The sequence below is a fragment of the Amborella trichopoda genome, chromosome 3 (genome assembly GCF_054954075.1).
Source record: "Amborella trichopoda isolate Santa Cruz 75 chromosome 3, AtrichopodaSantaCruz75HAP2 v2.0, whole genome shotgun sequence".
Classification (NCBI taxonomy): Eukaryota; Viridiplantae; Streptophyta; class Magnoliopsida; order Amborellales; family Amborellaceae; genus Amborella; species Amborella trichopoda.
The window spans coordinates 61,322,270-61,381,315 of NC_142338.1; the positions used below are offsets into that span (position 1 = coordinate 61,322,270).

Here is a 59,046-nt window from a genome sequence, read left to right on the forward strand (position 1 = left end):
GATCGATCTATACTATTTTTAAAGCTTTAATTTTTATAATTTAAGATAAAAATATATTTTAAGGCTGTCACAAAGATTTTCAACATTAAAACCACATTTCTTGATACTATTTGAAGATAGGCTTTACCCTGATTGTTTAGAGTCTCGGCTCTATACCAACCGCACCCTTTAAAATTTCATTAAAAAAAAAAAAAACTCCGTATTTTGACTGAGGGAGTAGTTGCACAGTTATGCCCCCGCGACGCATAGTCAACGCACTCCGATTGAATTTCGTACGGATTTATATGTGCCGAGGGACTAAGCATATAGTTTGCTCCTGCGGGAATTGTCGTATGCACTTCAAATGGTTTACGCTGCAAACTGTGCCTGCAGTCCACAATTTAAGTTCCATCCCTCTCTCTCTCTTCAATGGCGTTTCTTCCCCGTTTCTCTCGCTCTAACTTTTGCCGACCCCACTTCTTGAGGTTCCTGCAAAGCTCCACCCTCAATTTCCACACCAGAGCTCCATCTCACCATGAATACGTCAATCATCAAAAGGGGAGATCTCTTCTTCCATGGCTTTCGTCTTTGCCCATTGCAGTTGCAGTTGCAGTCTCAGCTGGAGCTTATGCTCTAAACCTTGAGAAAACTCATTCTCTCTGTGAACCTGATCGCGGTCATAGGTTAGGATTTATTTTCAGAATCAGAAATGGAAATGGCGTTCAATGGTTCTTCCCCATGAAATATTGAGACTGGTTTATCCCGTTGTTTTGTTTTGGCCTACTGATGTATCGACTGAAAAATTTCTGTAAAATGATGCAAATTCAACTGAATATTGATGATTTTTGTATTTTGGGTAATTTATGGAGTGTATTTTTAGGTGAAAATGATCTGAATTCAAATGATTGGTAGATGAAAATGGCTGAAACTTTTGAGAAGTTCGAGAAGGAATTTGAGCCAAATGGTAGCACTGATTTTGGTTAAAAGACTGGATGAATTTGGCTCAGTTACATTATAACAAAAACTTATGTCTAACTTTTCCCCCTATATTTTTGTTTAAGTTAGATGTACAAGGGGGCTTTCAAACAAATTTCTATTAGATTAGTATTGTTCTACAGAAGTGTCTTATACCTCAGTTTTGCAAAAATATGGAAATACGAATTGATTTTCATAACGACAAAAGGATGGCAAAGTGATTTTGTTCTTCATTATTTGATTTAGCATATGATAACTGGTATATGTATTTCCTATAATTTAGTCGAGTCGGGGTGAATTCCTTTGATGTTTTGAATTACAAAAGTCTGACAATTAGCTGATGAACGATGTTTTGATTCTTGGATTGGTATATTTTCTGGTTTTGGTTGATTATGAACATGATCGGTAAACTCTGAAAGGCTTTACTCGATTAACACTCACTGATATGTTCAACTTTCAGCTTCTCTTAGAATAAATGATACATGGGATAATTTTGATGAATTATGGCATATTCTATTATGTATTTACTTTGACAATAGTGAATGGAAAGTCAGGAAAATTGGTTAACTGCAGTGTTAGTTATGACTTTTGCAGTCTTGGAGGCAAAGGAAGCACTGAGCTCGTGGTCCAAGGCTATCATAAAGATGTTCCACTTGAGCTCATTAACGAATTGAGGACTATATGTAATGTAGTTTCCGTTACCCTTTTGCCCTTTTCACATTTTTTTTCCATGTAATTTGCTTATGATTGGCTTATGCATTTCTGGCATGTTTTAGAAATATCATTCCACATTGTTTATAACTACATATAATGTTAGGCATGTGGCCTCAACAGGAGTATGTCTAAATTCCGTTATCTTTTTCGTGTCTTTAGCTTTTTTTGTTGTAATCAATGTAACTCTTGTTATGGATATATACCAAAACTCTTGTGGACAAGTAGCTGATTTTAGCAATATTTTGGTCTGTTGTAGTTTGTAGCCTCTTTAATATCTTATTTTTTTCTGGGGCATGTGTGGTGGTAGATTATCTTTATATTTACTTATAGCTAACTTAGTTTCATAATAATCATTTGGCAGGGTAATATTAGTTTGGATTATGATGAGCGGTTCCTACATGGGACGCCGCAAAATAGCTTTCACAAAGCAGTTAATTTTCCAGATGTGATCGTGTATCCCAGGTGCTGTACTTTGAAGTTTTATTTATTTCTTGCACCATTGATATATTAGATCCCTTATTGGAAACATTGAGGCATAGATTGCTAACACTCGGATGTAATTCTTTTATGTTATCATACTAGGACTGATGACTTGGTAAAATTTCTTGCATGTATGGTTTTTGATTGACTGTATAATGTCCAGTTCTTGATTTGTCCATTTATAGTTTTATTCTCTCTCATGTATGATTGCTACATTTATGGTTCTAACCAGTTTCAAGTGTCCGTGTCCTATGCTTTAGAGGTAGAAGTATCTATCTCACGAGCAACATATGGCCCAATTTCTTGCTCTACTTGAATGTATTATTTTTTCTTTCTTGAATACAGTATTGATGAGTTGTCATAGCGTCCAATTCTTTATTTGCATCTACAGTTCAGAGGTGGAAGTATCTAAGATTGTCAGAGCTTGCAACAAGCATAAGGTTTGAGTTTCTTTTTGCAGACATTACTTGAGTATTAAATAATATTGTTGTGTTCAATTCTTCTGAGGTAGGCCAGTATGGCTTCTTTGTACCGCTGCTTGGGTCATATATGAGGTTTTCGAAGCCTGAAGTTGCAAAGAAATAACATGGGGGTGCATGCTGTTATGATGTAAAACTGTTTATAGGTTTATATCTCAGATACCTTTACGATGGACATAGCCAAATAGCAGATAAGTCGTTATCATAGTTAACTTTATTAAAAAAAATGAATTATCAGTGATAATGAGCACATCCAAACGGGCCCTAAGGAAGTGTGCACATCAAAGTACAATAATCTCACAGACAACGACATTAAAAAAACAGAGAATATCCCTAAAACCTACACAAAACTCAGTTGCCAGATACTCTACTTGGAATATCTATTGGTCTTTCTTTTGTGCAGGTTCCCATTGTTCCGTATGGTGGTGCTACTTCGATCGAGGGTCATACTTTGTCTCCTCATGGAGGTGTTTGCATTGATATGTCGACAATGAAGGTACGTGGTATCGATTTATATTGCAAAACATTTCTTTTTTCTTTTGGGTGTGGCTTGTAAGCTAACGTTCTTTTTTTTTTCTTGCTTTAATTAAGTTGATTGAATTTATTTATTTTGTTTTTCTCATTTCTTTATGCTTTGAGCTTTATGTGCTTTTTGAATTTTCTTGATGTGATGCCAAATCTAGAGGTGCATGTTAGATCTTTATTTGCTTAAATTACCACTTAAAAAATAGAGGACTGACAATTTACTTTGTGAAAAAGACATCAGGTAGCCTGTTTGCTGTCAATAAAACTTTGCATGCTGAGAAGATGAAAACAACCTCCACTTTACATGATAGGCAACTACTTAAACAAATGTGAAACAGTGACTAGATGCTCTGGCCCCATCCTCCCTTTCAAACTGATGAGTTTTATGTCTTCACTCACCATTTACTTACAAGAACCAAATGACAAACTTCATAATCCCCTCTGTTGAACACCTACCCCATTCACTGCTTCAGTTCGTGGTTCTCCAAAAGCTGCTTGAATCCTCGTGCTCATCTAAAATAAATCTGTAGCACTAGTGTGTCCCTTTACCTCCTTGACGCCATACCAAGGTAGGACTCCCATGATCCACCCTGTGTAATCTTGGAAAGAAATCCGACTTGTTTTCTTTTTATTTTTCTGATAAATTCGTCCCCATTTACATGTTCATAAGTGAAAACCCTTTGTTATTATTTTTCAGTTGGCAATTGGCTGGGCCTTTCGGTCCCTTTACCTGTATTGTAAAGTACTATAGTTTGAGTGTACTAATTGGTTTAGGAAAGTGTGCTAACTGGCCTTATCATTTGTTTTCTGATTGCATGGATGAAATTATATATTGTGGTCTCATTAGAGTTTTTGTTTTTGGGAATAAATTGCTATAAGAATTTAAGAATGTAGATCTAGGATTCTAAGTTCATATTTGTTATCATTTGCATATATTGAGGGACCTGATGCTGTTTTTGTATCGAATGTAATGTTTTGGGAAACCGAGCTTCTGTTGCAGAGAGTTAAATCATTGCATGTTGAAGACATGGATGTGGTTGTTGAGCCTGGGATTGGATGGATGGAGCTTAATGAATATCTGAAACCATACGGTTTATTCTTTCCGCTTGATCCAGGTCAGATGGTTAGCTTTTTTACTTTTGTTTCAAGGAAATAGGTTTAGTTTTACGAATTCACAATAAGTATAGTCAACAACCACTAAAATAACTTTCCTTTTTGCCACCACTAAAATATGTTTCTCTCACCTTTAACCACAGCTCTTTTGTTTGGAATCCTCTAATTTCAGGATAATCTTCATTCATTTAATTGATTTTTCGTTGCAATGGTAAAACAGGACCTGGTGCGACTATTGGAGGCATGTGTGCAACTAGATGCTCTGGTTCTCTGGCAGTAAGGTATTCATAATCCTCATAACATTTTAATGTTTTGTTATTTCCTCAAATAGATAGTGTTGGTACTATTTTGTTTGTTGTTGTATTGGGGACTTATCTTGTGGACTAGTGAATAGTTTCCAGCTTTAATTTTCTTGGTACATAAATCTTTCTGATTTTTAGCACACACATTGCCGTTATCTGTTTAATGACACCAGTGTTAAAAACTAGCAATGCATGTCTAGGAGAAAAGGATGGATCCTTCACAAGTCTGAGAAATGTTTTTCTCCAAATGACGTTCTTCCCTTTTCTATTACTTATCTGAAAACTCTTAACTCACTGTAAAAGTATAGGACAATGGCAACCTTTGATTTCTTTTCCTCGCTTAATCCAACCCTTGAGTTTTTCTTGAGAAAAGGACTCGTTTCAGCATTTTCACACACTTCGGAGTGCCTGTAATCAAACAGTCTCTTCATGAGTTATAATATCTAATATTTGGTTGCTGCCTTGATGTGCAATTACTAGTTTCTGAATGCTTATTTTTTATTTATGAGATGTTAAAAGATATCATTAACCATGAAACAGAGAATATCTTTGGTTATTTAAAGCTACGTGCATCTGGCATTTATAAATTATGAAGATATCTTTCTTGTTAGTGATTTAGATTTCCAAAGTTGCTTTCTACATGGTTGGTTTAGGAAACCATTTAAGATCACTTTTTTCTTTTTTTTATTTTATTTGGATGAATATGTTGTGTAGGATTTTCTCACTTTAAACAAGCATATTATTTACAACCTATGAAATCGACCTAAATGTGCTATCTGCTGTTGGTACTCTCCTTTGCGGCAGCCTAATCTTTTTCATTTTTCTGAATATAAAACCATCTAAAATTGAAGGCAAAAATGTATTTCCAATCTCTTGACGAGTTATAATATTTATTATTTGGTTGCTGTCTTGATGTGCAATTACTAGTTTCTGAATGCTCATTTTTTATTTATGAGATGTTAAAAGATATCATTAACCATGAAACAGAGAATATCTTTGGTTATGTTAAGCTACATGCATCTGGCATGTATAAATTATGAAGATATCTTTCTTGTTAGTGATTTAGATTTCCAAAGTTGCTTTCTGCGTGGTTGGTTTAGGAAACTATTGAAGATCACTTTTTTCTTTTTTTTCTTTGGATGAATATGTTGTGTAGGATTTTCTCAATTTAAACAATCATATTATTTCCAACCTATGAAATCCACCTAATTGTGCTATCTGGTGTTGGTACTCTCGTTTGCTGCAGACAAATCTGTTTCATTTTTCTGAATATAAAATCATCTAAAATTGAAGACAAAAATGTATTACTTCATATTAATAATCCCATATTTTTATAGAACGTGAAACCTTCATGTTTCTTAGATTTCTCTCAATTTTTCCTAAGCTCTTCTAAATTTTCTTACATTTTACATCTTAAAATTTTAAGTTGTTACATATTTCTGTCAATACCAGATTACTTTCAGGCAATTTATTATGCTTTGAAAATATATAAAATAGTTTCCGATTTGTAGGTATGGGACGATGCGAGACAATGTTATCAACCTACAGGTCTGTTATTTCTTGCATCAGTCATTTTCCATTCTTTGCCTAGCTCCTCACTGTCAATTTTTCCAGGTTGTTCTAGCAGATGGGGACATTGTGAGGACTGCTTCCCGTGCTCGAAAGAGTGCTGCTGGGTATGCCTATTCTGTGTTACCCTCTTTGATCTCAAGGGACAACCTATGTGCTCCTGTTCCTGTTTCTACCCTGAATTGGGATAAGTTTTAGATTAGTTTGTAGTTAGTTTAGTTGGATTGTATAAAAGAAACAAAGAAAAAAAAAGATGGGTGATAATATCATAAATAAAGTGTCTAAATCCCTTTTTATGGAATTCTGAGAATATCCTTTCACCCAAATTGATCAATAAAATTTTGTATTCAACTTTCACGACATCAGTTTTTCCTTATTTGAGAAAAATGGTGCCTTTTCCACTGTTGAACAGTTGCCTTGCTTGATCTTGAGGATAGGCAGGTGATACAGTGGTATTAGTTTGGTTTTCTTGCATTTTCTCATCCTTGTTGCAACTGGAGTAGTTTTATTTCATTTGGAAGTAGCAGGTGGGCTGATTCAACAGTGGCCCATAAGCTTTCTTCCCAATAAAAGAGTCACTTCATTCTGTTTTCCTGCATCCTTTATTTGCTTTCTTACATTTATGAATGGTTTCTTTGGGTTGTGTTTTATTTGGCCTGTATTTCATTCTGTGTTTTTGCCCTCTTTCATGTGAAACTCTAGTAGAGGAATATTATTTCCATTCATCTGGATTTATCTTGTTGATGCTTCTGGGAGTTGTTCGACCTCTCATATATGCATTCTATAGTGCAAACTGATCAGAATCCAATATGATTGAATGAAACATCTATATGACTGTGTTGTCATTTCATATAGAGAAAAACATTATAGTATCCTTAGAAGAAAATTGTTTGTTTCAAAATGTACCAGTATCAAACTAAACTTGTCTACAATATTAGGTATGACTTGACTCGGTTGATGATTGGTAGTGAAGGCACCTTGGGCGTGATAACAGAAGTGACTCTCAGGCTTCAGAAACTTCCTGAACATTCTGTGGTATGTATCCTTCTTTCTTGCAGAAATGCATAAACCGATGGAATTTTATTTTAGCCTATTGTGGCTATTATACTTCGAAATTCAATCCATATTGAAATATGATTAATTTATGAAATGTTCTTTATATTTCTGACTTCCTTTAAAAGCCTAGGAACAGACAGTCTTGAAATTGCCAAATCCTATACACACAATCTAGATCTTGTTTGTAGGAAGTTGATCGATATCTTTTTTTTTGAGAATGAAGAAGTTGATTGATTTCACCAAGCTGAAAAATGTCAGCTGCATATTGAATTAAATCTTAAGCTCGTCTTACGTCGAGAAAACTTAGATGAGTTTGTTATAAAAGCTCAAGTGAAACTCTAATTTATTTGATAGACCATAAAGTCTACTGCCTTGGAATGTCATAAATTATATTTATGAGTGAGGCATTTGAAACTGAGCCTTTCTTATTCCTATAGTTGCCTCTTGTGTCAATTTTATTTTACTTTATTCTATTAAAAACTTATATTGCTACTTTGATTTTTAACATTAGCATGCACGTGGGAAGGAAAGGAATTTCTATTCATGTCATATTTTATTGCTTATATAGAAGGGTATCTGGCACAATGAAAGGTAAGCAATTTACTTGTCAAGAGAAAAGGTAAAGCAATGTGATTCTGTTTACATCTATGAAGCAAGTATCTGCTGAAGCAAACATATGGTTCACAAAAAAAAAAAAAAGCTCATTGAAACAATTAAAAGACAAAACTTTTTATGATCCTTATGGAAACAGTTGTCCATCTCTTGTATGGTTTTGACTGCTTAACAAGCATTTGATCATCATCCTTTGATTTGCCTTGATTTTTCCTATTGTGTTTGGTTGCATTTCTTGCCTTCTGGCTTGTGATTAGTTTTGCCAACTTAAGTGAAACTCTTAAAATAATCGTTCTCTTTCTCTGAGCCACTTACTGTCTCTCTAACTCCTTTCTCCCCCAACCAAAGCCTTCTCTCTATACATGCATGTTGCATTTTCTTTGTACGGACCTACACAAAATGATGGATTAATAAGAAGCTACTAGTTTATTGGTTTACTGATTGGTTGCTAAAATGGTTAGTGTCCTTGATTAATTGCTAGCTTTTATCCTCAGTCACATTCGGACTCATATTTGTTTTGCTTTCAAAATCAGGTTGCTATGTGCAATTTTAAGACAATTAAGGATGCTGCTGATGTTTCAATTGCTACAATGCATTCGGGGATACAGGTAAAATAGAGCTAGTAAAAAATGTTTATTGGTCTATTGCCTGCACCATGGTCACACATTTTGTTGTATGGTCAGGTTTTCCATTGTTTGTTTCAAACTGATGCAGGAAAATTTGAAGAAAAATAAAAACAGCAAGAACAAAAGCCAAATACAAGCACAATTTGAAGAAACCTAGGGTTTCTTCTCCACACCCAAGCTAGGGTTGCAAAAGGCTAAGCTTTTCTCTCTTTCAATTTCTAAAAATCATTTGGAATGACCCCCTCAAGGCCTCACATACTTCTTATATATAAATAATCTTGTTCCAAGTACAAAAAGTATTCAAACAAATAATACATTGACCCATATATCCTGACTTAACTTCTAATATATAATGATAGTTTTACCCCTATGATCAGTACCCATGAACAATACTCGCAAATAATAATTATGAATAGTACTCATGAAGAAAAAAAATCCTAGAATTCGTAAAAAACTAAAGAACCCTAGAAATAAACTCTTGCCTTCTATCGTTCTCCTTTGGTTGGAGAAAACTCGTCATTGAGTTTTGAAGCGTGGTAAAATGAATTCAACATCAAAACTACCTTCTTCAATTTTATTTTTTTCTTTGTCGGCTTGAATATTATTGAAGATAAAAAGAATTCTTCTAGAAATGGATCTTGATATGCATATTGATGAATCAATGCAAATTTATCAAATATGGATATCCTCAAACTCCCATTGAAAATTGTGTAGGAAATTTCAAACCCAATTTCCTGGTCTTTAGAGGCTTTTTGGACATTTACTTCATTACTTTATGAAGCTAGGGCTACAATTTGCGGCTTATGTGCTGACCACATTTCATCTACACTACTACGTTTCCAATACCCTAAATTTCTTAAATGCTCTATCTCTTTGATAGTAATACATTCTTCAAAGGGCATGATTGGATCAGTACTTCTGCTGCCTTTTCTCCATCTTCTTCACCCTCTTCGAAATTATCTTATCATCATCTTAATCCTTATCTTAGATCGGATCCCCTCAACGATCTTGTTGTTCATTGGAGTATGTGTCGAAGATTGGTAGTGAATCCCAATCTACAAGTTACTAGTTTTCGATGCAATCAGTGGCAAAATAAAAAATCTCATCTTTCAAATCGAAAATCTTACATAGATGTTCCTCACATCTAGGCCTTTTGTCACTATCCTCATCACTCAATTCCGCATGCGGAGTGTGAAAGTGAAAAGGCTTGTACTCGAGATCCTCTTGGGCTAAAAGATCGCCGTCTTGGCCGTTATTAAAGTTCGTGGACTTTTGCATCAGCTGCTGAACTTGCCTTCAAGTTCCTCAATTCTATTATCTATGGGATCATGAAGCGGATCTATAAAAATCCTCCTCCCACGGTCCCCTCTTGTTGCCATAGGATCACTGAAATCACAAACCCTAAGAAGATGATCAACAAAAACATACTGAAATAAGCAAGATCTAGGCTTTGTTGTTGATCTAGGGCATACAAATTTATGCTACAATACCATACTATAGTAACTTCCTTACACTGCTACAGTACCTTTCGTGTAGATCGCGGGCTCTTACATCAATTTGATGCAGGAAATTTGAAGAACAATAAAAAAAACAATAGCAAAAACGAAACACAAGCACAATTCATGTGGAATAACCCCTCACAGCCCCACATACCTCATATTAAAATTTGTAACGACAATTTTACCCCTCTTAACAGTATCCATGAACAGTACTGGTGAACAATAATTGTGAATAGTACTCATGAAGTAAATAAAAGTAAATAAAAACCCTAGAATTCCTAGAAAATTAAAAAACCCTAGAAATAAACGTTAAAACTAAAGCTATAATATACATCCTTTAAAATTGAATAAAAATAAAAAATAAGAATAATTTAACCCTCCATCACAAACAAAAATGTAAGCCAGAAAATTAATAATATTAAAAGTGAAGCAGATTTGTTTCACAGTTGGACAATAGTACTACAAGTAGAATGCAGCTATTCAAAATCTTCTATGGTCTGTTGCCTGCACCATGTCACACATTTTGTTGTAAGATCAGGTTTTTCATTTTTGTTTCGCAGAAATTTAAGCCAGAAAATTAATAATACTAGTGAAGCAAATCTGTTTCACAGTTGGAAAATAATAATGTGATGAAAAATTAATCTGGTGCTAGATACTGTGCATTGGCATTTGTTTAGATAAACTGTGTAGGAAGAGCCATGTTAGCTGGAAATCTGATTGAAACTCCTATGGTTGAGGAATTCCCTTCTAGTGTATGTGACCTTCATGTCATTTTAACAATGAACACAGATGTTTTGATCTAGTTATCCTTGTGGAACTTTGAAGAGTTCCTTACATTATTTGTGTGTTAATAAATAATCATTTGACTTGAGCTCCTTAGTAGCATTCCGAAAGGAATTCATGGAAAAATATCTGGTGATTTTGTCTTACTGATGTATTGGAGGTAGGATAGAAATTGTAAGATAGTCTTTTGAGGCAACGTCAAAGTGGTTTCATTCTTGAATGAACTTGTAATGCCTTGCATATTGTTTTGGTTCATGCTGGTGGTAGTGCTGATGATTTTCAGATGATGTACTGTTAAAGTCAATACATTTGTTGGTTATCTATGTGTTTGGTTTGTATATCTGTTGTGCAACATTGATGTTAGATTCAGATACTCTAAAGTTGGATTCAGTTACTTAGATGTGTCACCTTTTTTTGGCAGGTCTCCAGAGTGGAGCTCTTGGATGAGGTTCAGATCAGAGCTATCAATATAGCAAATGAAAAAAATTTGCCTGAAGTTCCAACATTGCTCTTTGAATTCATTGGAACTGGTAGAGAACCCCCTTCCTCTTTCTCTGTGTTTAGTGTGTATGGGGAAACCCAATTGAGCAGACATTAGTCAATCTGGAAGTTCTCTTCGTTAAATTGATACATTTGTAGAACCACATACACTAGAATTCATGGAAATTGAATTTGATAGAAATGGAACAATGAGCACTTTAAGGTTATTCTATTGGTCCTGTTAATTTTTAACTTCTGGTCATCTGGTACTAGAAATAAGGTAAGGTTTCCCGTGTAACTGTATGTTACCTGGTTCTGGTGTTAAGTAAATGGCTTGGTGAATAGTGGTGGTTAGTCCAGCTCGAGAATACATGCTTTGCTTGGTTATGTATGATAGATATATAATACATGTGTTGTATCATGATTATGTTCATGTATCTCCTTGAATAGTTGAATTACCCCTTATCGTGATCCCAAATAATCTTTAACTTGAGGAGTACATTGTGACACTGAATGTATAACATCTTAACATATACTTGCCGTCGGCAAAGTGAGAGTGACCAATTTGCTTTCTCTGGCAATTGATTCCATGTAAAGCCTTATCGTTGATGGGAAGCACAAAATGTTATTAAGACTCTTTTCATATCTGATGTTAAACCTATATTCCGGAGCATATAAACTAACCTGAATCTGTTTCAATATTCCTCAAAATTTTTTCTCTGACCTTTCATGGAGCATCTGTAAGTACACTTTGTCCCACAAACTGATTTTTTAGTTTGAAGACAAACCCTTTCTTGGTGATTCTGGATGTTTTTGGTTTATGTAAACCTTATTAGTTTGATTCTTTATTAAACTAATGGTCGATGTAGTGGCTATTGAGTTCTTGGAATCTATTGACTCTTTTAGATTTAATGTTCTTAGTTGTAACTGGTATGACTGGTTCAACTTTCCAAATTTCAACTGCCAATGCAACAATATGTTCTTCTAGTCTTTCCCATGGATGAAATCTTTCTAGAGGATGGCCTGTGAAGACTAATTCATTCCCTTAAATTTAATACATGCTGCTTCACGCATTGACAAAGTCAACATGAAAGTTGGAAAGAAAGCTTTGAAGAGCCAGAGAAATGCAAGCTATTTGCATTTAAATAGAAGACGGAGGAAGATCTGATAATGCCAAATCATTTCAGTAGAGCCTTACTATCGTTAACTGACCAAAGAAACCTCCAAAACTCGTATACCCATCCTCTAATGGCTTCTAAAGTTGAACCTAGGATAGCCCATGGAAAGACAATAAGCAAATTTGAAGTAAAACAAAATATGCTCTTTCTATTTTTGTTACTTGGAACACATGGAAACGCTATCAGTTACAAATTGTGCACAATGCAAATTGAATAGTTTTTTCTACAAAGTATGACATTGTGTATGACATTGTATGTTTCTTTTAATGCGTTATTTCTTAGATGCTTGCAATTTGAGTGGATATTTTGCAGAAGCATATACACGTGAGCAAACACTGCTGGTTGAGAAGATTGTACGTGAGCATGATGGCACTAATTTTGTGTTTGTGGAAACTCCTGAAGCTAAAACAGAGCTTTGGAAAGTATGATGGATACATCTACATCTGTTGAAATATTTTATATTGTTTGGTCCATTTTTAAGAAACAGATGATATTTTACAGTATGGGAAAAAATTACATCATTTAGCCCAACACTTAATTAGGTGGTCCGATCCCCAAAAGGCACAAATTTTTTTTTTCTTTTTTTTCCTGAATATTTTGAGATATTATTTGATTCAGCTTGTGAACAATTCCTAGGAAAAATGCTTTTGAGCTCTTGGAGACCTGGATCTGTCATCCCTCAAATAGACAGTTCAGAGTCGGTCTATGAGGGGAATTGATTTGGAGCAATTTTTGAGCTTCAAATCAATGCTTCTTACAAATTTGATCTTGGGGGGACTGAAATTTTTAAAATAATCAATTTTTGGGGGTTCTAAAGAAGATCGGGATTTTTCATATAAAAATAAATCCTCTTTGTTTTGGGGGGCTCAACTATGTGCTGTAGATTGTGAGGGACCACCAAATTTTTAAATATGTTAGTTGAAATGAAGTTTTAGGTCTTATAAATCTTTTTTGGTTGTACCTATTAGTATCATCTTGGGTGGTTTTATAGTTGTCAATTTGTTTCCTGTAGACAATATGGTGTGGTTATCTTTCTTAATGATTGTAAGTCTGAAATATATGTTGTTGTCGAGAATTGCAGATGCTGATGAATAGTAAATATGCAAACTTTATGCCTTGAGAAATTGGACCAGTGTTTAAAAACTCAGCGATTTCAGCTTGTATTCGCCTAAGTCACTCGGAACAGGCATCTTGATACCGGTTTTGGATGACCATTTGGATAACCCAAGTTCTTGACCAAGTCTAACCAAATGACCACGGAGTCTTGACTGAGTCTGTCCTGGTCTTTTTAAAATCGAGTGATTATGCCTGACTCTTGATTGGTCAGGCTTGGGACACGGCGAGTCGATTCACACCTGCCACCTGTCCTGTTCCGTGCTTTTAAACCTGAATTGCACTGATTGTTTTTCTCATGTTAATCTTACTATGCATTTGCGATTCTTTCATCTGACAAGGAAACATTTCTTGCAGATAAGAAAGGAGGCCCTTTGGGCATGCTTTGCTATGGCACCTGATTATGAAGCTATGATTACGGTCAGTTTTTTAGTGAATACTTTTTGCCTACCTTCATTCGTTTGCTACTCTAATTTTTCGCAGGAACTTGTTCTGTTGTGAATTGCTGTTGTACTGAACTGTTTAGCTTCATGGTATCATGCATGGTTAAGATTTTACCATGATAGGTGATAAGGTGAAGCTTTTTTTCTTCTTCTTTTGTCCTATAATTTCGAGGTTTATACTATGGGATTTGAACCTGAAACCACCCATGGGGATAATTATAATGCAGAATTCCATGTTAAATTTGTCATCTGTTACATGACAGAAAATAGTGATGGTATCATTTTTCTGGGTTTGCAAATCTCATTGTCATATTCCCTCATTATGACTCATTACCATTATTTTCTTGGAACTGATGTTGCTTTAGTTTCTTGGTGGATATGATTGGTGGCAACGAAAAGAGTTTGTCTCTTTTAATAAACCAATACAGAGAGTAGGAAACTCTTTCTCTACTCTTTTACACTTTTTATTTTGGGATTGTATACAATGAGACCATTTACCTTTGGTACAGGGAGGTCACAATTGCTTACAACTATTCAATGTGAAATCTGATAGCTTGGGATGCATCACAAAGTTCGAGATAATTTCTTTTGAACTTTGAGCTTGGTCAATGAAATAAATGCAGCCACCGAATTTCACATCCAACGGTCAAGATTAATTTGTGACCACTTTGTATCAAAGTAAATGGTCTCATTATATACTTTCCCTTTTAGTTTTTTAGAACAATAATTATCTCCCTGTTTATTCATAATTTTCATCAACATGAGATATTCTGTACCATTCCTAAAAAAATTATATAGATTATCATACTTAGAAGCAATTCTAATGTATATCACCAGGTAAACAGTTATAGCATAAGAACTACATGGAGTGTGTATTTACATTATCTGCACCTGTTCTCATTTGGGTAAATTACATTGTCTTGTATTAATGCTAGCTGTTCGTTATTTGGTGATGTGCTTGCTTTGTTCCATTTAGTACTAAATGAGTAAGTTCTTAGTTTTGGAGTATTTCCAGAAGTCTCTGTGTTTTACGTGGTTTTTTCCATCTATTACTAAGAAACTATAAGTAGTGGTTGTATTGCTTTGGAGATTTTCCAAATAGGGCTTATGAATATTTGATCTTTTTGATAGCAAAATCTTATTCAAGCGTTTTGAGTCTCATGTGTTGTCAATCACATCAGGATGTATGTGTTCCTTTATCAAGGCTTGCGGAATGCATATCAAAAACTAAAGCTCTACTTGATGCATCAAGCTTACTCTGGTATATCGAGAAGTTACTTGTTAAGGACTCTTTTATAGTATGATTGTGCTTCTTCTTTTCCACGTACTTTCTGGAGGAAGACTGATAAAACCTTTTTCCTTAATCGAGTTTATCAGTCGAGAACTTGTTTGTATAAAAATGAGAAATTGATGTCGTTTCCCATTTGGTTTTGATGGCATTCAGTGCAGTGGTAGCCCATGCTGGTGATGGAAACATCCATGTAATTATTATGTTTGATCCAAACCAAGAAGACCATCGAAAAGAAGCTGAAAGCTTGAATCATTTTATGGTCCACACTGCATTGGAAATTGAAGGTATAACTTCAATGCTTGACCAGAGAGAGAGAGAGAGAGAGAGAGAGAGAGAGAGAGGCTGCATTAGACAACAATGTCAATTTCCTGTCCGACAGCGATGTCCATAGATAGATCGACCAGTTTAGATGTCAAATAAAAAAACCTTCACATTGAAAAAATTTGTAAGTTTTCTCATCCTTAATTAAGAAACATTGCCATCTTTTATTATTATTATGGTGGATTGTTTGGATGCAGTTAACATACTAAAAGCAAAGTCCAATTCTACCCTTCCAAAATTCTCTTGCTGATCCAAAGGTTTTCCTGTATCTCTCGCAGCAGTAAAAAATTACTTCCATACAATAAGCAAACTTGCAATCCGAGCTTCTCCTTATTCATGAAGAGAAGGGGTTTTCCATGAGTGTGGTATGAGAGAAAATGTTTACCTTTGGTAGAAAGAGAAATGGCATTGGCCTTACAAAAATGCCGCCTAAAGCTGCCATGGATCCGCATAGGGCTGCCATGGATCCGCATAGGGCTGCCATGGATGGGGTTTGAGCTTCTTTGGTCTTTTGCAACCCGAGCTTCTCCTTATTCATGAAGAGAAAGGGCTTCCCATAGGTGTGGTATGAGAGAAAAGACTTGCCTTTTGTAGAGAGAGAAAAATCCTTGGCTTTATAAAGACGTCGCCTAGGGCTGCCGTGGATGGAGCTTGAGCTTCTTTGGGTTTTTACAACCTGAGCTTCTCTTCATTCATGAAAAGAGAGGGGTTTCCCATGGGTGTGGTATGAGAGGAAAGGCCTGCCTTTTGTAGAGAGAGAAAGGGGCCTGACTTTATAAAGACACTGTTTAGGGCTGCCATGGATGGGGTTTGAGTTTCTCTGGCTTTTTGCAATCAAGCTTCTCCTTATTTATAAAGAGAAGGGGCTTCCCATAGGTGTGGTATGAGAGAAAAGGCTCGTCTTTTGTAGAGAGAGAAAGGGTCATGGTTTTATAAAGACGCCTCCTAGGCCTGCCTTGGATGGGGCTTGAGCTTCTTGTTTTTTTAGACAGAGAAAATGAAAATGTTCTCTTTCATAGAAAGAGAATAGATTTGGGGTTTCTGAGGTTTCACAGAGTTGTTGGGTCACGGGTTGAGGTTTGTGCATGGGGTGAGAGAGCTGCAGTTTCATAAAAAAATTTCCAGTTTGACTTGAATTTTTTCTTACGGTAACTTTTGCCTTGATACTGTAATGTTTTTTATTTTAATCTAAAAATCTAACAAAATCTTGAGGTTGTCCAAATGGTTAAAATTTGTTTTACAAGATTTTTGAATTGCAATAAAAAAATATCGCAATTTTGGGCACATCCAAACTGGCACTAAATAGTAAAATAAATTATCCATCGATTACTTGTTGAATAACCGTTGAATATGCATGAGATACCAATAGAACGCTTTTCATATGTTGTATGATAAAATTCTTTTAATGCTTTATGAACCATTCTTGATTGAGCATTATGAAGATTTTTAGACGATCCATGTGCGGTTTTTTGAGTTTATTCATCATATCTGGACTCTACGCAGGAACCTGCACTGGAGAACATGGTGTTGGTACGGGAAAAATGAAGGTTAGTTTAATAAGCTTGCATCTATCGTCATGCTTCAAATGGTCTTGTCTTGTCATAGATAATTGGTTGGGTGAATAACCTATTATATTGGGTTTACTGTGTGCAAGTTTTCACTTTTTGTGTGGGTGCATGTCCCCTGTGTGGAGGATCAAACGTATTGCAGTTGTGATCTCTTTTTCTCTCTCTCTTTCACACTCACGCATGTACATTTTGTTATCAAGGCTGGATGGACTTGCCGGTCTGACTTCAAAGCAAAATCAAGTTTGATAAAAAACCAGTCAAAATCAATATTTGGCCGATTTTGACTACTCAAATCAGTAACACTAGATTAACAATTTATTTGAATTATGTTTCATTTCTTTTTAAAATTTTTTATTCCATATTTTATTTATTTTTTTCAAAATCCATTCCAACCAATGCAATCGATGGTTCAACCGATTTTCATTAAACCAAACTCGTAAGCCATTTCGACCTAACCCTTGTAACCTATTAGGTGGTTGGTTTGATTCTAATAACACTAGTGTGTATTGTTGCATGCACGTGTCACAAGATTTGTCTAGAAGCATCTATCATCCGTATCTGATTTGTAACATTGACATGATCTGAGAAAATTCCTGCTTGATAATTTCAGTACCTTGAAAAGGAGCTGGGAATAGAGGCACTGAGAACAATGAAAAGGATAAAGACCGCCTTGGATCCCAATAATATTATGAATCCAGGGAAGCTCATCCCTCCTCATGTTTGTTTTTAGTTTCGATTTGTATAATGAGTTTCACTTTTCTGTACACAATATGAATAGAAAAATAGACACTAGACAATAGTGCTATCGAAAATGACAAGAGAGAGAAACTTGGCGATGGCCGGCTCCGGCTAGCCATCCATATGTTTGTAATGTTATTTATACTAGTGGATTTATGTGCCTTGCACGTAATAGACCAATTTAAACATGTATTGGAGAAAGTGAACTTCTCATGTTGAATAAACATGGTATTTTTATTTAGAGAGGTTAAGAATAATATTGCAGTGGAATATTCAAGACATATTAAAAATAGGTTTGGGCGCAACATATTATGCATTGATGTTTTTTATATGCAAATATTGTTATATTAATATGAAATTTGTAATGGCCCAGGTAAGAAGAGAGGGGGAGAAAGATTTATTGACACGTTTGAAGCTAAAACAGTAGGAAACCACAATTGTTAGGTTGATGAAATATTGAGCAAAATCGGTTGGTTATATATATATCTATATATATATATATATAGGATCATTATATACATGGGTGGGAGAGGATCCTATAATATTATTTCTTATATATATATATATATTTATTTATATTTATTCCCAATAATAAAAATTCAGGATCTCCTTATCAAAAATTTTACATCTATATCTTAAATTTTAAAAAGATAACTTTTATTGGGATCACCTTACTTAAAAAAATAGACCTCCATCTTTACTTTCAAAAAAGATAATTTTTAGAAGTGCATAGTATGCGAATGTTACTTTGAGATAGGATAAAACTTTATGTATGTATAAGTTTCCAAAAAAAAAAAAAGAGATGTATGCGATAAAATCATGTGGCCTAAAATTCCTGAGGGGAACTTCTAGAGTTCTTATGTATATCACTACTTTGTTCCTGATATCTATTTTCACAGTTTTTTACAATTATTTTTGATATTTTTACTATCTTTACCCCATACAGAGTGCTCTAAACTATGTCACTCACCCTGTTACATCTCTTAGGATAGAGCCCTTTTAAACTATGTCACATGCCCTATTACATCTCTTAGGTTTTTTTATTCTTTTGACATGTATCCATCCCTTAACTACGGCTTAATAATGTAATATAAATATTTCACATAATTTAAAAGAGCACCAAGTTCCAATTTTAATTTTTGAAGTATTATTCAAATTTAGAATTTTGAATCTTCCCCTTAAAGCTTCCAATATTATGAGCATTAAAGATTCACCCATAAAAATATAATGTTTTTTTTTTTCTAGTTCTTATATTAATATTCTCTCTCGTTCTCTCACACACTCTCTCTCTTACATGCCCCTTCTCTCTCACACGCGCATACACCCACACAAATCTGATGCGCGCTGCCACTAGCTTGCTCTCCCCCCGTCCACGCACACTTCCTTAAAAATTTCTTCCAATGAATTTGACTTGTAGTAATTAATGAGCACTTTTTGTTTGAGAATGGAAGGAAGATAAAAACACCATACCGTATTGGATATACTAATTGTACCTTATGATTTCTCGCACTTCATTATTTTTATATTTTTATTTCTGGGCAGATAGAGGGAATTTGTATCTTGTCCTTGACAAAAAGAAATTTTAACATTTGACCATATCCACATTTTCTTCTAGGTCCACAAAAACAAATATAAAAAAAATGATTCTAATCTATTAGATATTAGAATCTAATCTATTCTTAATACTGTTTTATCTATTATAGTATCTCCATTCCATTATTCTTCTCTTCTTTTGGATTCATTTCTTCTTAACCCTAATTTATTTTAATTTTGTTGAACTTTCATGTGGCCGGCAATAGGCCTTATGTTCATGTCTCTATTACAGTCTCCAGAATCATGCCCTTTGATACTCCTACCAAACTTCTTCTAAACCCCAATGAGATGAAATTGAAATGGAAAAAAATAAGGGGAAAAGTAGGGGCAAAACCCTGTGAAAAAATGAAGAGACTCCCCCTGTTCAATCTTTCTTCTTTTGAGAAAAGTTCACATCAATCTAAACCATAACGTCAGTCCATGGAAACCAAAAGGAGAGCAAAGGAACCATTCCTTCCTTTTTTTTTTAAAGCTGTAGTTCATTCTAGAACCCTCTTAATTTAACTTTCATTTCAGGGTGCGGTTTGTATAAGGGTGAGGCTCTAAGCAATTAAAGCACACCTTCAAATAGTGTCAAAAGATGTTGTTTTCTTACTACAAATAATTGTGAAGGTATTACAACTTATTTTTATCTTTAATTATAAAATTTAAAGCTTAAAAAATAATGTAGATCGAGCGTATCTTTGACAATGGAAATTTTGAAAATTGACTATCTAAATATACATTACGAGATGCACACCATTTTTTCTCGTGCCCAGATGATCAATTTAGGAATTTTTGAGAATCGAAACAACCTTTTCTAGTGAAATTCTTTAAGTACGCCTATTAATTTGATTGTTGAGGGTCTCGCCCTTGTATAAACTTTTTAATCTTTCATTTAAACTCTTTCCACTTTACCTGCTCTGTAATACATCCAAACCACTTATAACCTTCCAAAAAAAAGAGCTGTGAGATGGGGCCCCTTGAAAACCTGTCCATACAATTTAATACACAGAGCTCCAGCCCTTGAAAACCCTAAATTCATAGAGAGACACCAGAACTCACCTCTGAAAACAGAAATGGCCTCCAAAACCCAAAGTAACCCTGAAAAAAAGTTCTCGGATACTCCATATGAGATTGAAAATTGCAGAGGAGTACTCCAAATCTTCAGCAATGGCTCCATAGTCCGCTCTCCACAGCCAAGCTTTCAAATTCCTGTAGAAGATGATGGTTCAGTCTTATGGAAAGATGTCGGATTCGACAAAGCCCTCGATCTCCATCTTCGCGTCTACAAACCATTATCTCATGAAAATAACAGACTACCCATATTCTACTACTTTCATGGAGGTGGGTATTGCATAGGCTCAAGAACGTGGCCAAATTTTCATAACTTTTGCCTCAAGCTCTCAAGAGAACTTCCGGCCATTGTAATCGCGCCGGATTATCGGTTAGCACCGGAAAACAGGCTTCCATCTGCCATTGACGATGCATTCTCAGCCGTCCGATGGCTTGCAACAGATGGCATCACAGATCAATTCCTCTCTCAAACTGCTGACTTCGGACGAGTCTACATTTCCGGGGATTCGGCGGGTGGCAACATTGCCCACCATTTAGCTGTAGGCCTAAGTGAAGGGGGCCATGAAAACCTGACCATAAAAGGGTTTGTGCTCCTGATGCCATTCTTTGGTGGAGTAGAGCACACATTATCCGAGGCCACGTGTCCGCAAGATGCATTCTTGAAACTTGATCTGAACGACCGTTATTGGCGGTTGAGTTTGCCCGAGGGCACGGATAGGGACCACCCACTTTCAAACCCGTTCGGGCCGGGTGCGAAGGATCTCGGCTCGGTGGACTTCATTCCCATGCTTGATGTGGTGGGGGAGAGGGATTTGTTGAGGGATAGAGGTGTGGAGTATGGAAAGAGGTTGGTGGAGATGGGTAAGAAGGTGGAGGTGGTGGAGTTGAAGGGGCAGCAACATGGGTTCTTTACTATATATCCGAACTCTCAGGAGGCAAAGGAGCTTATGGATAGGATCAGGGCCTTTATCGAGGCTAATGCTTAGTCAAATTTTCTTTTTTATGGGTTCAGGGTGTGCTTATCTTGGTTTTATAGACGGAAATGACTGGTTTTCTGTTGAAATGGGGGTCCATTTTGTGGTTTTGGAAGAAGGTTGTCATGCTTTGATGATCGTGGTGGAAAATAAAATGGGGTTTTGATTGTACGAATTATAGAATTAGTTTTTATCATCAGGGTTTTAAAAAATGTTAGATTGAAATCGTGCAATCTGAATCGAAAATCTATTGAATTGGTGATAGACTGATCTGGCTGTACGTTTTATTTTTTATTTGCCGATACAGACTGCCGATCTATTGATTTTACAGATAGAGAATCAGGGTCTGTTTTTCAAACATCCCCCGGTTTTAATCTCGTTGGTAGGACTTTAGAGTTTAGGCCACTGTTTGAATCTTCAATGAAGGCTTGGCCGTACATGTGATCTCTCTTCCTCACCTCTTTTTTTTTTTTCCCTCAAAAACTCAATTTTCTTTTTGGAAGTAATTCTTATTTTTCGTGGAAGAATATGTTTGCCATTATCAAAAAAGACAGGGGGCTGAAGAGAAAGACCTCCCTATATGAGATAGAGAGAATTTAGAGAGTGTGGGATTTTACGGTGCAGAGAGAGACAGGAGTCTTTTACTTTAGGAGAGAATGTCGACGTAGAGTAGCATTTGGTGGTTAGTTAGAGATAAATGAAAGTGAACCGAGGGAAAGTGAAATGTGATTTCATTTAGGGTGCGGTTTGTATAGGGCCAAGGTTCTAAACAATCTAATTAGAGCCTTCCATGAAATAGTTTTTAGAAATGTGGTTTCAACACTGAAAACCTTTATGATACCTTTAAAATATATATATTTTAATTTTAATTTATAAAATTTAAAAGTTTCAAAAATAGTGTATATGATTTATGAAAACTTGAAAATCTTGAAAATTGACTATCTAAAAAGTGTTACAAATTCATTATTTCTAAAACCTGATATCCATTTTTATCTTATGTTCTATGTTGAGCTGATCAATTTGAATATATTTGAGCATCAAAATATCTTTATCTAATAAAATTTTTGAGGTAGACTTCATTATTCTCGGCTCCATATAATAAACTTTTCCCTTTTCTCTTTCATTTATCTTGGGCTGTCTTACACCCGCGGTCCTCTCTCTGTGCTTTCTAAGTCTTCTGGCAGGGCTTTACTTGCTTCTGTGCTTTCTAAGTCTTCTGGCAGGGCTTTTGATGGGGCTGCAGCATTTTTGTTTTTGTTCGCCGTAGGACTTGGGTTTCTCTCTCCGCAGTTTTCAACCCGCACATTTTCGAAATTTCAGGCACCGGCCGCTACATGTTACTCTTTTTCTCACCTGCCTTGATTATTCTTCAACGCCATTTCCCTCTGTGCTCGAAACAAAGAGAAAATGCAAACGCTGAAATGGAAGAGCGGTTTATTATTGAATCTCAACGTTTCCATCGCTCAGTCGTCCAAAGATGTCTCCCCCTTCCATGCCACCTCTGCTTCTCTTGCTAAATGGAAAAACAAATGGATCTTTGTATGTTCTTCTCCATCCCCTCTCTCTCTTTCGTCTTCTGTCTATCTCTAATATTTGCTTTTGTCCTATCTATTTCTCTCTCTTGAAGATTAGGGCCAAATCAATCGCTCGCTTCCCCCAATTTTTTTTGCATTTGGCAAGATTTTTTTATTTACATTTGATCTTGTTCTTGTAAAATCTGTGTATAACGTGGAGTATTTTTATTGGAGTTGAGTTCTGTTTATGTTTATTTTCTTGTTAGAAGCTTTCTACATTAGGACATCCAAATTTTTGTTCCAACTCTCTCTCTCTCTCTCAATGTTGTTCCAACTATGAATTACAATATAATAGTTAATTACAATATAATGGATGTAAACTTTTGCGATTCCTGTAAAGGGAAATGACATTTAATTTTCTGATTTTGCAGACTAAAGAGAAAAGTACACAACCATCATCGCAGGTATGTGCAATCATAAGTTTTCTTCCTACTTTCCGCAAATAATTATTTTTCCTCTTTTCTTGTGGGATGGTTTAAAATATTAATATATCCATCATAGTTGCTAGTATATGAAGATGCTTGGTATATTTGATTAATTAGAATGAGTTGTTCGTCGGGTTAAGAACTTGTAGAAGCTAAGATTGATGGAAGTGAATGCTGGTTGTATTGGAATTTATGTTAAAATTGTTCAATTCCACAAATAAAATGTCTATTTGAGCTATAGTTTATATCAGAAAACGGACGTTAGACGTGCGCTATGTTGATTCTTTGGGATCCCTAGAATATTTCTTTTCCTTTTATTAATGTCATAGTCCCAAAGGAATAAAATGAAATATTGAAGCAATGGAATCTTATATTACATTGATATTAAGTTGGCGCCTTCTCAATAATGGGTAACTTATATCGATTGCAATTGCTGGTTGTGATGATCTGGTAAGAAGTGGGTGTATAATTTTAATATCCCCTTTAGGTCCACTACTACTCATTCAATTTAAAGAACTGATTCCATATATTGATCAGCTTTTCATGCCCAGAAGATAACATGTAAAGAACTAGAATTATTAAAAAATTGAAATACCTCCCATGTATGAATCCTATATGCAGTGATAGCCCCTTGGATTTGTACTAATAAATTGATTTTTGGTAGTTTGCGAGCTAGAATATATGACTTGTTGTGATCCTCGCCTTCTTCACAATATTTATCTTCACAACTTCATCTATTTATGGAGAAGGTGGGCTTGTCGTCATACGACCTCTCTATGGGAAGTGACTGGTAATGTTACAGTGAGTATTATTGAAGTCGAGGTAGCTAGAGAATTGATATGTTTATTTTTTGTTCAAGATTGGCTCAAAATCTACTCTTCTAAGTTGGATCTAAATTCAAAACTTATATGCAAGAACCTTGTACTTAGGGTGACTTCCATGCTTCAAAAGCTCGAAAAGGGCAAGGGGAAGGACCAAAAGAACATGTATTGAAATAGTGGGAAGAGATATGGTGAATTATGGTCTGATTGAGGCTATGGCCCTTGATAGGGGCAGAATGATGGAATATGACTCGTGTAGCCGACCCCAAATAGCTCGGATAAGGATCAGATGATGGTGGTGATGATTAAAAAACAAAACAACAATAATATGCATTTTATATTTTTTATCTTTGCTTGCTGTGATGGTATATAGAATCATGTAGATTACCAAATGAAAAAAAGATAAGTTGTGTGTAATAGTGACTGTACTAGATGAAATGAAATGCATTCCTAGTCCTAGATATCTTCATGCATCGATGTTTCAGAATGTAATACCCATACATTTTATTAGGCTTTAAAGGTGAAAGAGGAACAAATTTATTAGGAAAATCTCTTCTCATTGTCTGATGGTTAGGCATAGTTAAGTTAGCAAGATGATTAGCTAAGGTATGTCGCTTGGGGTATAGATACGACCTTAGAAGGAAGCAAGGAGGTTCCATCAACTATATACATGTGTATTTGTTACAAATGAAAATGTTGTTGTCATGGCAGCAAGCATCTCTAGAAGAGTTGATTATGGGGTACCATTGGAGCTAAAGGATGGTTCCCATTCATTGCAGAACGATGATTGTGTTAATGTGTTATTCTTTGGGTTAAGAAGCTGCCATCCTCGTTGGTCGGTGGAGATTCTCTATAGGATTTGAAATATTGTAGTTAGGTGATGTTTGTCATGTAATTAGGGGCCCGATGCCTTGCTTGTGCAAATATTGAGGTAAAGTTTGTGTCATATGGATGGGATACCATGGTGATGGAACCAAAAGATCCCCAGTTTTTATAATCTTAGCTGCTTCAATGAGTATTATGCAGAATAAGAGCATGATGCAATGTGTCTTTGAACAGAGTTAACTAGAGTTCTAACTGTATATTCATTGTCAATAGGCTAAAATCGATCCCCACATTTGGTGGACATTGATGGTATTGTTACTACAGCGTATTGATTAGTTGTGATGGTGGGTTCCCTCACTCCTTTGTAAGGATCTTAAATACTTCCTTGAATTTTCTAGTATGCTTGAGGAATATGTGAAATAATTGTAATTATTATCATTCATGTGATGGATAGCAAAACACTGAGAGCAGATGTTAAGTACTCGCATTGTTAATCGAGTATCTGGCACTACCCAATATCGATATTGGCTAATATAAAAATAACTAGGATAGGCAAATTTGGTGGCATGATAAGTTAGTTCATTTGTGTGTTACCATTGGTAGGATCAGCTTATGAGACAGTTTGCCACCATAGGATTCGCCATGTCTTAAAATTTTTGGAATGAAATAGTTTCTTTCAATGAAACTTTTTCAAAAAAATGCATTTATGGAAAAAAATGAATGCATTTGTGGAAAAGAAAATCACAATCTCAATATTCAAGTGTTCAACATCATCAAAATGAAATTATTTTTTGCATGTTACATCTTGCTGGATTGGATACCTCAATGACCAAAGGAGTGATCTCTTGTGCTATACCTTCAATGGAATGATTTGAAGACTTTGAAATGCTACCTACAGCATATCTAGAAGGATTTTGTATAAATTTGAAACACTTGCAGGTTTCAGGAGTCTTGAGCACTTGTGTGCCAGGTTTTTGCTATCGAACTTTGGGTCTTACAATTAGCTCTGATCCATGTCAATGAATGTGAAATATTTCAGAATTCTCTTACTTTATGGGTGCTTGTGTGCTGGGAGAGAAGAGGAGGTGGTGGTTGGGGCTTCAGTCATGATAACCATAGAATGAGAAATTCCCTTTGAGGAATTCTAATAATTTTAGTGCAACTGCAACCATATCAGGTTTAAAGGACTGAAGGCCCTTTGAATATGTACACATTTGTAAAGCATGTTACATGACAACAAAACTCGTCTCCTCACATCTCAGAGTTTGTATTATTCTCTCTTGGTTTTTCCTTTATCAACTCAATGATTTCTGCATTGGTTGTATTCCAGTACTTCATGAGGGTTGAAGTTGATTTCACATGGAAGAATTTCATGCATTGTTTTTCTCTGCCTATGTTCATTGACAAATAAATTATTTATTTCTTCACCATGGTGCTGAAATGCTCCCCATCTGATATTTTTTTTGTTGTTATTCCTGCTTTGAGAGTTTTATTCCTGTTTTTATTATTTTTTATTCCTGTTTTTAAAAGAGTTTTACATGCCATCAAGGGCACATGAGCCTCCTCTTATTTGGCTTCTCCTTGACGATTCCCCATTTATAGCATAGCGCTCAGGAGGTCTTTGTCCCCCTTTTGTGGGTACTTTTTAACACTTTTATATCGTAAGGGACTCTATAATCTAAATCAGTGAAAATAGTCTTGTTTCCGAATGAGAGAGAACGAGAAGATGAAGGGAATGGCGAAGAGAGCGACAAGCTTCTTGGGCGAGAATGTTTTTTGGAAAAGATGATGATCCTTCCTTCAGAGAATCTGAGTAAATTTACAGGCGTTTGCTTTAGGATGGCAACTAAGTGAGAATGAGTTGCACGTTTATTTCTTTCTCTTTTGTGCATTTTCACCACAGTTATCTCAGCACCCCTTTTAAATTGGGTGGTAAGGAATAGCTAGTTCATATATTCTTATCTAGAGAGAGAATGAGAAGATGAAGGGAATAGCTGGTTCACATATTCTAATGTCCGTTTTCTGATATAAACTATAGCTCAAATAGACGTTTTATTTTTGGAATTGAACAATTCTTAACATAAATTCCAATACAACCAGCATTCCTTTCCATCAATCTTAGCTTCTACAAGTTCTTAACCCGACGAACAACTCGTTCTAATTAATCAAAAATACCAAGCATCTTTATATACTAGCAACTATGATGGATATATTAATATTTTAAACCATCCCACAAGAAAAGAGAAAAAATAATTATTTGAGGAAAGTAGGAAAAAAAACTTATGATTGCACATACTTTGGATGATGGTTGTGTACTTTTCTCTTCAGTTTGCAAAATCAGAAAATTAAAATGTCACTTCCTTTTACTGGAAACGCACAAGTTTACATCCATTATATTGTAATTAACCATTATATTGCAATTCATAGTTGGAACAACATTGAGAGAGAGCGTTGAAATTTGGATATCCTAATGTAGAAAGCTTCTAACATGAAAATAGGCAAACAGAACTCAACTCCAATAAAAATAAAAATACTCCACATTATATACAGATTTTACAAGAACATGATCAAATGTAAATAAAAATCCTTGCGAAATGCAAAAAAATTGGGGGAAGCGAGCTATTGATTTGGCCCCAATCTTTAAGAGAGAAAAGCAAATATTAGAGATAGACAGAGAACAAAAGAGAGAGAGAGGATGGAGAACATACAAAGCTCCATTTGCTTTTCCATTTAGCAAGAGAAGCAGAGGTCATATGGAAGAGGGAGACATCTTTGGACTACTGAGCGATAGAAATATTGAGATTCAACAGTAAATCGGTCTTTCATTTCAGCGTTTGCATTTTCTCTTTGATTCGAGCACAGAGGGAAATGACGTTGATGCATAATCAAAGCAGGTGAGAAAAAGAGCAACATGTATCGGCCATTGATGGTGCCCGAAATTTTGAAATGTGCAGGATGAAAACTGCGGAGAGTGAGAGCTAAGTCCAACGGCAAACAAAAAAGCTAAAATGTTTCGATCGGGCTGCAGCCAAGCACAAGACTTAGAAAGCACAATTACTCATTCCACTCCCCCTCCCCCCTCCCGTAAAAAAGAACTACTTGCGGGCAAAAAGCAAGCGAAAAAAAAAAAACGTACAAAGGGTGGGCCGGATGGACCAGAACTTGGCCAATGCCAGTCCTTCGGCCATATCACCCAGCTCTCGAATCGCATTTTGTACCCCATCCCCTAGTTTTTTTTTAAGGCCGACACACTTCTAACCGGAAAATATGACCCCTTGATTGAGTCTGATGCGCTAATCCAACTCCACAACTTTGTCTCTCTAATCCAAGGGACGTCACTCGTAGTCGTTAGTGGCGGCAGGAAGGAGGCAAGCATTTTCATACACAAAAAAAAAAAAAAGCATCTCTCTTCCCTCTCTCTCATCAATCCGTATACGATTCTCCCCATCTGAGAAAAATTCACCGAAACCACGACTTAATCTACAAATAAATACCCACACCCTGAAACTCCTCCGCAAAAGCTAACATGTCTTCCCAAGCTCCATACGAGATTGAAAATTGCAGAGGTCTACTTCGAGTTTTCAGCGATGGCTCCACAATTCGCATTTCACAACCAGAAGGCTTTCAAATCCCAATCGACGAAGATGGCTCCGTTTCATGGAAAGATCTCCAATTCGATCGAACACTGGACCTTAACCTTCGCCTCTACAAGCCATTATCTCGTGAAAACAATAAGCTCCCTATTTTATTCTATTTCCATGGCTGCGGCTTCTGCATAGGCTCTGGAACATGTCCTGTATTCCACAACACCTGCCTCCGCCTCTCCAGAGACCTCCAGGCAATCGTGGTCTCCCCAGACTACCGCTTAGCACCCGAAAACCGGCTCCCGGCCGCCATCTCCGATGCATTCTCTGCAGTCTGGTGGCTCGCTAGTGCCGCTGCCTGTGAGCCCTTCCTATCAGAAATCGCTGATTTTGAGCGAGTTTATGTCTTAGGAGAATCAGCAGGAGGGAATATATCTCACCATTGAGCCTTCGAGGCAAGCAAAGAAGCTGAGACACTAACACAGGGAGTGCTCACCATCAAGGGGTTTGTGCTCCTGAACCCGGCTTTCGCCGGGGTGGAGCGGACACAATCTGAAATAACGAGTGATGATGATTTTTTGAATTTAGAGTTATGTGACCGTTATTGGAGGTTGAGTTTGCCCGAGGGTGCAGATAGGGACCACCCATTGGTGAACGTGTTCGGGCCAGGTGCGGCGGAGATTGGTTCGGTGGAGTGGAGGCCCATGCTGCTTGTGGTGGCGGGGCGGGATCCGTTGAAAGATAGAGAGATGGAGTATGGGAGGAGGTTGAAAGAGATGGGGAAGAGAGTGGAGGTGGTGGTGTTTGAAGGGAAGAAACATGCCTTCTTTACAATGGAGCCTGAGTGTGAGGCTAGCAAGGAGGTCATGGTGAGCATCAGGGAGTTCATGGAAGCCAATGTGTAGAAGTCTCTCCTTCTCTAATATGTTATTTGGTTTGTTTTGTGTGTAATTTGTTTTGCCGGACCGGCACCTGATTACGGCCGATATTATGTGTAATTTGGTTTCTTTTTTCTTCTTTTTTTAATATGTTAATGGTTTTTTTTTTTTAATATGTTAATGGAGGGCGGGACATTATGTCGAGGGCCTTGAGGCATATGTCCCTAACCACATGTGCCGCACCCCCATTCCCCATGTCATGTTCTTGTGTCTTCTCTTATGAGTATTCATCTTGCAATGTCACTTGTGGCCTCTGTTTGGTCACATGGATCATAGTGGCAATCTTTATGGTTTCACCTATGTAACATGGTTACGCGTGTTTATGGTCTTTTTGTGCACACCTTGGGGATACAACAAATGTGTGAATTCATTCTTTTTGTTAGCACATTTTTTCAAGAAGTTGCTATAAAAATTATCACCTAAGATCCCACTTCCGTTTTTTTCGGATGATGTATGTATGGGTCATGTATTAAATATTATTTTTAAAATAAGTATTTCTATCACTCATATTTATGTCAAATGCTGACATCTGTATAAATGCGATAGAAGAAACAAAGGCTATTCAATCTTGACTAGGATATATTAATATGATATTCTAATGAACTAAAAAAATTGAATTACAAATAAAGATGAATGGCTACTTAATTTTGTTATTTGCCAAGTGCAAAAATCTAGTTTTTTTTGGGGTATATATAAGAAAGAAGGTGACCACTTTATTCTTACAACACGTTTAGAGTCAATTTTGTCCATGTCATTACCAATTTACTCCGCAAATTCATCCTTCATCTATCTATTAGTTTCTACCCTATATTTTTTATATATTTATTTCTAACTCACAATTGAACTCTATCTATCGGTTTCTAATTTGGGTCCATACGATAAAATATAAACATCGAGTTTCTCTATTTCTTCCTCTATCTCTTAAATGCTCTAAATGGCTCAAATGGGATACCAAAGCATGATATTCCTAACAATGTGCACTAAAATCATGGGAATTGCACCATACACAACTAAATCATTGAACCAAATAGTCACCACTTCAAAATCCTAGACCGTTGATTTGCACAGAAATGTGATCACAAGACATTGATGAACGATTCGAGAAAAGCAAGAAGTTGATACTCACCATTGCTTGTTGCTAATTGTATTTATCAATGATTTAAAAATCGTTGAGTCAGCACGAACTCGGGCGAATCGACATAGGCCAGTAAAATTCGCATTATCACTTGGTTCTAGTTCTTCTTTAGAACCGGTGAGTCTCTACAGTGAACTGCTCGAGTCTCTATCGCCCGGTTCTAGTTCTTCCCTAGAATCGGTGAGTTTCTATAATGAACCGCCCGAGTGACATGACTCGGTGTTTTTTATAAATCTGCATTTGTTTTCAAGGGCAATTGGGATATTTAGTCTCTAAAGTGAATTGCCTGCCATGACTCGATGAACCGCCCGAGTGACATGACTCGGTTTTTTCATAAATCTACATTTGTTTTCAAGGCTAATTGGGATATTTAGTCTCTACAGCGAACTGCCTAATATGACTCGGTGTTTTTCACACATCTGCATTTGTTTTTACGGGTAATTGAAATATTTCTTTTCAAATACATTGTTTTCAACGATAATTGGGATAGTAGATGTGTTTTCAAAGGTAATTGGGGTATTTTTCACACATCTACATTTGTTTTCAAGGGTAATTAGGATATTTTTCACATATATATACCTTTGTTTTCAAGGGTAATTGGGATATTTTTTTTCAAAATACATTGTTTTCAAGGGTAATTGAGATAGTAGATGTGTTTTCAAGGTAATTGGGATATTCTTCACACATCTACATTTGTTTTCAGAAATTTTTTTAAAAAATGGATTTGTTTTCAAGGGTAATTGAGATATTTTTATGATATCTACATTTGTTTTCAAGGGTAATTGGGACTTTTTTTTTTCAAAATACATTTGGTAATTGGGATAGTAGATGTGTTTTCAAAGGTAATTGGGATATTTTCATATATTGTTTTCTAGGATATTTGGGATAGTAGATGTGCTTTCAAGGTAATTGGGATATTTTTCACACGTCTACATTTGTTTTCAAGGGTAATTAGTATTTTTTTTTTAAAATAGATTTGTTTTCAAGGTAATTGGGATGGGTAATTGGGATATTTAATTGGGATAGTAGATGTGTTTTCAAAGGTAATTGGGATATTTGTGTTTTCAAAGGTAATTCTGATATTTTTCACACATCTGCATTTGTTGTGAAGGGTAATTGGGATTTTTTTTTTTAAATGTATTTGTTTTCAAGGATAATTAGGATATTTTTCACACATCTACATTTGTTTTCAAAGGCAATTGTGATATATATTTTTTAAAATACATTTGCTTTCAAGGGTAATTGGGATGGCTAATTGGGATATTTAATAATGGCTAATTGGAATATTTAATAATGAGCAACGATTTCATGCAACCGTTGTATAGTAATATGATGCAATAACTTTAAAAAACCATCTTATGGCCATTTGTTTGATCCACGTTTTGAAATATACATTCTTTTCATTCGAATGATCAATCAAAAAAAAAGAAAAAATTGAAAACACAAAGCCCAATTAACGTAGGCCGTTCATTTTGGTGAGATGCTTAGATCTAGGCCTTAGATATATTTTTTCATTTTCAAATTTTTTGAATGACTTTATTATCATTAGATGAACAATGTTAAAAAAGAAAAAATATATTTTGAGTTTATAAAGGCTAAGATCTTGAAATTCACAAAATGAATGGTCTAAATTCGTTTTTGGAGTTGACTCATTTTGACCATATCTATGGTTCAAATTGAATTTTTTTGGGGGGGATTGATTATTGAGATGAAGAAAGTGTGTGTGCAAAATTTGGGGTTATAAAAATACCACAAACATGGTTTTCTAGAAGTGTCGTTTCATTGTACTTCTAGAAGTGTCGTTTCGTTATACTATGGTACAACCGTTGCATTGGATCATTACTCTTTAATAATTAGGATAGTAGATGTGTTTCATGGGTAATTGGGATATTTTTCACCCATCTCGGATGGGTAATTGGGATAGTAGATGTGTTTTTAAAGGTAATTGAGATATTTGTGTTTTTAAGGATAATTGAGATATTTTTCACATATCCACATTTGTTTTTAAGGGTAATTGGGATATTTTTCACACATCTACATTTGTTTTCGAGGGTAATTGGGATATTTTTCTTACATCTACATTTGTTTTCAAGGGTAATTGGGATATTTTTCTTACATCTACATTTGTTTTCAAGCGTATTAAGAGAGTAGATGTATTTTCAAGGCTAATTGAGATATTTTTCAAAGGTAATTGAGATATTTTTCACATATCTACCATTATTTATTTTCAAGAGTAATTGAGATATAATACCGAAGGGTAATTAGGATATTTAGGGATATTTTCACACATCACGATACCCAAGGGTAAGGGATATTTTTCATACATATTTTATTTAGATATTTTATTTTGTGGACGTTAGAGATATTTTTCACATATCTATCTATCTTGTTTTTAAGGGTAATTGGGATATTTTTCACATAGTTTATTTAATAATTTATTTAAGGATATTTTACATGTTTTCAAGAGTAATTGGGATACGTTTCAAAGGTAATTTGAGATATTTTTTACACATGTTTTCAAGGGTAATTGAGATATTTCATGAGTAATTGAGATATATCGTGGACTTTAGGGATATTTTTCACACATCTACTTTTGTTGTTTTTACCTTATTTTTCACATCTACCTTTGTTGTTGTTTTTATCTTATTTTTCACACATATACCTTTGTTGTTTTTAAAGGTAATTGAGATATTTGTCATACATATTTTATTTAAAAGATAATTGGGATATTTGTCATACATATTTTATTTAGTAGAGAGTAGAGGTAATTGGGATACTTTTCAAAGGAGGGAGGGGTTTGGGCAGAGAGAGGGGGAGAAGGAGGGAGGACAGTTGTGTGGAGGGAGGGCGGTTGTGTGGAGGGAGGGGGAAGAGGAGGGAGAGCAGCGCAGTTGTGCTGGTGGAGGGAGGGAGTTGTGAGTGTGGAGGGAGGGAGGGGAAGAAGGAGGGAGGGAGGGAGGGAGGGAGGGGAGGAGGGAGAGAGGGAGGGAGGGAGGGAAGGAGGGCAGTTGTGTGGAGGGAAGGAGGGGAAGAGGGAAGGAGGGGAAGAGGGAGGGGAAGAGGGAGGGAGGGAGGGAGGGAGGGGAGGAGAGAAGGAGGGGAAGAAGGAGGGAGGGAGGGAGGGAGGGAGGGGAGGAGGAGGGACGATGGCAGTTGTGTGGAGGGAGGGAGGGGAGGAGGGAGGGCAGTTGTGTGGAGGGAAGGAGGGCAGTTGTGTGGAGGGAAGGAGGGGAAGAGGGAGGGAGGGGGGGAGGGAGGGGAGGAGAGAAGGAGGGAGGGAGGGAGGGAAGGAGGGGGAGGAGGAGGGACGGCAGTTGTGTGGAGGGAAGGAGGGGAGGAGAATGGAGAGTTATGTGGAGAGAGGAGGGAGGGAGGGCAGTGGCGCTTTACGGGAGGGGAGAGAGAAAATTTTTAGGAACAACAAAAAAAATAAGTTTTATGTTTTTCAAAACTCGATAGTTTATCTTTTTTTAAAAAGAAATAGTTAAAATGAAGATTTTTATTTATTTTTTATATATATTAAAAATAAATATAAAATACAATATATCATATATTATAGTATGTTATAAATGTTATATATTTAAATTATTATCAATATAAATATAAGATATTTACTATATATCCCAAAAGTTATCAAATATAGAAACTATGAACTTTTGAACTCTCCAGGATAGTTATCAAACAAACCATGAACTTTTTAACTAACTTCTAATTTACATAACTAACTTCTAACCCAACAAAACAACCTCCAAACTAAACATAATTACACTGATTATTTGGTTGTGTATAGATATTTATGCGCCGCTTGCTTTACGAGGAGAGCGTCATGGATTGACGGCCAGGGCACTGAAAATCAAAACACATGTCTACAAATTCAACGGTGGGCGACACATAGGTATGGGTCCAAAAATTCGACCCAGCAGGTCAGGTTCGGGTCTAAAACTTGAACTCGAACACTATTCGGGTCCGGGTCCAAAACTAGAATTCGAATATTATTCAGATCCGGGTCCATGTGGACCTGAACTAGACCTAATCCGAATAGTATCGATTGAGCAAATCAATGAATACTTGAAAATTGATTGTCCAAAATGCATTACAAGAAACACTATTTCTAAAACTTGAAATCTATTTTTTTCTCATGTCCATGCATCTTGATGTCGAGATGATCAATTTGAATTTATTTGAGCATCAAAGCAACCTCTTCTAGTAAAAATTTTGAGGTAAGCTCTAATTTGAATGTTTAGAACCTCGGCTTTATACAAACTTTTCCTTTTTAAAAAAAGCACAAGTTTTCAAAAAGGGAAAAGTTTATATAGAGCCGAGGCTCTAAACAATCAAATTAGAGCCTACCTTCAAATAGTGTCAAGAAATGTGATTTCAATACTAAAAATCTTTGTGATAACCTTAAAATATATTTATATTTTTAATTATAAACTTTAAAGCTTGAAAAATAGTGTATATCAACAGATCTACGAAAACTTGAAAATCGTGAAATTAACGGTATAAAATGCATTACAAAATACATTATTTCCAAAACTTGAAATCCATTTTTTCTAATGTCCATGCATATTGATGTCAAGATGATCAAGAGGATATTTTTGGGTATCCTCTTCTAGTGAAATTTTTTAGGTAGGCTCTAATTTGATTGTTTAGAGTCTTGGCTCTATACAAATCGCACCTTTTTAAAAAACTCAATAGAAGGTGAAAAAAAATGAAAGTAGTTGCGGTAGAAAACAGGGTTCAAGAAAACAGTCTTAAGAACAAAACACTAACTACCAATAACATTTGAAGAAAGCCTCCCTCTCTCTCTCTCCTCTTTTTGCTCCCTAGCATAAAAAATAGTGGGGTGTTGCAAAAACAACATGAGAGAAACAAAAGGAATTTAAAAAGCGTTGAGTCAGCACAGACTCGGGCCAGTCGACACGAGAATCGGTCATCCCGTGTCGATTCCAATAAAATTTGCAGTATCGCTCCGTTCTAGAGAAGAACTGGCGAGTCTTTAGACTGAACCACACCCGTGTCGATTCCAATAAAATTCGCCCAGTTCTAGAAAGGAACCAGCGAGTCTCTACAGTAAACCGCACTCATGTCGATTCCAATAAAATTCGCAGTATCGCCCCGTTCTAGAGAAGAATTGGCGAGTCTCTACAGTGAACCACCCGAGTGACATGACTCGGTGTTTTTACACAACGTCATAAATCTATATTTGTTTTCAATTTTTTTTTGCAATGGTAATTGGGATATTTTGTTTCCAATAAAATTCACAAATGAATCGCTCAAGTTCTTTATACATGTTAATTTTCCTTAAAGTTTTCGATGTGGGATAATTCCCACTGTAACAGCTTAAAAAGGTAATATAACATTTTATTATGAAAGTTAATACCCACCCTCTTGCATGGTCTCTAGACCAAACTTGTGCAACATCCTTTTTAGTAAAAATAAATATATAAATAAATAAAACGTACAATCTTTTTATTTTTATTGTAAAAAATATTTTCTTTTTGTTAAAAAATAAAACAAAATAAAAGGTACCATCTTCTTATGTTTCTTGACAAAAACAAACTATTTTTGTCAAAAAATAAAATAAAAGATACCTAGGCAACACCATATTCTTATTTTTCTTGTCAAAGAAAAGAAGAAAATGATAATACAACAAGTATTTATTGTCAAAAAACAAATAACAAGTAATACAACAAGTATCATGTTTTTCAAGTACGCATTTGAGCTGCGATTATCGTAATCTTAAATTACATAGGTAAAGGTAATATAATATAGGCTTGAAGCACATTAGCTCTTTTTTCTCTTATATATGAATGCCTATTATTAGCTTCTTTCTTTTCTTTTCTTTTATTATTATTATTTTTTTACTTAGGAATAAATGGTCTATTGTATTTTTTATTTTTATAACAAAGCAGTCTTTAACATAAATTTAAGAATATTTATTTAAAGATAGGGTTTATACAATGAGGCTATTTGAAATCTCTCTCGATCTCTTTACTAACAATCTCTTCCACTAAATTTATTCTAGAAACCTAAAAAACAAGATTTTTGAAAAAATAATTGCTTTATAAATTATGCAATATACTATTTTTGTTACTGTTGTCAATAATATATTTTAAATTGGATGATATTATAAGATATTTTGGATTTGTTATTATTTGTATAGTAAAATAATTATAAAATATAAACCAATAATTTCACTTTAAATATAATATTATAGTTAGTTAGGTTGTAATAATTTTAGATTATAGTTAGTTAGGTTGTAATAATTTTAGATTATAGTTAGTTAGGTTGTAATAATTGGTTTTTTTAGTGGATTAGGGTCTTTTGCCAATTCGATATTTTGGTGGCCATTTTTCATCGATTTAATCCATTATTTAGTCCATAAATGATGATATACTTCATCTATGATAATTCTATGTTTATCATTTTGTGTGATGTAAATTTAATGATTAACAATAGTTCATACAAAAAAAAAACATCCCAATATTCGCATATTGATGCAAAAAAATGAAAGTTCTTAATGGAGTACCTTCATTTTTTATTAGATTCATAAAAAACAACATTTATAATAAGTTTTAATAATTTTTTAATATTTTTTTTAAGGCTAAATCCGACAGATTCGGCTTATTCCCGATCTGGATCGCTGATTCACCGATCCGGATGGGCTTTTGGGGCACCCGATTCGGGGCACTGATCCATTTTTAAACCAGTGGTATTTATAATAAGTCCAACATATCCTTAGTAGGCAATTTTTACGAGAAGCAGAAATGAGAGATTGTATAATATGAGACTATTTACCTTTATCACAAAGAGGTCACAAACACCTGTGGCCATTTGATTTCATATTGAACAGCTTGAGTTTTTTTTTCTAAAGTTCAATTTTTTTGTTTTTCTTCAAATTGTGAACCTAGCCAATAATATACTCATAATTGCCCATTTGAAATTCGACAGCAGGAATGAGATTGTCCTTCCCTCTTGTGCTAAGTGATTTCCTTCTTGTGCTAAGTGATTTCTTTGTATACTTTCCCCAAAATGTAATGCTGGTTTGAATAGACATAAAGAACCAGAATCAGTGACAAAATTATGTCTTTTAATGTTTCAAGTAAAAGCAAAAGAAATAAAAAATACCCCAAAGTAGTATATCGAAACTGGTTGTTAGGACTATGATTGTGGATATTAGGTCTTAACATGAAATTTTTTTGGATCCATGATTTTAGACATGGGAAAAGTTTCTATGTTTTTCCTACAACATAGAAGATCTATCCTTCCCCTACCATCAAACCGTCCAATTTTAATCAAGAGAGTCATTTACCGTTTGATCTTAGATTTGACGTCTCAAAGTATTTTATTTTTAGTTTTTTTAATACAAATTGTATGAATATGAAATTTGGTATGTACCATCTTCTCATTAGGGCGCACCTATAAAAAATATTAAAAATAAATTTTCAATAAAATATAATAACCAAAGTACCCCTTGAAAATTTCAGGGGTATTTTGATAATTTTATTTTATTAAAAATACTTTTTTATATTTTTTGGTAATGCGAGTTTAATAGAGAAATGGACAGCCAAAATTTGGTGTTAAAATAGTTTAAAAAAAATATTAAAAATAAAATAGTGTAGAGACATGACATTGTGATTGAGGCAATCTTAGCCCTCAATTTAGAAATGACGGTTGGATAAGGGGGAGGATAAAACTTCTATGCGGTAGGGGAAGCATGGAAAGCTTGCCCTTCAGACATTAGGCAAGACAAACTTTTCTTGGATCTAAGTCCACTCATCGAAACTGATAGCCAGCTCAAGGCTCAGAAAGCTTGGAGTATGAGAACCGCCTCTTTTTTCTTTCTATCTTTTTTTTTTTTTTGGGATAATTTGGGAATCGAAATTGAGATGTAATGTTGCAATACTTAAAAACTGACCAATTAAGTACAAGCCCAATTCCTAAAACATGAATAAACTTATAACGATTGCAATTGTATCCGATTGTTAAAATCTATGGTATCCAATTCTCATCAATTTATTTCAATCATTAGATTGTATTGTAGATAAGATAGCTGTTAGTTTAGTGGAAAGGGATGACAACATACCTCTATACTTGTGTTCGATCTCTTATCCAGACCCGCACTGGGCCGCCTCTCCTCGGTCGATATTATCTTCAAACCCTACTTATTACTGGCTGTTCTCCTTTGCCAATGCTACTAAGGACCTATAGGTTCACTATATATTTCGGTCCCCTTAAGCTTTGGTTTAATGGTAGATATATGGATGTGGTCGAGGGAGACCTTTTAATTTTCTCTTAGAAGGCCCAAATAACCTTAACCTTTTTCTTTGTATTATGACATTCTTCTAAAGGTTCGGGTGGGGTTTTTATAAGGCCGAGGCTCTAAACCACCTTTTTCTTTGTATTATGACATTCTTCTAAAGGTTCAGGTGGGGTTTTTATAAGGCCGAGTCTCTAAACCATCAAAGCAAGGCATTCTTTCAAATAGTGTCGAAAGATGTTGTTTCAATATTGGAAATCTTTGTTATGGTTTGAAATTTATTTTCATATCTATGAACACTTGAAAATTGACAGTCCAAAAATACATTATAAGATTCAATATTTCCAAGAATTGAAATCCATTTTTTTTGGCATGTCCGTACATCTTGAGGTTGAGATGATCAATTTGAGTTATTTTGGGCATTGAAACATCTTCTAATGAATTTTTGAGGTGCGCCTTGATTTGATTGTTTAGAGCCTTGCAATTATATAGATTTTTTTCTTTTCTAAATGCTTTACAAGATATCTAAGTTTGGCAGTGTTGTACCAACCTGCCATGTAGGGAATCGATGACAAAAATGCTTTGATCAGCAGGATTTTACTGTTTTATTTTTTTGTAAAGGCTACATATGATATTTCTATTTTTGTAGGAAATTTTATGGAATTTCAAAGTTTGTATTAAAGGATGAAGTTTCTATAAGGCATAGGCTTTATGAAAACAAAATAAAGCTTCACCTCACATCCTCGTCCGAAAAGTACTTTCTGCAATGGAAATCGGTGTGATGGCTCTAAAATCAATTTCCAATACTGACAAGAAAATTCAAAACTCAATGGTGCAGATCGTGCGGATCCTAAACACCTATTTTTAGGGTGAAATGAATGGCTTAGAAAATCTATTATTAATATATGTTATTTTTAGATCTTGAAATCCTATCTTTTTTTTTCACAACCATAATGTTCAAGCTGAGATGATCATTGTAAAGCTTTTCTAATGCTTGACTTGCAATTTTTTATGAGTTATGAGATAGGGGACTTTACTTATTTTGATGGGGCTGCAGCCTTGTCAAAACATTTTCCTTCTCTAAATTTCAAATTAGTTTGACAACCAAGTAGGTTATTTTAACCGGAAATTTTCCAAATTTAGAATCCCAATCCGGACTAGAATCGGACCTGTACTCTACGAGATGGTTCATGCATGTTTGTTGCTAGGGGCAACAAGATTGAGCTGGTAAGGAAAAAAATAATCCTTCAAATTTTGTTGGGTGGGTGATCTAAGTCCCACCCCTTGAAATTTGGCCATACTATTATTTATCATTACTTTTTAGGGAAATCATCAAAATATCTATGTGAGATGAACTATTTAAGATGAATGGTTTAACATTATAGTTGTACTATTTGATTTAGTTTCAAAATACCAAAAAAAAACATATATGATGATAAGTTGAAATAGTACCAAAAATATAAAATGCCAAATAATGCAGCTCTCATGGTTATTTTGATAAATTTTCTTTATTTTTATACCAATTTTTGGCCTATGAGGCCAATAAAATAAGTACATAGGGACCTGATTATAGGTTTTAAAGGAAAAGTATACGATAAGACCGTTTATTTTTTGTACAAGTAATCACAATTAATCATAACCATTGAATGTAAAATTGGATGATTGTATTTATTCTATTAACCAAGCTCAAACTTCAAAAGGAATTTTTTTGATCTTGGTAACACACTCAAACCATTAAATTTTACATTGGATGATTATAAGTACTTATGACATCCTTGAATCAAAGATAAATGGAATGGTATGATTGCATATAATTTCGATTGTAAAACACGAAAGGCGACATGACCCCAGGGCCAAACATAAAAAATCCATAAGGGAAACAATTTGTCATTTTCAAAAAAGCCTAAGGGTATTATAGTAAATTATGAGAAATGTTCGAACTGCTCTCGTTTATAAACGAAACCTTACGGATCAAACGGTCCACGAATTCAAAACCCATCCATCTATAATGACCGTTAATCTTGAGCAATCTAGACCGTTGATTGCCATATTCAAACAATTTCTTAATTACCAAAAGCTCCACACAAAAGGCTTGGGCACCTCTGCTTCAAACCCAAATGCGGAAAAAAACCATTTTCAATCTTCTCATTGCCCTAGTTCTGTTCACATAACCCTAATTTCATCCATTTTACTTAGGATTTTCACTGGAAACCCTAATTTGATCAGAGTTTTGTTCTGAAACCCTAGTTTCATATTATGTGCTATAGAGTTCTTGACCGGTTTTGAGATTTCAACTGTTAATTTCTTTTTTTCTACATTTTTCTGCCATTTCTCTGTGATTTTCATGGCCTTCAAGAACGCTAGATTCTAGTGTTTTGGGTTCTTATGGTTTTGGATTTCTAGCGTTTTGCAGTTGAGGGCTTCTTCTTGGGTACACAGAGGAAATGCCAACTTTTTCAGAGACAGCAAGTGCTTTTAGAAGTAGGTTCAGATTTCAGGAAGCGCATGTCTCCTCATCAGAAGTGGAATGTTCACCTGCTTTGGCAAAATCGGCTTCAAAAGAGTTGCTAGTTCAACCTATTAGTAGCATTAGAGAGAGGGAGAGCCATGATGGTGGATCTAGGGTTCAGAGTTTTGAAATCCACGAAGATCCATCTTTCTGGAAAGACCACAATGTTCAGGTACTTGTTCACTTCGATTATTTCTTTTCTTTTTTTGCTTATTTTCTATTCTTGTTTTTCAGTGTGTTCAAGTTGGTGCAAATTTCTCTTATGTGTTCAACTTTGTTTGGCATGAATACGAGAAATGATTGAACCATTTGGAGACACTGGGAAATTGTCTGATGTTGATTAGAGTTCGAGAATCAATGGTAATTTGATTTTGGTTTTCGATTATTTGAATGATGTAATTTTGACTTAACAAAGCGAATGGTTTTATCTCGAAATTTTTTTGCCACACCAACAAATTAGCAATTGTTGGCTAGCACTGCCTGAAATCTCTTTTTTTTTCTCTCTTTTTTTTTTACTTGGGGTCGAAGCATCTCTTTGATCATCTGAATATCTGAATCTTTGATTTTGGATTCATCTCAATACTTTTTGCAACACCAACTATTAGAGTTGTTGGCTAGCACCACTAAATTCATTTTCTCTTTTTTTTCATTTTGTAGGTGAAGCATCTTTACGATTACCTGAATTTCTTCATGGAAAGATTTGCTTTTGGAAATAGTTGGGTACTACCCTTACAATTGTTATTTGTGCAGGTGGTGATTCGTATCAGGCCTTTAAGTAGTTCTGAGATTTCTCTTCAGGGCCACAACAGATGCGTTAAACAGGATAGTGTCCAATCTCTTACTTGGACCGGACATCCTGAGACTCGCTTTACTTTTGACGTTTTAGCTGATGAGTTTGTTAGCCAGGTAACATGCTTACTCTGTGTCCCTCTCTGTAACATTGGCATGCACGTTGCGTTGTTGCGTATCTTTGGATCTTAGTGGCCACAAACATTGAGAGAATTTCTTGTGTTGAATTATAGGAGAAGCTATTCAAAGTGGCTGGGTTGCCAATGGTGGAGAATTGCATAGGTGGATACAACAGTTGCATGTTTGCTTATGGCCAAGTGAGTTACTCAGCTTTGCTAAGAATCATGTTTGCTCTGTCATTCTGAGAACAAGTTACCTGTAGAATGCCCCCAAGGCCAAAAGGTGAAAATCCTTTACCCCTATGCGGAAACATCATTTAATTAAACAATGGGTATACTTTATATCTTGTCCCCTGCCATAAATCCATGGTCCCTGGTCTTGAAAATAAAAATTATCACATATATGGAGTCTTAAAGCTGAAAATCATTAAAAAACATTAACTAGCAAGTAAATGAAATAGTAAGAAAATATAACTAGATTAGTAAAAATCCTCCAAGTTCTTGAAGAAACAACATGGGGAAATCTTCAAGAAGAGTGCCTTAGAAAATCACATTGAATACCTATAAAGACTCCTGTGATGAGGGCATCGAAAGCTAGGAATAAAGGATCCATTAGTACATATTTACCTAGCAGGCTAGCATACTAAAATGACCTGTAGGCTGTGTGAGACTTTACTTCACCCATACAGAAAAATTAACACTTGATGTGGATGGGAATACAGATGGTGTCACGCATATAAATTAATATGTTGATGGTGTTAAACATATATATTATTATTACTTTCTATGTTTACAATCTGAGTCAATTTTTGCTGCATAATATTTGACTTATAGTAAGCATTTTAAAATGTGACAAATCTATGCTACTAAGTTTTTACCAAAAGGAAGGTTCTTTGTTTGTAGACCGGTAGTGGAAAGACACATACAATGCTTGGAGATATTGAGGGAGGCACTCGAAGGCACAGTGTGAATTGTGGTATGACACCTCGAGTATTTGAACTCTTGTTTTCAAGGATCCAAAAGGTTAGCACTCCACTTCTTGTATATGATAATGACGAAATGATATAGTTCTCAAAGCTTTTGATCCTAAATTGCTTTTTGTTTCATTCATTGTAACTGCCAATACAAGAACTTTCAAGTGATCACAATAATCCTGCTTGTACAAGTTGAGACTAACAGTGCCAACTTGCGCCCTCTATTTGATGAGGAAGATTATACATGAAAAAATTGGGGACATTTTGTCAATTATAAGAAGAGACATTTTGTTGATTGTTTGAGTATAAAACGTTTCCATTCTATTCTTTTTTAGAAGGTGAATAATTATTGCTGGTTTCAGGAGAAGTGTTTATTTGAGTTATTTCAAAATAAATTTAAAGGTAACCCATGGTTATCGAATTGATCCCAAACATGCATTTGAATGAAAAACTCACGCTTTCCTGAATTTACAAAATGATGTTACTTTCTTCTTTATTGATCTGTAATGAAAGAAAACAGTAATGGATATCCCTTGGGCTTTATGAATTTAGTTTTTATAGGACCCATTTAAGAATAAATAAAGATTAAATTTGCTAGATATTCTGCCATGATGACCCACATGACATTTTGCAGTATCTTTTACTTTGATGCATTACATAACATATAGCTTTATGGCTATCAATTTTTACCCCAAACCATGTGATGCATAGGGTACACATTTATGAAGTTTTCCCATAAACCTATGGCAGGCACTTGTTAACTTGAGTAACTTTCCCATGAAGCTGTGAATGAGTTGTTTTTGCCTGTTCAGTATCCCATGAATTACACCATACAGGGTTTGACTGATGCATATCTCGTTTTTCCATTTTCCTGAACAATAATTTGAGACATGCTGACATCCGAGTTCTCTGATAGTCAAAATTTTTCTCTTAGTTTCTTAATTTTCCCCTGTCAGGAAAAGGAAGCTCGAAAGGATGAAAAGTTGAGATTTACTTGTAAATGCTCATTTTTGGAAATATACAATGAACAAATACTTGATCTTCTGGATCCGTCATCAACAAATTTGCAGGTTTTGTATTTTAATTTTGTTGAAGTAATATTTAGCACAATACCTGGTTAAAATGATCAACTTTTAGCACTCGCCGTTCAAAAAATAATTTATTCGATTTTAAATTTCATTGTCAGTGATCTTGCATTGATCTAAAAGGTATTTTCTGCCTGTAGATAAGAGAAGATGCAAAGAAGGGTGTGTATGTGGAGAATATCACTGAGTTTGAGGTCAACAGTGCTCGCGATGTCCTCCAACAACTTGTTCAGGTGGGTTAGACATTAAATGACTCATCCAACTCCTAATTAATTTCTGTCTGTTGGTGGATGTGGCAATTGAGTAGTACAATATTGGGTATTCTTTTTTATATTTACTCTTCAAGGACTATGGCAAACTGTGAATTGCAGGTAATAAGTGATCTATATTATAGTACCAGATAATAAACAATTTGAGTTTAGTGTTTCTTAGTATTGTGCGTATACTGTATACACATTTTTTTATTGTTTGTTATGGCTTGCTTTTCAGTATCCCCCATGCATTTCCATTTTCCTTTATTTTTGCTTAAGAATATTATTTTTTTGTTACTATTAGAAATTGTGGCTTTAAAATATTTCAAATGCATGCTTAGGGTGCTGCAAATCGAAAAGTTGCTGCCACAAATATGAACCATGCCAGTAGTCGTTCCCACAGTGTATTTACATGTGTCATTGAAAGCAAGGTGAGTTCATTCCACCCACCACAACCCCCCCCTCCCCCTCTCTTCTTTTTGTTTATCGTATTTGAAAATGCAGTTAATGACTATGGATGGCAGTAGGGAAATGGTAATATCTTTTATTATATTTGTGCTTTTAATCCTGTTGAACCTGCATTGATAGTACTCGATGCTATGGATACTTTTTTAATTGTCATTTTCATTTTGAAATTTTCCATTATCATGAAACTACATAACTTCAATAGACGAACGCTTCTTGTCATTTTTTAACATCTATGTTCTGCAGTGGGAAGCACAGGGTGTAACCCATCATAGGTTCGCTCGTTTAAACCTAGTGGACCTTGCAGGGTCAGAGAGGTAATATTTTATTTGGGCAATATTGTATTAGTCGATGAAACTCCTAACCAAAATTCTGGACTAGATTTGATGAGGAATTAAATAATGTTTTGACTACAGGCAAAAGAGTTCAGGTGCTGAAGGTGAACGCCTCAAAGAGGCAACCAACATCAACAAATCACTTTCCACATTGGGGTACTTGCATTGACCACCTCTTTCTTTTTAAAAGCTTCTTTAGAAGTTCTACATATGTATTTATATCGTTTCCTCTTTCGTTTATAACATTTTTGTACCTGATTTGAATTTCACAGGCTCGTAATCATGAATCTTGTCAATATTTCAAATGGGAAATCTTTGCATGTACCGTATCGTGATTCTAAACTGACATTTCTATTACAGGTAATGCACTAAATCTTATTATCTGTGTTTTCTTTGGTATAGATTATCTGCTGGTTGACCGCTGGAATTCATTTCAAAAGAAGTTCTGATGTATTACACGGTTTCCTTGATTACCTGGATTTCTGGAAAAACTAAGGAAATGTACCATAACTGTTCTTAGAGGGGCTTTGGAAGTTTTCAGTACTTTAGCCACTAATGGCTGGACCATTCCTAAATCGTTTTATTTCTTTGGCATGACATGTAACTCATAAGATAATGTTTTATTTTTCAGGACTCCTTAGGGGGAAACTCAAAAACAACCATTATTGCAAATATAAGCCCATCAAATTGGTTAGTATAGTATGCTTTCCTAGTATGTTATTTTTTGCAAAAGAGAAGATAGCATGATGCATAATTTTTTTTCAGGAGATGGTGGTACTGATTAGTTTCTCTGTGCTTGCTACAGTTGTGCATTGGAAACACTTAGCACCCTCAAGTTTGCCCAGCGAGCTAAGTTTATTAGGAATAATGTATGTGAAAATATGCCCCGAAATTACATCCATGTTCTGCTTTTAACAATTTTCTAAGTAGGCTAATTATCAAATATGGACCTCTGCCATTGGATTTCTAGGCAATTGTGAATGAAGATGCTTCAGGAGATGTCCTTGCAATGCGTATCCAGATTCAACAGTTAAAGGTTAGGTCCAACTCTGGGGTTTGTTGCTAATTTGTACAGGGAGTTGCTTTCAAATTCTACTTGTTTTTCTCCTTGGTTTTTACAAACTAAACAAATGCCTCTAGTTTCTTCAGAATCTCACTCCTTTTAAAATGCTAAAGATCTTTACGCAAAAATTCCCTTTTAATAAGAATGAAAATTAGCCCCTCATAGTTTGCTCTAAAAATGCTGATCAATACAAATGTCGTTCACTGGAAATGGTGTTCTTCTATTGTTCAGCATATATTTGAGCTGCTTTTAAATGATGAGGATGCTTATATTGATACAAAGTTACTATCATTGCAACTTTCTTATCAAGAATGAGCTCCATCATGTTGATGGTATTTCTTCCAATTTTTACCATGAATTCTCCTCCTCTCCTTGGACCAATTTTAAAAGATTTTAATCTTTTCCCTGCATAATACTCCCATGCTTCATTTGTTTGCAGAAAGAGGTTAATCGTTTGCGAGGTGTGGTCAATGGAGGGACTGAGAACCAGGATAGTGATAGTTTGAGTGTATGCTTCCCTGGCTCCCCAGGCTCCTTTAAATGGGATGATTTGCAGGGATCACTGAGTCCACTCACATCTCAGGGGAAAGTGTCTCAGGTGTTTACTAGTCATTCTGCCATCTCTATTCATTTTGAAATGGAGCTGTGAATTTTTAAACCAATTGAAGATTGGTTGTTTCTTTAATCCTTAATGAGTTTATGCATGTGACGGGCACTTTGTGCATGTATGTAAATAATAGAAGGCAATTAATTGACATGAAGTATTTAGATTATAATAAATGTATCAATTATTAAGTTAGTGTTTTTGTTTGATTTTTTTTTGTGTATCCAGAGAAGGGACCTTGAAACTGCACTTGTTGGAGCTCTTAGAATGGCACAAGACAAAGAAATAGCAATGAAAGCATTGGTTGATGAAAATCAAGCGGCAATGCAACTGGTGAGTAACGCCCATTGTCTTACACACAAATGTAGCCAGTGAGATAAATCAATTAATAAGCTTGATATTATTATTTTTATTTGTATTACTCTATCTTTTATTGTTACTCAAATGCACTAGAGTCAAAGGTGGAAAAGTTGATTTATTTAATTATTTTGATGTTTTATGGTTGTCAAATTTACACATGGAATATTTTTTCGCATCAGACCAAACAGAGGGAAGAAGAGATTCAGAGTTTAAAAATGAGACTCCGGTTTCGTGAAGCAGGAATAAAAAGGTTGGAGGCAGTCGCTTCTGCTAAGATCTCTGCAGAAGCTCACCTTTTGCAAGAAAAGAATGAACTGTTGAAGGAGATTGAAATTCTTCGTACTCAAGTAGATAGGAACCAAGAAGTTACTAGATTTGCCATGGAAAACTTGAGATTGAAAGAGGAGCTTAGAAGGTAAAAGTATTGAGTTTGACAATTACGGAGATTATTTAAAGAGAATTTAGCTACAATTAAATCTGAAAAATCGAGTTTGACAATTATGGGGATTATTTAAAGGGAATTTAGCTACAATTAAATCTGAAACATTTTGAGTGTATGTGCTTCTCTTTTTGAGTGTTTCTGCTTATCTTTTTGGCATATATTTATGAGCATTGTTAATATTATTCAAGAAAAAAATAAATCTGAAGCATTTTTTTTTTTTATACTTTTATTGGTTAAGTAAATTAACATATAGTAGGCTTTTGCCAAGGTAATTTTAGCACTTTTGCAAAGTGATTTTTACAGACTCTCCTCGGATTTTTAAATCTTCATCTAAGAGTTGCTCATATGAGATAGTTGAGATGCAGTATTCTTGGTTGAGAAGGATACAATTTCAATTATTGTGATCCTTTTTTACAAACAGGTTCCAGTCTTTTCATGAGGACGGGGAGCGAGAGATGATGTCCGAGCAGATTTCAATCTTGCAGGATAAGGTTTTCCTTTCTTTCCGTTAGATAGGAGTTCAAAATCTATGTTTTTTAAAAGACACCTTTCTCAATTTTTACCCAGACATCTTATTTTGCAGTTGTTTGAAGCATTGGAGTGGAAACTGATGCATGATAAGGATACTAACATGGTTCAGGTGTATACTTGTAGTTTTGCTATTCCAAAGGAATTTCATATGCTGCTGCTACTCTTTTTCCATTTTCCTGAGGCTTTTGGGGTTTTTCTTGTGTTTCTAGAAACGAAGCTTGGACCTGGGCAATCTCAATAGTAGTAACAATAATCTCTTGCTGCTCAGTCAGGTATGAAAAGATCCTATTATCAAGCTTTGTGTGAACCTTTTTGATAATATAAGGGAAACTGAAAGTGACTTTTGAATATCAGACTTCTGGATGAGTCCACTATTAATGAAAAGAAAGGATTTTGAATAAATCCCTATGTTATTCAAGAAAGTGGACAAAATGTCTGGTACTATAATTGTTTGCCTGTGCATGATGAATAATAAATAAGATTGTTATGTTTTTAACTCACAGGACCCATCACCTTTGGATTTCTCTGCTGTTAGGGAAGAAAATGAAACCCTCCATATGCAGGTATTGGTAATATTCAAGTTGAACTTTCCTCTCTTTACTTACCATGACTTTGTTACTTTCCTTCAATTCAAAATTCATTTATGTCTTGTAGGTTATTCATAATCAGAGGGAAGTAGAGGCATTGCGTAAGAATTTGAACTTCTGCCTTGAAGCTAAAGAGAAGTTAGAAAGGTAATGGACTTTATCATTAGTGTTTGATTTCTGCCTTGAAGCTACAGAATAGTCATAGTAATATTATCATTTCTAAAGAGATTAAAATGGTTGATTAATAAAGTTTTTGCTGACTATTTAATATTAGATGATGAAAAAATATATGAATTATCAATTTGTGTAATCCATGAGTTTACTTGAGGATCCTGTCTTTTTCTCATAAAAATATTGAACAGACTTTAAGGCTTTCTCCATTTTCTAAATATCTGCAGGCGAGTGGATGATTTAACATTGCAACTTGAAGAAGAGAGAAAGAAGGCCTCAAAATTAGAAGCAGAAGACTCTATGGCAGAAATATCTACTGATCAGATGGAACTTAAAGCCATGGTTGATGCGATAGCTGCCGCAAGCCAGCGAGAAGCTGAACTTTGCAAAGAGAATGAGGATCTTCGGTCGAACCTCAGAGTTCTATTGGAAGACAATAATAAATTGATTGAGTTATATGAAGTTGCTATAGCAGAAAATAAGACCAATCGACACACTGATAACCACCAAGTAGAGAAGACCGAAGGTTGCAATCTGAGCTCTGCAAAGGTTACAGAAGATAAAAATGAAGATACCCAGATGGACCCGATCAGTTTCACCGAAGAACACACTGAAAATCAAATGAATGATGTGAAAAATATTGAAGACTTGGAGCGCCAGCTCCACGAGATGCATGAAGAGAATGAGAGACTGATGGCTTTGTTTGAGAAAGCCATGCAAGAGAGAGATGAATTCAAGAGAATGGTTTGGGCCAGAGATAAGAGTATATCTGAGAGAGAGGAAGCAAGGCAAATTGCAGAAAATTTCCCTGAGAAGCTTGTTGAAGTTGATGAAGGAAAGCAGTATCACGGTGAAGAACCAGGTATAGCTCCTGTTTCCCAGAACCCTGAGATAGATGAAATCACTGCCAAATTGGCAGAGACTAGTATATCAATGGGGGATATTGATATGACAGAAATAACAGAGCAAAATGAACTGGACGAAACAGAAGGGTTAAAAAATGTGAAACAGTATGGAGAGCCTATGCCATTGGATGAGAAAGAACAAGGTTCTGATAAAGAAGTAAATCCTGGAAAATTTGAAGAAACCATGCCAAACTGGGAGGAGTTAATTATGGTGGGAGGAAAACTGGACTTCGCGCAACACAAGCTGATCGAAGCAACTGGGGCTATGAAGTTTTTCAGCATGTTTGAGACCAATGTAAGAGAGAGAAAAAAACTTTCGAAAGAAATCGATGCTGTAGAGAGAGAATTGCAGGTCTTGGATCAACAAATATCTAACTTAAAACACCTTCATGCTGAAGCAGACGAAAGAAAGGCGAAAGCGTTTGGGAAACTCTCTGCAGTAAAATTGGCTGTAACAAACATATGCACATCAGATGAGGATTGGGCTCAGAGAGAAGCTCAAGCAAGGTCAAAAATGGAGGCTGAAACCTATGTTGTTGGGCAAAAAAGAGAAAAGCTGGTAAGTCTCCAAGCTCGTAAGCATGAACTGGAGTCTACATACTTGAAGACCAGAGAGAGTGAATCTAAAATCAAAGAAGAGCTTGGCTGTTTGAAGCTAAAGATAGAAGAGGAAGACGACAGAAGAAGAGAGAGAGAGCGAGCCCTCACTATGATGCATAAACTGGATACTGTGAACCCTTCTTCTATATTCCAAATGGGTAAGGCTGCAGATCTGTTAAAATCTGAAGAGGATCGGACCAATCTGAGATCTGAGATGAAAAAGTTGCAGCAAAAGCTTGTAAGCACAAGAAAGGAATCTCATGAAATGAAGGCGAAGTTGGAGTCTTTGGAGGCTGAGATTTTGAGTGCTGAAGTGGAGATGAGGACTAGTTTGAATGCACTGGAGGAGGCAGAACTTGCTTTGAACAATGTAGTTAGAGAGAAGCCGATTATTGAAAAGATGAGAGAGGAAAGGAGGATAGAGATGGAAAGCCTCATAATAGAATGCCATGATGCGATATTTGAATTGGGTTTCAAGGAAGAAGAGATCAAAGTCTACGAGGTGGAGTTGCTGGAGAAGAGAAGAGTTCTTCAGCATTTGAAAATGGTGAGAGAGAAGAAATGCCGAGCATTGGAGCATGAACAGTGTGTCTCTGAGAAGGTGAAGGAAGAGCTCTTAGACATTCACAGATCAATTTCAGAGGCCAAATATCTTTTGGGTCATATTGGTAGTTCTAATAATTGATGTTTGGATTATGAGAGAGAAATGTAGAGAGAGAGAGATAATTAAAGTGAATTGGGATGGATAGTGCTCCTCCATGCTCCAGCCTTTCTTGTGTGATGTACTATAATTTTGTATATATACCAATTTAATAGTGAATTCTGCTTTCTGATTATTTTTGCACCTTTTTTCGCTTTTGGGAGACTGGACATCGAGTTTCCATTAGTCTAGCAATAATTGCTTCATGATCCAAAAAATTAGTCTTTTTTAGGAAGCTGGATTAATGCTGTCAAGAGGTCAAAGCCCAAAAGGATAAAAGTAGTGAGAAGAGATACAATGGCTTATGGTTTGATTGCCGGTATGACCTTTTATACAACATAGTGGAAAAACATGATTTGTGTGGTTGATCCAATGTTTCAAAAAACGCTATGCGGGTCCTAGGTGGATTGGGGAGTCCAGGCCACCTAGCGCCTAGGCGGGCGCCCAGAACTTGGGCAGGCCCAGTTGAATCCAAATAAGAATTCTGCAGTTATTTGAGTATCATACTATCAGTTATATTCAAATTATACTACATATTAGTATTTAGCATACATTCCATAAGCATAACCATAATCCATAAGTCGGTTCATACTCCATAATCCATATCCAATTAAAACTTAAAATATTCCAACCAACCAAATTATAAAACTATGAAAGTAATACTTGAAGACTCAAAAGAATCTTCAATAGTTCAAATGTTCAATACACAATACTTCAATCAAAGTTCAAACATCAAAGTAACAAAGTTTAATAGTTATTCAACAATCAAAATTCATTCATCATCAGAAAATCTTGGTCACCTGTATTGGCATCATATTCATCGGAGTCGTCACCTTCCTCGACATATTGCGACTCATCGTCCTCCGTCTCTTATGAATCTGCCTCTTCTTCCACCCTTGTTCTCTGTGCAAAAGCTCTAGTAGCCTTAGGAGGGTCAGCTAATGTCCTTGAAGCATCAATGACCATGTTCCATGTCAATTTTTCATGCCCCTCGATCTCATCATCATCATCAACTAACCACTCCATAGCATTGTCCACATTTTTTGATCTGATGGGGTCTCTATTATCTCTCTTAGCAAATCTGTCCTTCAAGAATCGATTGTACTTGATATAGACAAGGTCATTGAACTTCTTTAATACAAGCATGTTCTTTTTTTTTGTATGAAGCTAACAAAATCAAATGAAAGTGAACTAATTAAAATCTAATATCTATAGTTCATGTATTATTTATGAAACTATACAAATTACCCTTATGGCCTTACTTCTTCAAAATACTCCAATTGCGCTCACAACCGGATAAAGAAGTAGTTAGGTTTAAGATCCGAATGACCAACTTTTGTAATTTTGGAAAACTACGCCCATGTTGGCTCCACCAATGGGCTGCCAAAAAATAAAATAAAAATCATAAATAAATAATAGAAACACTTGATACTTGAACAGTTGAACTTGATGAAGATGAACTTAAGAATATTATTAATATTATAATATTTTATACCTGGATTAATTTTGATCATTTGCCTCATCGCCATTGGACTCCCAAAAGACTTTAATGCGCACTTGTAATTTATCAGCTCATCAGCACATATAATATCATGCATATCAGGATCAGGGACTAGCACCTCTATACACTCATTAAATACATTCATAATTGTGTCATTTATTTGTATATCATTGTTAGTATAAAAAAAAGCTGGGTTCCAATAATAACTAGTTGCATGTAATGGACGATGTAGCTGCCGATCCCACTTCTTATCAATAATCTCCCAAACATGCTTGTAGTGGGTTTCTTCATCATTGAAATTTTGGGCTATCTCTCTTTTACATTTCTCCATAGCATCACATAGAAGGCTTGTCACTATCAACCATGTGAAGGATTTTGATAAGAGAAAAAAATACCTTAAGAGCGTCATTCATCCCTCGCCAAAAAGCCTTAGAAAGTATAATACCTCTCACCTGCTTCCCAATCTGAGCCTTAAACCACTTGCATGCTCTCCACTCATCCGATGTAAACATTTGGCTCAACTGTACTCTTATGCTATCTAGGCATAAGTACCAGGTCTCAAACCTCGTGACCCCATGCCTCACAATCTCTTTCTTCTTTGTAAAGGTACGCATCATGTTAAGGGTGATATGGTGGCTATAAATGAAATTCGTAACATACTTGGCCTTCTTTGCTGCACCTGATATCTCAGTTAAACCGCCAAGAGCCTCAAGCATGAGGTTTATGCAATGTGCTGCAAATGGTGTCTAAAAGATTTTAGGATAAGCTATGTGCAACAAATTAGATGCAGCAACATTAGGAGCAGCATTGTCTGTGACAAAGATGCTCCCCAACCTCCTTGATTTCTTTCTTCTATCACTTGAAATATGTAATGGGCATCATGGATATGATCATAGGCATAAAAAAAACAATCCCTACTGGACAATTCACATGGAAATTCATTTGACTTCTTCTTTTTCTATCACTCTAAGCATCAGTCATAAGAAAAACCCCATACTAAGCCCCTGCATCTTTCTTAAGTTCTACAGCTTCCTTCGTGGCACTCACTACCTTTTTTAAAAAAATGCTCTGAAAGCTCATATGGGGTTGGGGGTTTCATCCCAGTGCCAAATTGGCCAAGTGCCTCTATTGCAGCATAAAAGCTCTTCAAGTTAGAGGTATTAAAAGGAATGTCCGCCCCATAAAACCATGTAGCCAAATAATATGCAGCTCTATCTCTCTCTTCCTTCTTGATTCTATTTTCAATGGTGGTTTACTTTTTTGTTTTCTCTCCTGCAATCTCAGGGTCAGGCCGAGGTAAGAAACTATCTATAGGGCCTCTAATCCGAAGCTTCTTACTCCCAGAACCAGAACCATAAGCAATTACAACTCCCTTCCCCTTTCTCCTAATGATGGATTTGCTCAACCTCTTGACATCCCTCCCCAATCCGTTCTTCATCACTTTCATCATCATCAAATATGACTCGAACCCTAGACCTAATCTTTGCTATAGAGGCAAATCTCTCATCTTTTTTCATTTTTACTAAGTTCAAAAAATTCTTTATTTCCTCTTTAACAGCATCAGAAGTCTTTTTATATGGGCCAATATCCCCCCTAATACTGACAAGATGTTTCTTGAATTGGTTTATGCCCCTTTTGTATTATTTTAACAAAAATTGCATTTTATGCAATTTTTATCATTAAGATTTTGGTTATAGCCATATTTCCAACAGGGGTCACCACTCTTATTAGATCTTGAAGAATACATCTCAAAATAATACAAATTACTAAAGCAATAAAAAAAATAACTTATTTTGAGTTTGATTGCTCAACCTTCAAACTTTCACCTCAAAGATGTTTCTAAATACTCAAAATCTTCTAAAACACCCCCTAATAACTTTGCAAAGCATCAAAAATAGATATAATACCAATGGGTGATGTTTTGATCAATTTTGGTTAACTTTGAGTAACCCTTTGATTTTAAAAAATTCATCACAACCTAGTTTTTCTTCGTGGTTTTCTCTCAAAGAAGGTTTAGGTTTCAAATAAACCTAAAACCATAATTTTTAAGCCTTAAAAACGAAAAAAATAACGTAAGCCCTAGATGGACGCGCAAGGCTGGGTGCTAGGCGGCCTCCTAGGCCGGTTCCGTACTGCCTAGACGGCCTCCCAGATTGGCCGCCTAGGCCTGGGCGTTGCGCCCAGGCCTTTCAAACCGCCTAAGTGCTGGGCGATCCGCTTTTTGAATCACTGGGTTGATCCCAAATAGTTTGGTTACAACTTGGATGATGATGATTGATTGATGGTTTCGAGATGAATCTAGCACCAATTTAGTTTGGTTACAACTTGGATGATGATGATTGATTGATGGTTTCGAGATGAATCTAGCACCAATTTTTTTTAATCTCAACTGGTGAGAACATCGATATAGAGTTTTCTATATTGCATTACAAATGTAAAAGAACTAGGTCAGCCCCTATATAACCCTATCCGGATCCACAATTTTTATTCGGCAATTCTTGATCTGGGTCAGTTTTTAGTATATTGTTATAAACAATCTCCTTTCATGCTAACCTTTGCGATTCATAAGTCTCGCTGATTTATTTCCAAGTTCCATTAATCACGTAGGTAATGCGCAAAGGTAGATCATAAAAATTAGTTAGAAACGCAGCGTTTTACACCCAATGATCTGGACCCACTAAAAGTCAAAGGATAGTTCCCAATTTCCAATAGAAATTTATCACTTTCTTGATATTTATAAAGTTCATTAGATTATGGGTGTTGTTTGCATAAGGCTGAGGCCCTAAACATGCAAAGTAAGGCGCACCTTCAAATAATGCTGAAATATGTTGTTTTTAGTATAAAAAATCTTTATAATGACTAAACAAAAGTGTATTTCATATCTAATTATAAAATTTAAATATTAAAAAATATTGCAAATAGAGTAGTAGATCTATGAACACTTGAAAAACTTGAAAATTGCCGATCTAGATAGTACATTACATGATGCACTATTTCCAAGACTTGAAATCTATTTCTTCTAATGTTCATAAATATTGAAGTTAAAATGATCGAATTGAAGGTTTTTTAGCATCGAAACAACCTCTTATTGGGCCTCACCCTTGTATAAACTTCTTCCTTAAATGATTGACTGCTAGCCTTTGTCCTGTGTCCCATGTCGCCTGGAAAGTTTCAAGGAAACCATATCTAATAACCAAAGCAATAAGAGAGAGAAAGTACAATTTAATATAGCAAGCTTTCTAAGAGAGAGAATCCCAAATTGAAAAGAGAGAACTTTAGTGTTGGAAAATATCAGGACTTCTATTGCTTTGGACCATGTATGCGTAATCACAATGCCTTTTTACGCGTTGAACCTTTAAATCTCATCTCATTTTGTGTAGGAAGTAAAGAGATAGCAAGGGCAAACTTATTGAGGCCCTTCTTTCTGTGAAAATACCAATGAACTCTCATGAGAGAGAGATATGCACCGAATAGAATGGGTTTGAAGTTGAATTGGACCTCGACGTTGAATTCAATCCAAAGAGAAGGAATAAAAAGGAACAAAAAAGGCATAAAAAATATAATTAATTATTGTTCACTATTTTCTATATTTTCTCTCTAAGGAACGAGTGATACTGTTTTTCATGAGATAATTAAGCTACATGAATTTTGGTCTACCGTTATGCTTTATTAAAGGTTATTAGCTTCAACGAAACCATAAATCTCTATATCGTTTTTCTCGTCTTTTTGAGCTTATTTCTTTGTTTTTTTTTAGTTTTACACTTGAACTAATTCGCACTTTCTAATAGATGCTATAATAGGTCTACTCTATATATGGCCAGTTCATCTAAATTTATCTTTTTTTATCTTATCGTTTATTGATGCTACATTTAAATTAAAAGATATAGATAAAATGTCTAACGGATAATCATTCACATGTAGTTTCATAAATTTCCTTTTTTAAGAATTTAGAGTAGAAAGAGAGAGGGAAAGGAAAAAAAATAAAAAAAATCTTAACAGCTAAACACCAAATAAAAACCCGAAAGTCGGTTGCGGGTTAAAACAGCTTCCCAATCCGTTAAAACATAATCGGATTACCCGTGCTGCCCATAAAAACCGGTTCATGCTAAAATTAAAGCTTGATATGTGAGGTATTGAAAAGGCAACACGTCACACGTGACTGAGCCAAGTGGGTGGCACGTGTGGAAGCTTGTCCCAAACTAAATTTAACACTGAAGATAATACAAGAACTACAAACCGGAAGGAGGATCGTCCGAGAGAGGTGGCTAAATTTGAAGTGAAAATATTTGCTGCTCCTGCAGGCGTATGCTGTCTATTTGCTCCTCGTGTCTGTTTGCTCCCTCAGGTAATACTAAAGCACCAATATTTTAGTATTTTTAGAGATCTATATCTAGAACATCAAGAAGTAAAAACATTCTATGTGTTTAAAAAAATAATGTCTCAAGGTCAATCAAGGGCCCTTCAATTCTTTATTTTTGGAGGGCAGGATCTCTAAAACTATTCTAAATCCAAAAAAACATTAATACAAGTAAGGAAAAATTTATATAAAGTTGCAACCTTAAAATATAAAATTCAGGTGTATCTCAAAAATTTGGTATTGAAAAACTCTATAATTGATCGTCTCAACATCGAGATATATGAATCCAAAAATGAAAAAAGATTTTTAATCCTAAAAATAACACACCTTGCAACACATTATCTAGATCATCTATTTTCAAGATTTTTAAACGTTCATAGATAATTGATTTGAACCATTTTTTAAGTTTAAAAATTTATAATAAAATATAAAAATAGATTCTCAAGTCATCCTAAGAATCTTTTGACAACGCTCTTCTTCTTTTTTACAATTTTATGAACTTTTATTGATAAGAGAATAAATCATAATAATTATAAGAGCATTAAATTTATATTTATAATCAAATTATAGATGCGACTTAATTTGATGGTTTAAAGTTGCAACCCTATACAAACTACAATTTTTAAGCAATTCTGTGGCAGATCATAAATTTTGAGATGAAAAACAATTTCCTAAGTAGCTTCTTGCTCGAAGTGAGTTAGTATAATAATAGTATGCTCCCTTGAGAGCATGCTATACATGCTAAAACTTTAAATGGCACAGCTTAGAGAGAGAAAGAGAACCAAAACCAAAAAGAACTAAGATTGTAAGAAGGGAAGGAAAGAGAGAGGGAGAGAGCTTCAAAAATAGTTTAGAGAGAGAGATTTTTGAGTGCCGGCTGTTAATTTCCAAGAATAAAAGGAAACGGCCAAACCGCGGCCGTTTTTCTTGCTTTTACAGCCCGATATGCTCGACACTTATTGCCTTTTATTGGATTTATTTTGTTCTTAACTTTTTGGGTTTGTTTTATTGAGAAGATTATGGGTTACCCCATGTCTTTCATTAGAAAGACAGAAAGGGTCTCAATGCAAATGACCCAATTGCCCCTCCCAAACAGGGAGAGGTACTCAATGCCATAACTCAAAATATGCCGATCCAGATCAAGAATCGAGAAGAACTTACTTGATTCTTAGTTGGACTTGGGAGTAGGTCAGATTTGATAGGCTGGCCACCCATTTGTCAAACAATTGGGCAGCAATAGGGGATTTGGACGATTGGGATTGGGCAAATCTTCTGGTTCTTTCCTATGTCTTTTTAATTTTTATTTTTAATTAAAATTATTATTTAAGTTTTTTTGATAGATTCTCCCACGAGATAATCGGTTCGTCATCGATCCGGATTGCTAGTTATTATTTGATTCAAATTAGATTTTTATAATGCTGGTTCGCTCTACCAATTCACTTTTCGAAACACTTGATAACAAATATAAGCATTAATGCACACTTGATATATGTAACACAGTTATGGACGTTAGCGACAAATATAAGCATTAGTGCATATAACGCCAAATTTAAAACTTACTTTCAGGTAGGCACATTATAAAGTTATAAACCATTTAGAAGAGCGGGTTCTGTAATTTTAGGTGCACTCTTTACTTTTATTATGAGATTTAAACAAAAAAATTCAA

General features: G+C 35.3%; 3 protein-coding genes, 1 long non-coding RNA gene and 1 pseudogene across 10 annotated transcripts; all 5 read left to right on the plus strand.

Moving 5' to 3' along the window:
- The first annotated feature begins 281 nt into the window (after positions 1–281).
- Positions 282–18,085, plus strand: LOC18421584 (FAD-linked oxidases family protein). 6 transcript variants are annotated; one of them, XR_016052100.1, is made up of 18 exons: positions 282–662; positions 1,549–1,642; positions 2,030–2,130; positions 2,540–2,588; positions 3,031–3,123; positions 4,153–4,267; positions 4,486–4,546; positions 6,079–6,115; positions 6,182–6,243; positions 7,075–7,171; positions 8,338–8,412; positions 11,134–11,242; positions 12,683–12,792; positions 13,452–13,903; positions 15,108–15,187; positions 15,371–15,501; positions 17,042–17,085; positions 17,717–18,085. XR_016052100.1 is itself a non-coding variant. In XM_088862053.1 (18 exons), the coding sequence occupies exons 1-18, from the start codon at positions 409–411 to the stop codon at positions 17,834–17,836; spliced, it is 1,695 nt and encodes a 564-aa protein (XP_088718179.1). In that variant the 5' UTR covers positions 282–408; the 3' UTR covers positions 17,837–18,085. The 6 variants fall into 6 exon arrangements, 4 of the variants coding, with proteins under 4 accessions (XP_088718179.1, XP_088718180.1, XP_088718181.1 ...); XM_088862053.1 differs by having other exon boundaries at positions 13,841–13,903; XM_088862055.1 differs by lacking the exon at positions 282–662 and having other exon boundaries at positions 1,581–1,642; positions 2,494–2,588; positions 13,841–13,903.
- A 995-nt stretch (positions 18,086–19,080) lies between these two features.
- Positions 19,081–21,729, plus strand: LOC18421585 (alpha/beta-Hydrolases superfamily protein). The gene has a single exon (XM_006826328.4). The coding sequence runs from the start codon at positions 20,496–20,498 to the stop codon at positions 21,477–21,479; it is 984 nt and encodes a 327-aa protein (XP_006826391.1). The 5' UTR covers positions 19,081–20,495; the 3' UTR covers positions 21,480–21,729.
- An 860-nt stretch (positions 21,730–22,589) lies between these two features.
- LOC110006373 (uncharacterized) lies at positions 22,590–26,540 on the plus strand. Of its 2 annotated transcripts, none has more exons than XR_016052102.1 (3): positions 22,590–23,006; positions 23,413–23,445; positions 26,052–26,540. It is a non-coding gene; the product is annotated as an uncharacterized LOC110006373 (long non-coding RNA). The 2 variants fall into 2 exon arrangements; XR_016052103.1 differs by having other exon boundaries at positions 22,591–23,006; positions 26,152–26,540.
- A 1,997-nt stretch (positions 26,541–28,537) lies between these two features.
- On the plus strand, positions 28,538–29,691 carry LOC148783016 (strigolactones hydrolase CXE15 pseudogene; annotated as a pseudogene).
- An 11,322-nt stretch (positions 29,692–41,013) lies between these two features.
- Positions 41,014–51,658, plus strand: LOC18421587 (P-loop containing nucleoside triphosphate hydrolases superfamily protein). The gene is made up of 22 exons (XM_020661505.2): positions 41,014–41,713; positions 42,292–42,447; positions 42,564–42,647; positions 43,353–43,472; positions 44,380–44,493; positions 44,649–44,741; positions 45,101–45,190; positions 45,471–45,541; positions 45,641–45,715; positions 45,832–45,919; positions 46,191–46,249; positions 46,365–46,428; positions 46,530–46,595; positions 47,062–47,220; positions 47,455–47,559; positions 47,766–48,001; positions 48,450–48,519; positions 48,612–48,668; positions 48,769–48,831; positions 49,063–49,122; positions 49,214–49,293; positions 49,545–51,658. The coding sequence occupies exons 1-22, from the start codon at positions 41,477–41,479 to the stop codon at positions 51,505–51,507; spliced, it is 4,110 nt and encodes a 1,369-aa protein (XP_020517164.2). The 5' UTR covers positions 41,014–41,476; the 3' UTR covers positions 51,508–51,658.
- Positions 51,659–59,046: the final 7,388 nt, after the last annotated feature.

Coding starts and splice junctions, on each gene's coding strand:
- LOC18421584 (XM_088862053.1), top strand. CDS start 409: ATGGCGTTTCTTCCCCGTTTCTCTCGCTCTAACTTTTGCCGACCCCAC. Junction 2,589..3,030: donor GAGCTTGCAACAAGCATAAG/GTTTGAGTTTCT, acceptor TCTTTTGTGCAG/GTTCCCATTGTTCCGTATGG. Junction 3,124..4,152: donor TTGATATGTCGACAATGAAG/GTACGTGGTATC, acceptor CTTCTGTTGCAG/AGAGTTAAATCATTGCATGT.
- LOC18421585 (XM_006826328.4), top strand. CDS start 20,496: ATGGCCTCCAAAACCCAAAGTAACCCTGAAAAAAAGTTCTCGGATACT.
- LOC18421587 (XM_020661505.2), top strand. CDS start 41,477: ATGCCAACTTTTTCAGAGACAGCAAGTGCTTTTAGAAGTAGGTTCAGA. Junction 45,191..45,470: donor CATGTGTCATTGAAAGCAAG/GTGAGTTCATTC, acceptor TATGTTCTGCAG/TGGGAAGCACAGGGTGTAAC. Junction 48,520..48,611: donor TTTCAATCTTGCAGGATAAG/GTTTTCCTTTCT, acceptor CTTATTTTGCAG/TTGTTTGAAGCATTGGAGTG.